The sequence below is a fragment of the Temnothorax americanus genome, unplaced genomic scaffold (assembly GCF_048541705.1).
Source record: "Temnothorax americanus isolate GAGA-0224 unplaced genomic scaffold, ASM4854170v1 Scaffold75, whole genome shotgun sequence".
NCBI lineage: Eukaryota > Metazoa > Arthropoda > Insecta > Hymenoptera > Formicidae > Temnothorax > Temnothorax americanus.
In genome coordinates this window covers 1-72,089 of record NW_027509798.1, presented here as the reverse complement: position 1 = coordinate 72,089, position 72,089 = coordinate 1, and the positions used below count along the sequence as shown (strand labels likewise).

At 42.8% G+C, this 72,089-nt stretch overlaps 3 protein-coding genes, 3 long non-coding RNA genes and 1 pseudogene across 9 annotated transcripts; 4 read left to right on the top strand and 3 right to left on the bottom strand.

Moving 5' to 3' along the window:
* The first annotated feature begins 7,476 nt into the window (after positions 1-7,476).
* LOC143906714 (uncharacterized) lies at positions 7,477-12,747 on the top strand. The gene is made up of 6 exons (XM_077422958.1): positions 7,477-7,711; positions 7,785-7,964; positions 9,872-10,100; positions 10,925-11,082; positions 11,808-11,974; positions 12,678-12,747. The coding sequence occupies exons 1-5, from the start codon at positions 7,513-7,515 to the stop codon at positions 11,939-11,941; spliced, it is 900 nt and encodes a 299-aa protein (XP_077279084.1). The 5' UTR covers positions 7,477-7,512; the 3' UTR covers positions 11,942-11,974; positions 12,678-12,747.
* Positions 12,748-25,844: 13,097 nt separating this feature from the next.
* LOC143906713 (uncharacterized) lies at positions 25,845-27,038 on the bottom strand. Its single transcript, XM_077422956.1, has one exon. The coding sequence runs from the start codon at positions 27,036-27,038 to the stop codon at positions 25,845-25,847; it is 1,194 nt and encodes a 397-aa protein (XP_077279082.1).
* A 12,938-nt stretch (positions 27,039-39,976) lies between these two features.
* LOC143906701 (uncharacterized) lies at positions 39,977-41,982 on the bottom strand. Its single transcript, XR_013259620.1, has 4 exons — positions 41,302-41,982; positions 40,517-40,704; positions 40,230-40,398; positions 39,977-40,131 (listed from the first exon to the last, which is right to left on the bottom strand). It is a non-coding gene; the product is annotated as an uncharacterized LOC143906701 (long non-coding RNA).
* Positions 41,983-42,307: 325 nt separating this feature from the next.
* LOC143906712 (uncharacterized) lies at positions 42,308-46,405 on the top strand (annotated as a pseudogene).
* A 1,437-nt stretch (positions 46,406-47,842) lies between these two features.
* LOC143906699 (uncharacterized) lies at positions 47,843-50,219 on the bottom strand. 2 transcript variants are annotated; one of them, XR_013259616.1, is made up of 3 exons: positions 48,743-50,219; positions 48,431-48,657; positions 47,843-48,334 (listed from the first exon to the last, which is right to left on the bottom strand). It is a non-coding gene; the product is annotated as an uncharacterized LOC143906699 (long non-coding RNA). The 2 variants fall into 2 exon arrangements; XR_013259617.1 differs by having other exon boundaries at positions 47,843-48,331.
* Positions 50,220-54,911: 4,692 nt separating this feature from the next.
* LOC143906700 (uncharacterized) lies at positions 54,912-56,737 on the top strand. 2 transcript variants are annotated; one of them, XR_013259619.1, is made up of 3 exons: positions 54,964-55,377; positions 55,470-55,745; positions 55,913-56,737. It is a non-coding gene; the product is annotated as an uncharacterized LOC143906700 (long non-coding RNA). The 2 variants fall into 2 exon arrangements; XR_013259618.1 differs by having other exon boundaries at positions 54,912-55,745.
* A 2,892-nt stretch (positions 56,738-59,629) lies between these two features.
* On the top strand, positions 59,630-71,436 carry LOC143906698 (G2/mitotic-specific cyclin-B3-like). Of its 2 annotated transcripts, none has more exons than XM_077422948.1 (6): positions 59,630-60,181; positions 60,337-60,672; positions 60,815-61,172; positions 61,286-61,438; positions 61,630-61,910; positions 70,628-71,436. In XM_077422948.1, the coding sequence occupies exons 3-6, from the start codon at positions 60,891-60,893 to the stop codon at positions 70,677-70,679; spliced, it is 768 nt and encodes a 255-aa protein (XP_077279074.1). In that variant the 5' UTR covers positions 59,630-60,181; positions 60,337-60,672; positions 60,815-60,890; the 3' UTR covers positions 70,680-71,436. The 2 variants fall into 2 exon arrangements, with proteins under 2 accessions (XP_077279074.1, XP_077279073.1); XM_077422947.1 differs by having other exon boundaries at positions 59,631-60,181; positions 60,334-60,672.
* The last annotated feature ends 653 nt before the right edge of the window (positions 71,437-72,089 follow it).

The window sequence follows — 72,089 nt, the reverse complement described above, 5'->3', positions numbered from 1 at the left end:
TGCGGCTCTCAGTTCTCTTATACCTAAATAGGCGTTTGAAAATGTTAATAAATAGTATTATATATTATAAATTCGTATACAGAAAAACTCTTTAGTAGAAATGTCAAATCTCATGAGTATACGTATTGCAGTATATACGTACGAATAGTTTATTAATTAGCAACTTACCTGAAGGACACGGAAACAGCAATTTGCATTGTAAGTAAACTTCTTCCATCTCAGCACTGATGAAGATGCTGCACAAAACACCGTGATATGCTATCTATAACATAAATATAGAATATAGTTCATCATTGAAAATAAGGAATCTAATACCTCGTCGAATATTGCTAGGAATGTTATTGAACTGCATTCTTGTATTTTTACGAAATATAAAAATGCACAATACTTACTGACATTGCATTCGACATAAAGCTCAAAGACGCATGTTTCTGAAATAAAAATAAATTATTACGCTGACACATTACAAGAGGTTAGTAAATCTGTCAAAACCGTGGTATGCAAAGCAAACTTATACGGAACGATATAATATAATTATTAATAATTACATTATATAATTCTCCAGTTTTGCCTTACACTTCATTCCCAGTGAACACATTTTATAACGGCAATATGACATAAAAGTTACATGTAATGTCACAATGTTATTCTTGTGATATATAAGGGCTACATAATATGAAAGTAACTTGCAATTTAACATTTTTTATATGCAGGTAACATAACTGTTATACATCTTTTTTGCGTTACAGTTATGTAACAAAAATTGTGTAATTGTTACGTAACACGCTTGTATCAATGTTAGTATAACTACTAATATTCTGGTAATATTAATGGAGTGTAACGGAATAACATACAATATAAGATACTGTTTATTTGCTTACTGCTCACGTTTTTCTATGTGCCCGGGCTCTTAAAACCCTGCATTCTTTTATTTTGCTAGAGCTAATAATGGTCTGCGCTTTTCATCATAAATTTTCAATTGTTTCTAATTATATATTTTTTGTTTGAAATAGGTTTAATATTGTGCAGAGGCCTGCTTTTTAGTTCGCCTTAAGGCAAAAATTATAATTTACAAAATACATAATTTGTAATTTAATATATAATTTATATTATAAATTATATTATAATTTAATTTATAATTTATATTTTAATAATTTACTTAGTTATGTTCAATTCCAACTATAGAGTAATTGAGAAACTAAGTGTGTAAGCATTATTACGCAGTTTCGTAGTTAATTAAAATATTATTGACGTCGTAGCGCTAAATACGCAAAATTGTTAATCTTAATAAAATTAAACATTTTCTAATTAATCATTCGGAATTTAGTCTAGAAACATGATAAAATTAATAGTAAGTCGATAACAGCAATAATAAACAATTTGCGCATTTTCAGAATAAAACATAGAAACTGCATAATAATAAAGTGATTTGAATGACCCGCGCTCGTAGCGCATCACAAAACTTCTTAGCGCGTGGTGATATTACTATCCGCGCGCCGCGCAATCGGCGCAATCGCGAAAGTTAAGGTTGGCGAGATTTTGGAGGGAAACGAGGTCTTTCCTTTCTCAACCTTTGCCGGGTTAACATCGTGTCACCCGTGTACGAATCGTTCAACAGTGTTCAACATCCGACGAGAAGGAAAAGTATCTCACCCCACCCGGGAGTGTGTGCGCCTGGCCGCAAAAGGATCGCAGGTTACGTGCGTTAAGTGCGTGTGCCGTTCGCGGAACCGTTGCTCGCATCGCCGCGACTCTTCGCTTGCCGTCGTCGTCCGTCGTCGTCGTCGTCGCCTGCGGACGTTTTCCGCGTGGTTCGACAGCGAAGGGCCGCTACTCGCTGACGTGATCGTGGCTCGACACATGGTACGTTGACTACCCGGCGACGAGGAGCCGAGCCGAGCCGAGAGTGGAGAGCGGGAAGAAAGACGAGAGCCGAAAAAAGAGTACCGCGCGCGCGGCCCAGCCTCCTCGCGAGTGCGTGCGTGCGTGAGTCGCGCGCGTGTGTCTCTACTATTTCTACGGGGCGCGTACGTTATCCGTGGGCTTGTAAGCTCGTAAAAATTTGTCGTCGACAACAACGTGTATTGCAGCGGAAGTACAATAAAGCTGAGGAAGAAGAAGGAAATTACACTGTGACCGGAACTACGAATAATGTTAATAATATTGAATTATAGCCACTTACTACTTGGCTGTATTATACGGTCGCCACTGTATTTTAAGGCTCAAATACAGAAACCTTGCGTTGTTGCTATGTCCCTTTTGTCCTTCCAGCTCGATAGCCGCCGTCTTCTGCGCCGCGGACGTGTTCAAGGCCGTCAGCCACGCCCTGTTTATGCGTTGCGCAATATACGGATTTTCGGGTAGGAACACTCGTTGGTATCGAGATATAATCACTCTCGTATTATTATAAACAAATAATAATTTATTATTCCTTCACTTCTACAAACTTCTCCCTGAACCGGGCTTGATTGTCCGTTCGCGAGTGTATTCTTATAAACGTCGACTTACACGAATGGATCGTTATCCCGTATCGCGTATCGAGTCGTTACTAATCACGCTATTCTCACAAACACACTAATTACGCTAGCGGTCAACGGGATAAGCTACGCCGGCTTCGAATTGTTGCGCAATCACCGTAACGTGTTACCGCTTCGAAGTTCCACGACGAACTGTCCAGGAGGAACGGGTTGAGTCTCCCCACTTTGAGGCAATGCATGCGCCGGAATGCCTATTAAGGCGCGAAGTCCTCCTATTGGTTAGTCGTACCTACGGGTGTAACGCGGTACGACTCCTTCGACACTTTGAGTGTAACCGGCGCGTAGAGTCGGTTTTCCTGTCCTCGACATCTACACCCTCGGGAGGAACTCTCCTCTTAAAGTGCAACGTCGCGAATGGCTATCGCCGTAACGTGGACCGATTCGCGTCGCTGCACCGCGACGATTCGCACGAGCGAATCAAAAGTCACTCAAACGGTATCGAGTGACTCGGAAAAAGTCACATGAACGAATCCTATGGAATCCAGGTAAGTACTAACGGTCGTTAGATCCGTCATTAATTATATATTTTTTTTTACAGGTACCCAGGTTCATCGAAGGAATCGTTCTAACGAAATGCATCGACGATGCTCAAGGTTGCACCTTTCGGTGTAAATACGGTAAGTATATAAAGTAAATATCGCGTCGACTTAATTCTATCGTGCGCATACATAAGAATAATGGTAATCAAACTTAAAATCGACAGGGAATATCAAATTAATAATGAAATTATGCAAATAAAGTTAATTCGGCTCTAAGCCTGACAAAAGTGTAGAGAGAACACTAAAGTGTAGAAAAGTGTAAGTTAATACATACGAAAATAACATCAAGTGTAATGAGTGATAAATCTTAGCCTGGAATAACTCCATTTTGGCCGTTCTCTCTTTGGTTTACTGAAATTAATAAAGTTATGCTAAAATATAAAGGTTTTACCCTAAAATGTATAAAAGTGTATTAAAAGTGTACTAAAAGTGTAGAGCTCACGCTGGCTCGTTCCGCAGACCTATAATTAAGTCGTTTGTACGGAAAGTGTAGTAAAGTGTAAAAAGTGTAATAAAAGTGTAGGTGCTTCAATTCCCTTCGGGATCCTCCGGATTGTTTAAGATTACAATGTAAAGTGTAAAAAAGATAAATAGTATACATACTAAGTTCGGATCGGGGAAATTGAATATCGTAGGTAAAAATATTATTATGGAAACTATCGCGTATGTTGTAAACTTCATTGTGTACGTTTTATCTATTCTATGGCATGTAATATGGTTCCGTAATTGATTTTTGTGAATAAATCAGTAACAATATGCAAATCAAGGATATTGCAAAAACTACAAATATAAATGCTAAAACTATTGTGCGAAACTTGTCCGAGTCCATCTTGGATCGATAAACTTGGTAATCGGGTAATTGTGGAATGTTTTTAATTAAAAATTCTCTATTGTTTAATGTTATGTGTTTTTGTGTGTATTTAGTGTAAAATTTTAACGTGTACTTATATTGTACGGGGTGTAACGCATAGGCACTTTGCCTTGCCGCTATCCATCTATAACCTTTGACAGGGTGTCGCACTTTGTGTGCTTAAGCGCTCATAATTGCTTCGAAATAAAGAATATGTAATGTAATTGACTCGCAATCTATGCTCAAGAGTCCTTAAAGTAACATCAACTTAAAATCATTGAGAATACAAAAATAAAATATCATATATAGTTTTCTATCAAACGCGCATGCTACTGTAATTCAGTGTATGTTTGCGAACACTGCACGTCATTGGTGTCCGCCATCAGGTTCTCGTCCACGGGCTCGGTCTCCTGCTGCACCTGCTGCTCCTCGGTGGAGAAGATCTGCGACCCGGGCGATGTCGTCTCTCGTATGGGCGTTACGCCCCTGGTGAGTAATCTAGGTCCCTCCTCGTCTGCCAACTAATCGTACGTCGGCGGTACCGATTGGTCTACCAATATGTCGGTAGAACTATGCTGATTCGTGTCCGGCTGTTGTCCGGCTCGTTCGGGTTGCCCCTTCTGCACCGTCTGCTCCCTGTTAGCTCGTACGGGTTCCTGGGACATCTCGCTGGTCTCCACGGAAGATTCCCGACTCGCCTGGGAAACGGGCACTTTAGTGTACGGTCCCAACACAAGGCATCCGAAAGTCTATCGAGCCTGAAAGCGTAATCGCAATAAAACGAAGTGGCGACCGTAACAACATCAAAGTAAGTAATTTCATTGTAATTATCAGAAGCACAGACTTTTACATATTGACCAATCAATTTTCTTATGCTTACGCATTATGCGTTATGTAAAAGTCTGTGCTCTTCGCTTAACTGTTATAAAAAGGAAGATAACACAATTTATCTGTTTACTTTAACATATAAAATATATCACCAAGAATTAACGCACTTACACATAAATTGTGTTTTTTACTGTGTAATAATATCAGTAAATGCTTTCTATTATTGTCATAATAGTAGTATAACTAAAGGCAAATTACAGAGAAAAGTGTAAATATTTGAAACTATTATCATTTTTTATTTCTCTTAATCTTACAGATTTTCCAACTGTAATTGAACTTAATATCCTTAATATTATATACACTACCTGCACTACCTTTCTATCCATTATAAGTTTAAATTTATGATATCAAGTATTTTTTACTGTAAAAGTAATAATAAAAGTAGTAGTAAACGTAATAGTTTTACTAAGTATTTTTTACTGTTTTCAAAAATGTCAAAAGATATTTCCTCGTTATCTAAACGTAGAAAAAACCAATTGCTCAATGCACAAATCGCACGATACATGACAGATCACAATCAGCTATCTACTTCTCGGGTTACATCAGATACAACACCTTTATCTCATAATTGCCACATCGATCGTGTCAGTCCACTTAATTATTCAATTGCCAATGAGATACACAATAACGATCAGTTATCAGTTTCTTCCACGGATTTTGATACTCCTATAACTCAAAGCAGTGTCTGTATTCACACGGACGATGCTGATGATATTGAGACAAATCGTATAGCGGAAGCGGAAAGTCCCATACATTTCGAAGTTCACCAATATTCGTCAAGTGAGTCTAGTAGTGACTCTAGTAATGAGTCCTTCGTTGAAACTAATTATGACATTCCAAATAGTGTCAATATGAGTTTAGCGGACCAATTACGCTACTGGACTGTACTACAAAATAATGTGCCACACAGAAACGTAAATGCATTGTTGAAAATTCTTTCTTTGTATGGTCATTCTGATTTACCAATAGATGTTTGAACTCTTATGAAAACACCTCGAAATGTGTCGTACAAGATTCAGCCAATGAATGATGGCTATTACGTGCATTTCGGACTAACAGGTGGACTGAAACGTTCGATTGTAAAGTACTTTCAAGTTATTCCCTATAAAATAGAAATAAATATAAACTGTGACGGTTTACCTCTATTTGAAAGTTCGCGAGCTCAATTTTGGCCAATTTTAGTATCAATCGAAACTGATTTCTACACGGAGCCTATCGTTGCTGGCATATACTATGGTGACAAGAAACCTGCTGACGCTAATATTTATCTGAAAGAATTTATCACTGACATGATTGAAATTCTTGAAAACGGCCTTGATATTGATGGTCATAAGTGTTGTGTAATTATCAAGGCAATTGTTTGCGATGCACCTGCAAAGTCGTTTCTCACATATACGAAAGGTCACAATGGAAACTTTGGATGCTCTAAATATATTCAAGAAGGAGATGTAGTGGACCATCGCACTATTTTTCCTGAAATAGATAGCGAATTAAGAACCGATCATTCCTTTAAATATCAACAACAGCCTAAGCATCATGTGGGTTATTCAGATTTATTAAATTTAAATATAGGTATGGTTTCTCAAGTTGTTTTAGATTATATGCATCTTGTATGTTTGGGGGTTATCAAACGTCTTATTCAGTTCTGGGTTAAAGGCACTAAAAATGTTTGACTTACTAACGAACAGCTGCAGGCTGCATCAAGAATTATACAGTCAATGAAATGCTTCATAACTAAAGAATTTTGCAGAAAACCGAGAAGTCTTAACGATATCGATAGATGGAAGGCTACTGAGCTGCGTCAATTTCTTCTTTACACCGGCCCTGTGGTTTTAAAATCAATTTTGCGGAAAGATTTATATAATCATTTTCTTTCATTGAGCGTAGCAATCTGTATTTTATCTGATCCTAAACTGTGTTTGGTTATGAATGATTATACTCGATCTCTGTTGAGCTGGTTTGTTTCGCATTACGGAAAATTGTATGGTCCGAAATACATTACGTATAATGTACATAATCTCGTGCACCTTGCTTCTGATGTAACCCGATTTGGCTGCTTAGATAAATTCAGCGCATTTAAATTCGAAAACTGTTTGCAGGCAATAAAGAAACAGGTTAAGAATTCGCAAAGACCATTACATCAAATCGTGAATCGTATAACAGAAAAAAATGCTCTACCTATTCAAACTCAGTATCGCAAATCGTATCCAATCGTACATTATTCAAGGTCTGCAATGAAGATCAAACGTCTCGAGTTTGATGGATTTTCCATCTCAACAGAAGATTATGAGAATTGTTGCCAATTGAATAATGATTCGATTTTTATTGTAACAAAAATTTTCAGCGATAGTAACGTTCTTTACGTAAGAGGTAATAAGTATAGCAACACAAGATCATTTTTTTAGCGCCGTGCGGTTCTCAGAAATTTGGCATCTCTCTGATTAATGAAGGATTTATATCTGAACGGATTACATTGTTAGCATCGCAAATACAGAGAAAGTGCTTGAAATTACAAAATCCTGAAGATACCACCTCGAGTGTAGTGTTCCCTTTACTGCAATATAATTATTGACATTTAGAATTCAATCCAATAAAAATAAAGATCATTCCTCGTATTTTTCAATTCTCTTCCTGCAATCTCATTCCCTCTTATTCCATTTTGAAATTACCTCGTTTTCACTTACGGTTGGTGGTAGACATGGCGTATGCAGTCGTAATATTCAAAGGAGACAACGAAGTTTCCGAGGTACCATCTAATTGGCTTGAAACAAATGTCGAAGAATCGTTATGTTGGTGGCCGGTACATTGCAAAAACGCCCGTGCGCTAATAGCAAAAAGATCTGAACCAAATAAAAAGTCGTGGGATAAGTTGCTTGTAACCATCGAAAAATATTGCAGTAGGTATACTTTTGTATCATAAAATAAAGGAACATCTGCGATATTTTTATTTATAATAAATACTTTTTGCAGCGTCTTATGAAAAGGCTCGAAAGGTCGCGGAAAATGCAAATTATGCAACTACTGATGATGACCAACTCGGGAAAAGACGCAGACAATTGATGCCCATACAAAATTCGAGCTCCTCATCCGAAGATCCCGAAAATAAAAATCAATCTAAAACTTTCAAGCGGATAAAGCCACGAAACCCGCGTAAGTTCTAGCCATCGTATATTCTGATTCAACAAATTTTTTGAAGATTGTTATATGTCTCGTCGTCTATTCTTTAAAAGTCACAAGGGAAGTCTATATAGCGTATTTTCTCCTGTTTGAATCCATTTCGCAATTTGAACTTTTTACAATTTGATTGAACTTGAAATCTCTATGAATTTCAAATCCTTACGTATTATCTCTTGCGCATTCCATCGTGAGCTATTTAAAACGAGGCTGTTTGTAAATTACGCACGCACGCACGCACGCACGCACGCACGCACGCACGCACGCACGCACGCACGCACGCACGCACGCACGCACGGACGCACGCACGCACGCACGCACGCACGCACGCACGCACGCACGCACGCACGCACGCACGCACGCACGCACGCACGCACGCACGCACGCACGCACGCACGCACGCACGCACGCACGCACGCACGCACGCACGCACGCACGCACGCACGCACGCACGCACGCACGCACGCACGCACGCACGCACGCACGCACGCACGCACGCACGCACGCACGCACGCACGCACGCACGCACGCACGCACGCACGCACGCACGCACGCACGCACGCACGCACGCACGCACGCACGCACGCACGCACGCACGCACGCACGCACGCACGCACGCACGCACGCACGCACGCACGCACGCACGCACGCACGCACGCACGCACGCACGCACGCACGCACGCACGCACGCACGCACGCACGCACGCACGCACGCACGCACGCACGCACGCACGCACGCACGCACGCACGCACGCACGCACGCACGCACGCACGCACGCACGCACGCACGCACGCACGCACGCACGCACGCACGCACGCACGCACGCACGCACGCACGCACGCACGCACGCACGCACGCACGCACGCACGCACGCACGCACGCACGCACGCACGCACGCACGCACGCACGCACGCACGCACGCACGCACGCACGCACGCACGCACGCACGCACGCACGCACGCACGCACGCACGCACGCACGCACGCACGCACGCACGCACGCACGCACGCACGCACGCACGCACGCACGCACGCACGCACGCACGCACGCACGCACGCACGCACGCACGCACGCACGCACGCACGCACGCACGCACGCACGCACGCACGCACGCACGCACGCACGCACGCACGCACGCACGCACGCACGCACGCACGCACGCACGCACGCACGCACGCACGCACGCACGCACGCACGCACGCACGCACGCACGCACGCACGCACGCACGCACGCACGCACGCACGCACGCACGCACGCACGCACGCACGCACGCACGCACGCACGCACGCACGCACGCACGCACGCACGCACGCACGCACGCACGCACGCACGCACGCACGCACGCACGCACGCACGCACGCACGCACGCACGCACGCACGCACGCACGCACGCACGCACGCACGCACGCACGCACGCACGCACGCACGCACGCACGCACGCACGCACGCACGCACGCACGCACGCACGCACGCACGCACGCACGCACGCACGCACGCACGCACGCACGCACGCACGCACGCACGCACGCACGCACGCACGCACGCACGCACGCACGCACGCACGCACGCACGCACGCACGCACGCACGGACGCACGCACGCACGCACGCACGCACGCACGCACGCACGCACGCACGCACGCACGCGCGCACGCACGGACGCACGCACGCACGCACGCACGCACGCACGCACGCGCGCGCACACGCACGCACGCACGCACGCACGCGCGCACGCACGCGCGCACGCACGCACGCACGCACGCACGCACGCACGCACGCACGCGCGCACGCACGCACGCACGCACGCACGCACGCACGCACGCACGCACGCACGCACGCACGTGACAATGAAACACCATCAAAAATTAAATCTGGATTTGCAGGTCGAAACATATTATCAGATCTGCCACCGACTCCAAACAGCTCTGTTGAGACATCAGAATCTGTAAGAGTTGAATACTCGCACGATGTCGTAAAGGCAACAAAATCAAAACAGGTCACAAAGTCGCACGACATCACAAGGGTAGTGCGACCCAAAGAGACAGAAGCATGTGAAATGGATAACACTGTTTTAAACTGTGAGAACAACGGTACTTCAGTTTCTAGTCGTAAGTAGTTGCAATGTTAATTATAAATATTGTCCATTTAAATTCAAATTTTTATTAACTTTTTCCAAAAAATAAAAATAATTAATAGAATCGAGTCAGATGAAAAGCATAAAAATCATATAAAATGTATGCATTGTACAAAAAATATTATTTTTACGAATCACAAAATAATTTTTATTTAAAAAATATAATGTTATACACTAATAAAATTGTATTGAATTATATATATTGTTGATATTAAGTTATCAAAAATTGAGTGATGATGTCTTGTGCTGTGCTATACAAGACCATTGTGACATAGACAAGGAAGCGGAAAACGTGAATGACCCAAACTTGAGGATTCTGACTCAGGTTGCGACGCCAATAACCGGCAAGAAAAAACATTTTTCTGAAGTTGGCAACACTTGCCAAAAAGGCCCTTGATGGTATAGAAGCGACGGACCTCAGTTCAGAAGGTGAAACTTATTGGACTTATTGGACATTTACAAAAGGAACATTTAAATATTTGCGAGATATTCTCTATCATTTATTCTGATGTAGAATATTCAAAAATAATTATTTTGATGCTTGCGTCGATTCAAATACAACTACAAGAGCTTCATCAGAAAGTCGACCGTGGAAGACCTATGCTTTCAGGAAATATTAACCTCGTAACGCCTCTTCTGCCATTAAAGTCAATCGCGGAGATTGAAGCCTTCAAGAAAAAAATCCATGAAAATCCAGATGTGAAAGAACAATTCGTAAGTAAATTTTTTAAATACTTTCCACGAAGAAAAATCAATTTTTGTTGAAACTGTTGCAAGTATAGTAATAATCTTTCTATTGCAGAATACGTTTGTACGGAAAATCGGAGGTCACACAGCGCGTGAGGACATCCAAAGAAGTTGCACAAAGGTCTTCAAATTCCTGCGCAGAGTTGTGTTCATGGAAAGGACGGAAGGAAAACTTTTGCATTGAAGGTCTATGTATTATTAAAATAATGCAAAGTGAGTGATAATCTTGAGGTTTTAGCACTAGAAAATGTCATTTTAACATTGTTTGATAAATAGGGTTTCTCTTTTTCTATTGTTCAGTTTTTGGCAGAAATGTTGACAATAATGCTCTTGCTGCAAACAAACAGTTCAATAATTTACATAATAATTATAAGAATAGGTACATTTTCTTAGTCAGCGTTGCCAATATCGATTCGAAAAAGTAACTCTTTTATACAATTATTTTGATAATTTTTTGCATTGCTATTTGAAAAGGTTTAAAGATTTTTCATTCCGTAATAATATTGTGGAAAATTTTAATTTTTGCAATATGAAAAAAATGTCACATTATTGTCAAAATTCTTGAAGTTTTTGTTACAGAAATTTTATAAATATATTTTTACAAAAGTTATATATTTTTTTAGTTTAATTTTTAACATTTTTTACTAACATAAGAACTGTGTGTAGTATTGAGGTTGTTGCAAACATGGCTGGTTTTTGTAAAAAAAAAAAAAAAAAAAAAAAAAAAAAATTGCTATAATCGTTTTATTATCTCAATGTAAACAGAATCGAATGCAAAATAATTGATTATTTTACCTCTAGATGTTTATCATAATAATCCCAATATTAGAAGTTAGTCCCGTCAACTCTAATGGATCTAAATTTATTGTGATGTATTATCGAGTTTTTAGATGTTTCATACATTTTTACATCATTTATTATAGTAATTTTGTTCACAGATGCTATTTTGAATACATATCCGTCAACAAAGGAAATTGAATTTGAAGAGGTTGTCGCAGAATGGTTCCGGTTTGCTAAACAACGACGAACTCAAACAGCAGAAAAAGAAAAAAAATTAGAAAGAAGAAAGTAAAGACAACAAAGCGTCTGAACGTACTCTTTTAAGGTTGCTCGGGGGGGTATTAATCGTTCCCCGGATTTGCGATTGGCCTGTATTAGGGTGGTTCGAAGGACCAAAGGGGCAATCCCCTCGCGAATGCAAGCGAAATATAATGCGAGAAAGACGGGATAAATTAAGCGAAGCGACTCACCGTATCGCAGCCCGGCGCCCTCCTGGGTAGTCTCTCGGCCGTTCTCGTCTGTCCTCTCTGGTGGCGAATCCTCCCTTTTGATAGCGAGCGGGAGGCGTGCAGGCAAACAAGGTAGCGGGCAAGCAAGCAAGCGAGCAGCAAGCAACACCAAAACGGGCAAGCAGGCACACGCCGTTATAACGAATTCTTCGAGCACTCGACTGTGGCTCATGCTCCGTCTCAACGTGTCGGCGATTCTTACGGGAGTGCCGCTCCGGAACTCTCTCGGCTCGCGCTCCTGGAAGTACGGCGCGAACGAATACTATTGTCCCAATAATTAGGCTTGCCGCCCGTGGGCGGGCAGCACGAGTCGGGTGAATCGCGCGAGTATTGACACCTGTCGCGGCCGCCAACGTTTCGCGCGAGTCTCAAACCTACGATAACTTTACGATAATGAGCTTACAGACTAATATACAACGAGTATCAACGCAATTCAAACATATCAAACATTACACAGATGCGACTAAAACTACTATCTTAGAATTATATACACTATCTACATGTGAGCGCCAACCAAAGGTTACAGAGTCTTATTTTTAGATACTTTTATTTCTATAATTGTCATATAACGTACCGTGGAAAAATGTCTGTTTTTTTGTCAAGAAATTTTTTTATATTTTTTTTATAAACATTATTGGTATCTAAACAATTGAAGAAACTTACGAATTTGGTCGTATAATGTACCGTGGAAAAATGCTTTTGTGTTCTTTGTCAAAAAATTCTTTTTATTTCTTTGTTATTCATAAACATAATTATTACTATCTAAACGATTAAAGAAACTTACAACGAAATTTAAAAACAGTTTGTACCAGAATTGCTGTGCTGTTATATAGTTTCTGTCTGCCTTCTGGCACGCGCAATATAACTGATTGAATCGAAGGTCCTCTTGTGCCTTATAGGCGACCTTCGCACCAAAACACTTACTAACCTTAACGAGTGATGCAATTGCGTAACATTTAAGTATAAATAATTAATAATAAATGCGTTTAGTAAGGGAGAGTGGGCTCCCTTGAGCCACGGGATCCAATGTGACACTGCGAGTTTTCTGTATTAACGTTCTGCAAAATAGTGACGGTGGGTATAAAAACTTTCGTTTTCAAAACATATAACTTCCATCAAAAAATTATGCCGAAATAAGCATATATACCTTAGTTAAAGGCAGATATGTAATTGGACCCTTGCAAAGTAAATTTTTACTTGTCATAACTTTTTGATATGTATGGATTTTTAAGGATTCTATACAGTTAAAAAAAAATTCATAAGACGTTTGTCGGGATCTAGCCACGCATTCCTTTCATTGGGCTTCGGGCGGGGTTTCGTTAAAGTCGAGGTTGTGCAATATGTGCCGGTACAGTTTCCCGTCCCTCACCTCGTAATCGGGGTGTTCCCGGGGGGTGTTTTGCACCGCTCGTAGCGTCCGGCGGTACCACGAGCAGCAGGACGGGGTCGTGACGGCGGCGGCGGTATTTTGACGCGACAGGGCGTCCGCGACCCGGTTGAGGGCTCCCTTGCGGTACTTGATGTCCATATCGTATTGTTGGAGCTCGAATGCCCAGCGTCCCAACCTGCCGGTGGGTGCATCTAATTTTTGCAGCCAGCGGAGAGATTGGTGGTCGGTAATTACTGTGAATGAGTATCCTTCTAGATACTCGCGCATTCGCCGGATTCCCCAGATTACGGCAAGGCATTCGAGCTCGGTCGCGCTGTAATTCCGTTCGGCCTGATTCAGTGTGCGGCTGGCGTAGGCGATAACTCTCTCCCCCTCTGGAAAGTTTTGCGTGAGCACGGCCCCGAGGCCGGTCGTGCTTGCGTCGGTTTGTAGGATAAAGCGGCGCGTGAAATCTGGGCACGTGAGGACCGGCGCGGAGGTCAAGGTATTTTTTAATTTCTCGAACGCGGTATCCTCTGCCTCCCCCCAGCTCCAGCGGGCGTGCTTTTGCGTCAGGGCGGTGAGCGGCGCGGCGATGGTCGCGAAGTCTTGGATGAATCGTCGGTACCACGATGCTACTCCCAGGAATTGCCGGATTTGTTTTACGGTTTTCGGCCGCGGCCACTGGGCGACTGCCCGCACTTTCTCCGAGTCGGTACGGATCCTTTCGCGATCGACTATATGGCCGAGGTATTGTAGGCGGTCGACGCAAAATCTGCATTTGTCCGGGTTGAGTCGTAAGCTTGCTGTGCGGAGGCGCCGGAATACTTCGCGTAAAATCCGGAGGTGTTCGTCGAATGTTTCCGTGATAATGATAATATTGTCGAGGTATACGAAGACGTGCGGTTTGAGTTCCGGCCCGAGCACGGTATCTAGCAGCCGCTGGAATGTCGCAGGAGCGGAGTGTAGGTCGAACGGCATTACTTTAAAGTGGTAGAGCCCCTTCCCCGGTACGGTGAACGCAGTGATCGGTCGGCTTGATGGGGTGAGCGGCACCTGCCAGTACCCGCTCTTGAGGTCGAGCGTAGTCAGGTATTTTGCCCCGCGTAATTTGTCGAGCGTCGCGGTGATTTGAGGGAGGGGGTAGGCGTCGATCTCGGTCGCGTCGTTAACCCGTCTAAAATCGATGCAGAATCGGTGGCTCCCGTCTTTTTTTCGTACACGACCACCGGGGAGCTCCACGCGCTATTTGATCGCTCTATTACCCCTTCCCGTTCCATTTTTTGACCTCGGTGTTAATGATGGCCTGCATGGCTGGATTGCGCGGTCGGTACCGTTGTTTAATCGGCTCGACGTTTTCTTTGACTCGGATGTGGTGGGCAGTTTTGTCAGTCGGCCCGCTTACTTGGTCGAAGAGCGGGAGTTCTTCCGCGAGGAACTCCCGGATTTCCTTAATTTCGGCTGGGGTGTGTGGCGCGATGCCCTCGGTCATTGCGATGGCGGGGGTCTGATCGCGGTCCCGAAGATAGCGCGTCCTAACTTCGCCCAGAAATCGACCCCGAGTAGTACCGCGTTTCTCAGGTTTGGCATAATTGTAAACGAATGCCAGATCGTTGTGCCGGTGGTCTGAATCGGTAGCCGGACGCGGCCCGGTAACGTGATATGCTGCCCGTTGGCGAGCTGGACTTGCCCTTCCTCCGGGGTCACGGGAAAGCCGAGGCTCTGCGCGAGTTGGGCGGTGTGCTCGTTGACGAAGGAGATGTCTGATCCGGTGTCGAGCAGGGCGTCCAGCGGACGGTCTCGGATGCGCGTCTTCAGGTGCGGCTGTAACCGGACGGTACTATTGGAGGCACGAATCAACGCTACGTGTTCCTTGAAATCAACGGTCGCCACTCGGTTTGACCTTTGAACCACCGAGAAGGTAAGTAACGAACGATATCTCGAACAATCAATCAGACGAATTCTCTTCTTTTTTCAGGTTCCTGCCACCGCCGGATCATCGCCGTCATCGATCAGGATCGTCGCTGCCACCGGAATCCAGGATCAACGAGGGACTTCGAGTGATCGACGACAATGGATCAGGCCGTCAGAGTGTAAGTCCAATTTAATAAATTCTCGATATGTTTTATGAAAATATTGTTTAATGTATTCAATATTATTGATTTTCAGTGTTGGTTGTTCACAGAAGTTGAAGTCACAAAAAATGTCGGACGCTCGTATACGTAGGCACACACGCCCCGTTTATCTACGACGCACGAAGTTATTTCGGTCTAAAAAGGCCGTTCGTCAGTGTAAAGACGACAATTAACGCGTTCCGCGGGCGTTCCCGGTTGTTACGAATGTTGGCGAGCCGTAATTCTCGAACTCGTATGACGATCGCGGTGACTTAGCGCGACGACACGGAGCGAATCTTATTACGTGTTATACGCGCGAACATCCCCGAGAGACTGCTTCGAGTTGCTCGTCTCGCTCGAGCTCTCCACTATCGGTACCGTATACCCCCACTCGGGCGTATCTCCCGCTTTCTCTCGCCGTTGTCTATGCGTCGGCCGCCGGTAATTTTCCACGCGGGTGTTTACGCCGATCGTGCCGATCCCCGTGGAAATTTCCATGCTTATTGCATTCGCGCGGTCGCTCCATCCTGGCAACAGGGTAGTCGTTTTCCAAAATTTTTCCTCTCGCTCGGCCGTCGACGCCGACCCGTGCGCCATGTCTATTACTCCCTCTAGTATCCCCATCCAGGACGACTTCCCTGAAGAAGACGCCCGGGTGCAGAGCACCATGCTCGCCGACGACGCCGACCCCCCCGGGGCTTATTCCGGACCTGGTATCACGCCTCCCGCGGTTTCTCCCCGCAGCCGATGTCCAGGTCGCGAGATGGCGGACGGTTTTCTAACTTTGTCCCCGATCGTCGGATTTCGCCGGCGATCGGATTCGGACGCTCGTGCGGACGTCCTCGACAATCGTGGACGTCCTTTTCTCGCAGATGACGCACCTGGTGCGAGTTCCCGGACGGTCCGCCATTTTGCTACCCGGCTGACAGATCTTGACGGGACCCGGTTTCGCGGGCTCGGCGAAGTGCCCCTAAACGTCGGGAGTGTCTACCTCCCGTACACGCCGCACCTCGTGCGCGTTCCCGGACGGTCCGCCATTTTGCTAACCGGTTGACGGATTTCGACGGGACTTGGTTCCGTGGCCTCTGCGACGCGCCCCTAGACATCGGGAGTGTCCGACTCCCGTGGATGACGCACCTAGTGCAAGTTCCCGGACGGTCCGCCATTTTGTTACCCGGCCGACCGATCTCGACGGGAGTTGGTTTCGTGGGCTCGGCGACGTGCCCTTAGACGTCGGGAGTGACCAATTCCCGCGGATGACGCACCTAGTGCGAGTTCCCGGACGGTCCGCCATTTTGTTACCCGGCCGACCGATTTCAACGGGACTTGGTTCCGTGGACTCTACGGCGTGCCCCTAGGCGTCGGGAGCACGTAACTCCCGTAGACGACGCACCTAGCGCGAGTTCCCAGACGGTCCGCCATTTTACCTCCGCGCGCCATTTCCGTCCTCTCGGCCCTCGGACCGCCGCCGCGCCTCCGCCCTCGCTGCTCCGCGGCCACGGTCTCTCGGCTCGCCGCGCATGGCTTCGAACCCTGAAACGCCATATCGGGCGACCGCCCATTTCCGAATTCTGCGTTTGAAACGCCCTATTGCTCCCGTCCAGTCCGGCCCCTTCGCCTCCTTCTTCGTGGTCCCTGTCGTTGATGTGTGCGGCTGCACGGCCGGGGCGTGAACTTTACGGGGAAGACCGGGGGGTGGCCGGAGTTTCCGCGGTCCCGGTGTTGTTTCCCGGAGGCGGGTGGCACTCCTTTGTCAGGACGCCGTCTTTGCCGCATTGCGAGCAGAATTTATGGGCGGGGAGCTGGCAGTCGAAGCGCGTGTGCCCGCGCTGTTTGCAGCGCCAGCAGCACTCGCTTCGGTTGTATACGGCGGCGGTAGTCGGTGGGTCGGCAACGGTGCTTTTCGCGGCACTGTTTCCTGCGATTTTGCTGCAATCGCTCGACTTCCCCTGCCCGCTGCTGCAGCTCCCGGGGACTGCGCACATCGATCCGCCAGATGCGGCATTGATAGTCGGGGTGCATGTTTTCGTAGAGCTGCTCGACTTGTTCTTCAGTCGAGTAGCCTCCCGCCCTACGCATAGGGGTCAGTATTTGCGTCGCGTATTTTACATACGGTTCCCCCTCCTTCTGTACGCGGTCACGGATTTCGTTTGCTAGCTGCAGTCGGTATCGTCGCGGCAGGAATGTATCTTTAAAATCGGTTATGAACTCCGCCCAGCGGGTCCAGTTGTCGCGGTTATTCCGGTACCACAGTAAGGCATCCCCCCGGAGTAATTCGGGCAGCCCGCGTAGCCAGTGCGCGTCGGAAAAGTCGTAGGCGGCCCGCAGTTCGTCGATTCGCTCCATAAATGCCCACGGGTCCTTCCCTTCAAAGTGCAACCCCCACTTTCGCATTTGGTTCATGATTTCGGTGGACGGGTTACTCGGGGGGTCGGTGTGTATCACTGTTAGCGGGGAGAGCGGAGGGTCTTGATTTAGGGTTATAGCCGGGGGCGGGAGGTGGAGGGTGTCCCGTGCTTCGAACATCTCGGGCTTTTCATCGATGAATTTACTCAATCGTTTCCGGAGGTCGTCGAGGCTGCCGTCGGTGTCGAGTCCGAGCATTTCCATTTCGTGCGCGAGATCGCTCTTACTAAGCCGGTAGTAAAACTCTTTCATCTTGCCGTTTTCCCGGGTCTGCTTCTTACGGTCGGGTCCCTGTTCGGGCGCCATAAAACAACCTGTCTTCGAAGCGCGGATCTAGCTCGCGGCGGGTCGGGGTTCGAAGGAGGTGCGGAGAAGCAGACGGGTGGCGAGGTTAGCGAAATGAAGTCGTGTCTCGATTAACTGACAATAGTAACGTTTATTATTTTACAATATACCCTCGCTACGTTTCGCGGTATGTGCGGGGCGGAGCCGGCGCTTTTCGTTCGTCGCGTGGGCCGGATCGCGTGGTGGTAGGTATCGGTCCGCGTGGTGCCGATTTCCCGGTCGGCGTGGCCCGGAGCGCGGAAATATGGCGCGAGGCGCAGCGGCGATATGAATCGCGAAGCGCGGGTAACGCGGTTGAAGCGGGTCGTCGGCCGAGACACACTCGGCGAAGACAGAGAATGCCGGAGGCGCTCTATCCTCTTGTCCGGACAGGCTTCGGGTGATTCGGATGACTGCGCAAAGCTGGTCATTTAGCCGAGACACACTCGGCGAAGACGGAGAATGCCAGAGGCGCTCCACCTTACGTTCGGACTGGCTTAATGCAGGAATCCAGGAAGCTTTGGCTAATCGAAAGGAGCTGGTCCTTTGCCGAGACACACTCGGCGAAGACAGAAAATGCCAGAGGCGCTCTACCTTTTGTTCGGACGGGCTTGGTGCAGGAATTCAGGATCGGTGTTGTCGGAAAGACGGGTGATCGGGAATCGCGCTCTGTGCCAGCGACGCCGGGCTTATATACGCGTCGCGGCGTGGTGGGGGTAGCGACGGCGATCGCGAGCGCCGGGACGGTGCGGCGGAACGATCGGTGGCTACGGCGTCCCGACGCGGCGATCGCGTTCGGCGGTGTTCGGCCACCTTCGGCACCGCTCGGCGCGGTGAGGCGGTTGCCGCGTTCAGCCCGTTCGCGGACTTCCTAATATTACTTATTAAAAATATGGGCACACTGTGCCCGGACTTCACCGGGTGGTCAACGGGGTGGCTTCGGCAAGGTGTTTGCGCCGGAACAATGCATGTTTGGGGGTGCATCGTTACACACATTATATAAATTATTTTGTTTAGTGTAATACATTTTATTAATAAACAGTAATTGTAAATCAATATACTTTTATTTAACTTTCGTAATGCGCTCATTGTCCCAATATAACTATAACATTACAGTCAATCTAATGTTATATTGCTGTAAATATAGAAGCAATGTCACAATTAAGTTAACTGTTATATTCAATTGCAATATCGCAGTTATACAGCAATTACCATAGTTGTTACATTACAGTCACAGTAACTGTTATGCAACAGTTAGATAACAGGTTACATAACATGTTATATTGCTGAGTCGGAAATTGTAACTTACACGTAAGTTACATGTAACGTTTTGGTTTATATAACCTGTTATAATTGGTTGCATTGCAGTTACATTTCTGCTATATTACTGTGTTCACGGGTTACCGTTTCTCAGATGTATCCAGTCATAACGTATGAATATTTAAGATACAATTGATCTAACTGTGCGCGATTAAACGGTGCGCGATTGTACGGCGCGCGATTATACGGTGCGCGATTGTACGGTGCGCAAAAACCGTGCCCAATCCAACACACACACACACATACGTTTATTTATTTAAATAAGTTAATAATATATGTTGTGTCCAAAAACAACGGTGTCCAATTGTACTGTGCGCCAATGAAATGTGTCCAAACAAACTGTGCGCGATTGTACGATGCGCGACTTTATGTGTCCAATAGTACTGTGTGCAATTGCAACGTGCGCAATTGTATTGTGCGCCAGTGAAGGCTTCTCCTCAAAAGTCGCCAAACCCAGCTCGTAATCGCCGTCGCTCAGATCCAAAGCGGGAAAGTGACTCGCCGTGAGAACGCTGCTGGTCCCGGTCAACGTGAGAGTCAGCGACATTGCGGGAGAACGTCGATTTTCTGCCGCTCCCCCAATCGATCTCGCGGAGAAATCGCAGGCACAGCTGACCGCAGATTCTCTGATCGAACGTTTGGAACGCGCGACAATTGTACGTCACGATCGCGCTCTCGCCGCCACCGTCGTCCAGATACCGCGCGAGATCCCTCGGCGGACGGAGATTTCCAAAGGCGTCGAAGTAGATCGCTGAGTTCCCTTTTTTCGCGTAAGCGATCCAATGCGTCCCCGGGCCCACCGCGTCGTCGAGGTTCACGATACCGCACTCCGCGCGTCGCACCCTTGTCGGCAGAGCGTCGCGCATAAACACCCCGCGGAAGAACGGCACGCGCAAGCGACGCGCCGCTCGATCGAGCTGCTCGTCAGTCGTGACGCCGTACGGAGGTAGACGCGCTAACCTCGCTTTCATACGCGAAATTTTTTTTTCGCCGACTCTCCTCGCGCCACCTCCGCGCTTCTTATACGGCGCGAGGTACAACCCGCAACTCTCCATCGCGCGATTGTGTCGCTGCAATTCGTCGAGTTGCTTCTGCGCCGCTTTGCTGGCGCTCACCGCTTTGGCCACGCCGGCCGCGCCACCGATCAAGGAACCGAGAGAGGAACCAACATCGGTAGATAGGGCAAGAAGCCGCCGCGTTTCGCCGTCGGAAGTATCCTCCGCTTCTTCTTCTCGCTCTTCCTTCCGGTCTTCGCTTTTCTCCTCAATCCCGTTCTTTTCCTCGTTTTTTTTTGCGTTCCATACCCATGCCCAGCTTCGTCTTCGCAATCATAGCCGCCCATACGGTCGCCGCGGCGAGTCTCTCGCCGGCCGTGGAATCCTTCGCGGTGACGCGCTCGCGCGCCCTCTCGGCGAGCCGTCGATCGGCGACGTGTCGCTCGGCGAGTTCGCCGCTTCGCGAATACGCGATGTCGTGCTCCCGACACGTCGCGTCCAACGGATTGCTCCCTTCTTCGCCGCGCGCTAGTCTTTTGCTAGACGCGTACCGGGCCCGCAAAACTGATAACCGGGTATGTGCAGCTCAAAGGGAAGAGCGTTTATCGTGCGATTGAACAGACCGGTGCCGCGCATTCGGTCGCGGTTGCGCGAGGAGGATTCGCTTCTTCTTAGTTTGATCGGGAAGTCGATGATGCACCGTTCACAGGGCGAAAGCGATTGCACTCGTGGCAGTCCTTCATGAGCGTCGGCGGACCGTCTATGTGCGTTCGCTGCCACGGACGATTGTAGTGTCGCATGCACGGGCGATATCTCTGCACCTCGGTATCCGCTTGTCTATGTTCCGGCAAACGGTCCCACAACAAGTGCACGTATCTTCCAAATTGACGCAACAGAAGAGCCTTCGGAACGTATTGCAACTCTTCCACCGTTAGATTGAGAATTTCGTAACCGTCCACCAGTATGGGAAACACACTACTGTAAGACATCTCGCCGATGCGCGCGAACAATTCGTTGATTTTAGAAAATAAATTTTTTTCTACGGATACGGCGACACGATCGCGCTACTTATACCCGCGCGCGAGGCGTTTGCGCACGCGCGACGAAACGAAACGACGTCCGCGGTTCCCTCTTCTTTTTTTTGGCGATCGAGAGACTCATAGCGAACGAACCGAGCGGAAAAACCTGAGAGAGAAAGAGAGAGAGGGCAAACATGCGATTCGTGCGACAGACGGCGACGATAGGAGTCTCGAATCTGGATCGCAAAACGTCCGTTGCATCATCTGCGGTCCCTCCAATTGCGGCAAGACGAACGTTCTGCTGAGTCTGCTGGAACAACCGCACGGTCTACGTTTCGAGAACGTATACGTGTACTCGAAATCTCTGCAACAACCGAAGTATCGATACCTCGAACGATTGTTCGAGCCTATGGACGAGATCAGCTATCGAGCGTTTTCCGACAATCGCGACGTCGTTCCGCCCGACGAGGCGCTTCCCGACTCGGTCTTCGTCTTCGACGACGTGGCCTGCGACAAGCAGAACAGAATGAGGGAGTATTTTTCCATGGGTCGACATTCGAACATCGATTGCTTCTATCTCTGTCAGACGTACGCCAAAATACCGAAGAATCTCGTGCGCGACAACGCAAATCTGTTGATCTTGTTCAGGCAGGACGGCACCAATCTGCGACACGTGTACAACAATCACGTGAACATCGATATGTCGTACGACGAGTTTTGCGCCTTCTGTCGCGAGTGTTGGCGACGCACCTACGGTTTCGCCGTGATAGACAAAGACAGCGCGTTGCGAGGCAGACGGTACAGACGGGGCTTCCACGACTTCGCCGTGCTGTAGAGCCAATCAGTGCGCTTCGTCGAACGACGCGGGTATGAGCGCGAACGCGGAGGAGAGGACCGCGCGAGAGATAGCCAAAACGCGCGCCTCGATTCACAGAAAGTACGCCGCTCTCAGGGCCGGAAAAATGGAGAACGAGATCGCTCTGGAAAAGAGGTACGAGCCTATCGTCGGACCTCTTGAAACGACTCGCCGACGACGTGGAACGCACGAGTAAAGGACCGGGCAAGATCGACGACGACGACGGCGGTGGCTTTGCGTTCGCGAGAAAAATGAAAGCGACGAAGAGAGCGAAGAAAGACAGCGAGAACGACGACGACGCTGTCGCCGATCTGAAGCGCGATTACGGGGAGGACGACGACGACGTTTTCGCCACGCCGATCAAGACAACGTCTACCGCAAAAAAAGAGAGCCGCGTGCGGCGCGGCTGATTTCGGCTTCCGCGACGACCATGACAAGCTCCACGCCGATCCGCGGCGATTCGGTCCAGTTTTTACCCAGAGAACGCGAGATCGTCTCGGAGACGACAACTCCGCCTCCCACGTTGGAGACGTCCGCCGGGAAATTTTTTAGTACGGCGGAAAATCGCGACGCTCTGGTTAGCCAACTAGGACCGTTAGGGTGTGAGTACCTAGGCGCTCTTCTGAGCGGCGACAAAAATAGGGAGATCGACCACGTCTACGGGGTGTATCTCGGCGAGAACGGCACGATGCTGGGTAACAAGCGATTCGAGGTGAACGCGGACGACTCCGTGGTCGTCGACGGTGTACGGTACAAGAGTACGCGCGGCCTGTACGAATTGATTTTCATGCAAATCTCTGACGATAGAACCTACATGAACATGGACAAATTAACGTACAGGACTATACTTTTTGCCACCAGCGCTCACAAACGCGGCAGCAGCGCCGACAAACCCGTCAAGAGCAACAGAGGAAAGAAGTACCTAAATATAATAGCGCCGCTCGTAAACCCGTTTCACAGAGTTGGGACTACGAAGGGTGCCGGGCTACCGTCGGCCATGCGACTGACCGACAACACTGTCGATTACATTCACTGGGACGATCCCAACGAGCTGGTTGATAAACTTCGACTGCTGGACGCCTCTCGTCGGGCCGGCAACGACGCTCACGACAACGAAATCCTGTCGATAATCGAGGAACTTCGCGAGGCCGGCTTCGTCATAAATTGATTGATCGCGTCGATGTCCGTGAACAAATTCGGCATGTCTTTGACGAATCGGGGCAGCGGCGACGGAGTCGACGGTGCGTCCGCGGTGAGATTGCGCTCCTCGATCGAGTCCCTGCGCAATTACGCGCGCAACAACGCGCTCTTCGTGAGCGAGGATTTTTACGACGCAAGGGAGCGCAAGATACGAAGAGTGGCCGCGCCGGAGATCGACACCGACACGACAAACAGGAGTTACGTCGAGGAGGCGATCGAACGGCTCAAGAAAGTCGTGACCGGTGAGATCGAGAAGAAAAACGCGACGCTGAGGAACGACGCGCTCTGTTTGGACGAGGAATCCTACGACGCGAGGGAGCGCAGGATACGGCGCTTAGCCGCGCCGGAGGTCGGCACCGACGCGACGAACAGGAGCTACGGAGAGGACGCAATTGAGCAGCTGAAAAGCGTTTTGATCGAAGAGATCAAGAATAACAAGGCGATCCGAGAATTGGGAAACGGAATCGCGGCGCTGGAAAGCGTCGCGCTCCGTTTGAACGCTCAGGATTCCTACGACGCCTTGGGACGCAAGATACGACGCGTAGCCGCGCCAGAGGTCGGCGCCGACGCGGCCAACAGGAGCTTCGTCGACGGAGCGATTGCGGAGCTTGGAAAGACTTTGAGTGACGCAATAATAGAATTTAAAAAAGAGTTCGTTACTGTGTGTGACAGATAAGCTCGTAGTTGAAATCATCGCGATCAAAACCGTTTTACAAATTATCAAACAAAAATGAGCGTGGAAAAACGCAGACTCGTGAAAGAACTGCACGCGCCGCCGCGAAAAAAATTTCCTCGCCGCCGCGTTGTGGTGCGCGGTTACGACGACCTGTAGCAGGCCGACGTGGTCGAGATGCGCCCTTATTCGCGTGCGAACGCGGGTCACAATTACATTCTGACGGTCATCGACGTGCTGAGCAAGTACGCCTGGGCGATTCCGCTCAAGAGCAAGGGCGGAAAGGAGGTCGCGACGGTTCTCCGAAAGATCTTTCGCGAGGACGCGCGACACCCCAGGAATCTGCAAACGGACAAAGGAAAGGAATTCTACAACGCCGACCTGCGCAAAATCCTCGACGAGCGCAAGGTGAATCACTACTCCACGTATTCGGTAATGAAAACGTTGGTGGTGGAGAGATACAATCGCACGTTGAAGAACGACATGTGGAAGCTCTTCACGCTCTATGGATCGTACAGATGGATAGACTCGCTGCCGCGCCTCTTGTCGAATTAAAATCGCCGTAGACACAGAACGATCAGAATGCGTCCGGCGGACGTGACGCCCACAGTCGCCAAAAAACTGCTGCGCACGGTGTGCGGTCGCGCAAAGATCGCCGCGCCGGCGAGATTTCGAGTCGACGATCCGGTGCGCGTGAGCAAATTCAAAACGATCTTCGAAAAAGGCTACACTCCCAATTGGAATAAAAGTTTACACATTCGTCGATTTGTTTCTTACGTGTTATTGATTTTTACGATAAAACAATTTTTAAAACGTACAGTATTGTTTCCCCTTTTTTTACAACGGTATTTTGTAATGTTTCCACGGAAGCGTCTCCTCGCCGTTCGACGTCACGTATCGCTTGTCGTCGTGCGGACTGAGGGCTAGTTCTTGCTCCGACGCGGTGTTAACCTCGTGCAGCGTCGAGCGTATGCACGATTGGCGCGTCTTCAGCTCGCGCGCGTTCCGCAGGCACGCCACGTAATCCTCAAACGTGATCCTCTTCGCGACTACGTTTCTCTTGACGCCCTTTATTTTCTTGGTGTCGTCGCGCCCGAGTACCCTGTAAGTGTACATCTTCGCTCTGAGGCCCACGAACTCCGTCATGATCGCGCTGTTGTTCTCGTCCTTCATCAAACCGGGCACCTTTTTGTTGACGCGCGGCATACCGTGCGGCAGCATGTAGTCGTAGTGAAACTCGTAAAGACGCGTCTTGGATATCTCGAGAATAGACATACCCACGTAGATAGGCTTGTTGAATTTTACCTCGAGCCTTCGCAGCTCGATCGCCACCAGATTCTCCGAGAAGACGCTTCTGCTGTGAAAGTTCGGCTTAGCGATCAACGCCTCCGCGCCGTATCTCCCGTCCCATCACGTCACGAGACCCACGTCCACGTGATCGCGCACATTTTCCATCGTCTTGCCGAAGACGGCGTTGTTTATCAGTTTGTACAAATTCCGTTCGAACTTGTTGCTCGCGCGCGTCCTAAGCGCGGTGTTCAGCTCGATGTAGACGCGAAGCCACGGCGACTGGGCAAATCGCAGCACGCGACGAACGCGCGTCAGACGCATACCTAGTCGCAGACATTGCTGCAGGTTTCGATAGTGCGTCACGTAGCGCGATTTGTCGTAGAGAGTGGCGAGCAGTTTCTCCTGTCGCTTGCCGGGTGGTTTGTCGCGCCTCGGGCACAACGGTAGATCCGCGTGGGCGTCGTGCAGGTCCCGCGGGTACTCGAGATCCACCTCCAAAATGTATCCGACGTTGCTGTCCGCCGGCACGGTCGTCGCGTCGAAATTCTCAGGGTCGTCGAGCCACTGGAAATTTGCGTAGGGCAACGATTCGCTCATAGCCCAACCGTACAGATTGTTCACGTCGTAATACATGAGATACGTAGTGGGCTGGGACGAGTCGTTCGTCGGTACGTGCCTGTTGTTGGCTCGCGCGTACCTGAGCGAACATTGACTGAGACCGCCGCGTATTCCGCTTTCCACGAACAGCAACATGTCGATGTCGGTGAGCAGCTCAAAACGCACGCCGGTGTACCTCAGCATGACGTCCCACGTGTACCCCGGCAACGTGTAGTAATGCGCGGGATCGAGCCCGTAACTCTCCGAACACTTGTCCCGAAAATGTTCAAATATATCCGCCAGAAGAAGCACGTCGGTCTTGAGATACAGATCGCTGTACTCGCCAAGATCTCGCACGCGAAAACGTCGCCAGACCCTCGTCTCATCCGTCAGGGATCTGTAAAAGACCTCGCGCGGTGGAAACTCGGTCTCCCGCAGTTTGTCCACGCTGTCGACGTACTCGTACGGAAATACTCCCTTGCGAGTGAGCAGATCGAGATCCTCCGTGCTCAAATCCGCGTACTCCGAACGCGTTATTATCAGCTTGTCCTTGTTCAGATAGGACGCTAGGGTTTCGATACTCGCTGCTAAAAATTTATACGAGTCCACGAATCGGAGCTTCACGTACCGATCCCATCCTCCGTCCGTCTGCGTCTCCTTAACGGTCTTCGAGAAAACTTTACTGGTCGACAGAAATGAGGAGAACAAGGGTTTCATTGTTCCAAACGACGAATTTATTAACTTTAAGTTGAAGTGGAACAAAGGAGATCATAAATACAGCTGCATCATTATCACCCACATCCACATCCTCTGTATCATCTGCATGAGTGTTTAAGTTATCCGGTAAGACGTTCTCCATGGAGCTGGAGAAGCTTGGTCTTGAGTTCCATTTCTGTCTCGTTGTTTGCTGACCAGAAGCACCATCCATGCCCCACTTTCCAATAAGTAATAATTTTTTATTACTTAGTTCTTTAAAATCTCGATTCAGTTGCGCAAGTATCCTCTTCGTTGTATGTTCTAATAGAGATATAAGGTGCACACTTGCTCCTGAATCTGATACTTTTATATGCTCTGGATAACAGCTTCTTTTAGCATCCATAATTGTAGCATAAGTGGGGTAGTCGTTACCAGGGTTAATGCTTACGCTATGTATCTTTAGCTTGTTATATTTTTTTTGGTTAATTGTAAATCTACGTACATTGCCAAGACATTGTTGATATTATAATTTTCTGCGTTGTCTGCTGTTTCGGTCACAGTTTCGTTAGCAGATCGATGTTTTTTCAGTGTGAGTGCTCTTGTTAATTCTTCTTCGCTACAACTAGAAACGAATTCCTCAATGCGCCTTTTTTTAGTCTTGGCTGACTCCTCATCATATGATAGTCGTGGACGACCTTTGTTCAACTTTGTAGAATCATTGCGTGATTGATCAATTAGAACATCGTTACAGAAATCATCATTATTGGAATCGAATTGAACTTCGAAATCGCTCAAAAAAGATTCATACTTGATCATGAAAAGATCTCTTCTTCGAGACACTTTTTTCTACATTTTATTGTACTGAGGAAGAAAGCTATAGGTCAATCAATTTTTTATAGAGTTCAATTGTCTTGCGGACAAACAATTGGTTGTGCGTATGTTCTCCATCATAACATCGATCTTGTTCTTGTTATTCGTAATAGGATTACTATTCTAAATACTTCTGCATAAAATCAAGTTTTTAACTTTATAAGACATTTTTGCGAAGAGAAGAGTAAGCAGGAAAAGTCAATCAGCGACCTTAGAAAATGATAACGGATGTTGCTCCACGTCCGGAATCTAGGCACAAAGAATGGGCGAATTTATATCACAAATGTTTATTCTTCAATAATCCAGTAAATACAAGACAATGTCAAATGACAAATCTAAGTGCGCTGACAAAATTAAAAAACTTCAAAAATGCGCTAACTTTAAAAACCAGATTACATGACACGAATGATTACGTGATGTGTATATACTTTAATCAGGAATAATAAATTAAATACCACAGGATTAAGTGCACCAGGATGGAATTATTTTATGTTACGGGACAGAGGGAAGAAGTAAAGTCACGAATAAAACGCAATAATAAGTAAACACGGTCGGCAAGAGAGGGCGCGAGTTGAGAAGACCCTGTATGGTAGGAAGAGAGGGGAATCGTGTGGCAGAATTTTACAAGAATGTTACAAGACGTACGTGCTTTCTACACGGGCTCTACCACACGTGATTTAGAGGAAACGACGAGAGCGACCTCGAACGAGTTCGGACACGCGCTAAAAGATAATCGCGAATCGTACGATTTGAGTGGACGAAGAGACGAAGAGTCGTCTCATCCGTCTTTCTCCAGCTCGTCCTCGCGTGCAAACGTTCTCTCTCTCTCTCGATCTCGATGCGCCGGGGTGGGCCGGAAAACCGCGTCCGGCCCGTTGAAAGACAGAAGCGCGCGACCGACGACGCGACGCTCCTATTTCTGGAAGACGCGCAATTTTCCACGCGCGGTCGATAACACGCGATTTCCAGAACAGTCGATAACGGCGGGAGCGCCGTTCCGAGCGCCCCCTTAGAACGCCCGCGTCCCCGCGCCAAGCCCCGTTGGCGACCCTGCGGTGCGATATTTTTAATTACCCGCCTAGGGAATTTACGTCCTACAAGATCCCCACAAATACTAGTAAACAGCCGTCCCCTCGCGTTGCGCTCCCCCCTCGCCCGGCAAATATTAGTAAGTCGCCTAGGGACTTTTCCCCCCGCGACACCCCCCTCCGATGACCCTTAACACCGTCCATCGGCCCCCTCGCCCACCTCTTACGGCGTTCCCCGCGAGGGTGACCCCTCATTTTATCTCAACCCAAAACATCTCAGCAAAAATATCTCGTCTATAATATCTCAGTCCAAAATGTCTCAGTCCAAAAATATCTCAGTCCAAGATGTCTCACTCCAAAAATATCTCAGTCCAAAATGTCTTAGTGCAAAAATATCTCAGTCTAAAATGTCTCAGTCCAAAAATATCTCTGACAATAATTAACTTCGAAAGTACATCATACAATTTACATTACACAATATCATTGTAATGAATTACATCTTACAAATTTTTATTACAAAATATTATTATAATATAATTCGGAACCGCGCACGCTCAAGAACTACGTAACGGTATCGTCTGACAGAAGCGTGATCCTGAGAAACGCCGGCTGGGAACCACATGATAACGCGAATGGATACTTTAATTTCTGCGTACCGCTCAACTTGTTACTAGGATTTTGCGAGGATTACAAACGCGTGGTGATCAACGCTCGTCACGAATTAATCTTGATACGATCGCGCACCGACAACAATTGTCTGGTAGAAAGTCTCGCGTTGGAGCCTACTGTCAAACTACTCAAGATACAGTGGCGAATGCCTCACGTAGTATTGAGCGAGATCAACAAACTATCGATGCTGCGCGCCTTAAAAAACGGACGATATCTAAGTATGGGTTTCCGTTCGTGGGACCTGTACGAGTATCCTCTGTTGCAGAACACGACCAAGTACTCGTGGGCCATTAAGACCGCGACTCAGCTCGAGAAACCGCGATACGTCGTCTTCGCGGAAGATCGTCATGTCCGCGGACACGAGCCGATTCAACGACTGCAAATTGACCAACGTAAAACTCTACCTAAACTCGGAAGTCTATCCGTACGACGACTTGAATTTGGACATTGGTAAATACAGATGGGCTATTCTGTACGATATATACGCGCGTTTCTGCAAGGGCTATCTCTTACGGATATCTCGAACCGAGTTTCACCGTTTCGACTTTTCTACGTAACGGCCCGTTCGTGATCATCGATTGCTCTCGACAAAACGAATCCGTCAAAAATGCCACCGTGGATATCAGACTAGAATTTGGTTGCATGGAGAACGTACTGCCGAATACCTCCGCGTACTGTCTCATCACACACGACCGCGTGATTGAGTACAACCCGTTGACGAACGTGGTGCGAAAAATAGTCTGAGTGTTCGCGGCAACGTCAACGTAAATATTTTCTCTCTCACTCCCGATACAAATTTATGAGAGAGGAAAAAAAAGGGGAGCAGGATATAAAAATCAGAGTTCTTCTCGATTCACGCATTGAAGAGAGAGCGATATCTCTTCATGTCCTCACCAACGTTCGTCGACCTGCAAGGTTTCGTCGTCAGGATGAAATTTGTCGTGAAGGAGGCGGCGGTGCTGAGAAACGGGGCCGTTCTAGCGCATTTCATCTTTACCGGCCCGGTGCCGTGGAGTCGCCTCACGAAGTCCGACACATCGTGCGCTTCCCGGTTGATTCGGAATCACCATGGATTAGTATGGGAAGACGGAAACGTGCCGTACAGCAAGGTGAAGCGTTTAATTACATCAGCCGTGCTCGGTGAGGAAAAGGGCAACGACGATGACGACGACGACGAGATGCCGACTCTCGTGTACGTCAAGGGATGCCAGAAACAAGATTGGCTGGTGGATCTGCTTGAGAATAAAGCGAGAAAAGACCTAAACATCGAGATTCTTGATGCGGATTACGAAGATATCGAATCTTTAAATATTCTAGATGCTACCAATACTATGCGATGTGGAAAACACGTTAAGAATTGCGCGCAAAATGTATTAAAAATATTTAACTGGTGGTCTAAACGCCAGAAAGAATTGTCATCTTTTAAAAAAATAAATTTTATATGTATGTGTAAATTTTACAATGTTTTATTTCTTTTCCCCCATTAGTCGATAATGTACAAAATTACAGAATAAGTAGGTATACGTGACAAATTCTAACTCGATAGCTTCGAGGGGGGTATCAGGTTTCAGCGAACATGTCTGAACATGTTTCGTTGATGTCATGCGGAAAGGAGAAGGGGGGAAATACGTCTTAATAAAAAAAAACATCCTACCTTAGTCCCCTTTCCTAAATTTCAGAGCGCTGATTGCACGCTGATCCAGAAACATTAATTTCCCCCTTCTTCATCATAGTTTTGAAAGTTGCCGCGTATATTCGATTAATTTTATACGACTAGTCTCGTATCGACTGCTTATGCAAACGATGTTCACTTCTCATAACCGAGAGAAAGAATGTATTCCGTTGAAGGAAGCAACGACGGTAACAGTGGCAGTAGATGTATGAATTATTACGTACCGATTCACGATAATGATGATGATGATGAAACTCCATTGTACGAGAACAAGTGTAACAAGTAAGTTTTTCGTTTTTTTTTCTTAAATTATAAAGCTCTAAATTTTTTTAAATTGCAAATTATAAATTGCAAATTATAAATTGTATTATTTTTTATTATTAATTTTGTTATTTTTTACAGCATTTCGTTGAAGCGTCGCGCGAATCATATACTCAGCAGACGATACGCGTTGACGGCTACGGGATATAAATTCTTTGAAGTTGGCGTTAACGTGGGTTCACCGAGTTACGTGGAGATCGCCGTAGGAGATCATCAAATTGATGCTGTCCCTCGAAACGTGGAAGGGATTTTACGAACAACGGCGGAACATTCAGAATTTCCTTCGATGCTGTAAAGATACGTGTGATTTCATAAGCGTTGGTCCGCTAACATTGAGAATTTGTACGATTAACGGTGTCAAACTCGTACGTCTCGAATCTTTAAATGTACGCTTAACGATGGTCGAGTCGACGTTACACCGTATGCTCAATTTTGATCTGTGCATCGACGCAATGTTCCATCGATTGAGTATAATTGTCGAGGCGGTCGATGTCAAGTTCACGCAATTCTCCAAAATCGCGTCCACTGTAACGGATCCTACGCAAGTATTGAATGTAATACGCGATTGCGATGCCTTCGATAAACATCAGCTCGTCGATTGTGAGCTCGCAGCTTTATTTTTTTGTGCGCTACCGCAGTACGTAAAAACAAAAAATATGTAAAAAAAGAAAAATAAAAAATGTATTTTTTTAAATATAAATCATAACTTAATTTCTTCACACGCATTTCCATTCGAGCCGTATATGCGACTCGAACCACTCGGGCCACTTGAAATTTAAGGTATCGTAGATCGTAAACTATGAAGCGATGCTCCGGCGACGCTCTCCTATGTGGTGCCGATGCTCCAACGAACGTCGACGCTTGCCCTTATCGTCGTTGTATAAACTGTTATTGTATCTGTTCTCTCTGGCGACTTTTTACCCACCTCCACTATAACCGCCGTTGAATTTAGTCTCGTCGTGGCCGCGAGCGTGCTTAAACGTGTTTCGCCCCGGAAATATTTTTTGAGGATTAGTGACGCCTTTGTGATTGTTTTATGTGTGATTTTTAAAAATTATTTTGGTTTTGTGATGCCTCCAAACTTTTCCCCGTACGAGGCTAAAGTTAAAACGAGTGAAATTGAGGAAAGTGTCGCAGATTTGAATGATTTTAATTTTAACGACTTTGCCGGTAATCAGGGGAAGAGGCCCGCTGTTCTCCCGCGTCAGCGGGCGCTCGGTATCGGACGCGAGCGCGCTGCTCTTTCGCGTAAGTGGACGCTCGGTATCGGACGCGTGCAGGAGGTGCTGCTGAACGTTAGTATCGTGGAATTTTACGATTCCAATTTTAATTTTGATAACTTTGAGTTTGAAGTTATAGAGGATAGTGGTAGTGATAGTGAGATTCAGGAGGAGAGGTCCGCTGCTCTGCCACTCGTTATCGGTCGCGGGCGGGCACAATATCAGGGAGAGAGGCCCGCTGCTCTGCCACTCGTTATCGGTCGCGGGAGGGCAACGACCCTCGGACGCGGGCGGGCACAATTTTACGCCGACTCCCTCGCGCAGGGTCGCGCGTTGCGTCCAACCACGGAGGACGAAAGATTGGCGGACGAGGCGTTCGACCAATTTTAATTGATGGCTGTGGCTCCCGTCAACCACCCTGGCCGCCAAAATCCGCGGGAGGTGTTATTGGCCGCGTTGAGACGGATGACGGCGGGCCGCGGCCATGGGGCCCCCCCGTTGAGATTAAGGTATTTTCTTTTTTGTTTTTTTTTACCTAAACATTAATAACGTAGGAGCAAGAGAAAGACCGCGTGCGAGGAAAAGACAACGCGAACGAGAAGACGCGAGCGAACGGAGATAACGCGAACGAGGGACGGGGGCAAGAAAAACCGCGCGCGAGGAAAAGAGAACGCCAACGAAAAGACGCACGCGAACGGGAGAGAGACAAAGAAGGTCGGGAGCAAGAGAGAACATCAATGAGGAGGAACGGAAGCGAGAGAGGCCGCTAGCGCGCCGTGTGACGTCACGCGAACCGACGTGGCCGTTGGACGCGGACCCCCATCCTCCCGCGACGCGCCGCCGATAAAATTTCAGCAGCCGAACGGTGCTCGTTAGCCTTTGTAATACCCCCGCGCCGGAAACGCGGACACCTACCCCCCCCCCCGCAGACCCCTTTGACCTAGAACGCGGATACTTACCTCCCCCCTCCACCCCTCGGCGGTACCCCTTGTCAACGATATGTTCATCAATATTTAATAAACAACATGTCCCGACTCGTTCGCCGATCCCCCCCCAACACCCCTTCGCCCTAGAACGCGGATACCTACCTCTCCCCCCCGCGAATCCTCTCGCCCTCAAGTCCCCCCGCCCCGCTCCCCCCTCGGAGCACCCGAGTTAGATCTGTCAAAATACTATCTACTAGTAGCATGTATAATAATGAAAATGTTCCATTTGAATTACACGTTAGAGGCAATACTGTTTTAACAATATCAGGAAAATATAATCCTTTCAATATACTTAATAATATAATCCTCAAGAAATTGCATTTAAAGATATTTTAAATACTTCTGAACGTGTCAGTAAGTTTTATTGATGAATATTTCAAAGATACAATTAAACTATATGTATGTATATATTGTTGCGCTGCGCTCCGCTAATATCAAGCACTCGCGTTCGCGCCGCGCACCCCCGGATTCGCGTAAGAAAGGAAGCACACTTTTATAAGGAGGAACTCAGGTTTATTCAGGAAATATAGAGAAAGTTTGAAGAACAGGTCTACAGGTCCGAACGGTTCGAATCTCCAGAAAAATCTGACAGGCGATAATAAATCGATCCATATGTCCTGTTGTCAAGGGACACGCTTCGGTTTGAAGCGACTCGTGAGCGAAGTTCAGCGCGCAACGGGTGTTTCAGCACGGGCGCAGCAATATATATATATATATATATATATATATATATATATATTATATATGGAGTTAAAACCATAGTGGTGTAAGTCACTTTTTTTAACCTATCGAGCTAAATTTATAGATACAATCTACACATGCAGATATGTTGAAAGAAGAAAAAAAAGTAATAATAAAATTGACTTACACCACTATGGCTTTAACCCTCCATATATGTATCAATTATATATAACTGTATTTATATTTATGTTAAAAATATATTTTGCATAATTTATCTAAAAAAATATTACTTTTCCACGTATTCATTACTGTGTAAATTACATTCCTTCAACAACTTTATGAATTCCTCATCGAAACGTTCCACCAATGTCAACACACAATCATCTATTTTATACAGCGTCGTTTCAAACTTTTGCATTTCTTCCATTATTGTTTCGCTATTACCATAATACGCTCCAATATTATGTAACAAAAATATTTATCTATTTCATACTCGCTTCTTTTAAATCTTTTATTTTGGTAATACAATACAATCCAAAATTGCGACAGAAATACATAATATCTGTGATTGAACGAGTATTTATTGTACTCTTGCAGCAGTCTACTGTAATAAGCTAAATAGTATAAAATTTCATAATAGCTTCTTACAGCAGATTGCTGCAAGAATATAGTAAGGTCTCATTCAATCACAGATATTATGTACTCCTATCGCAATTTGGAGCCGTTTTCTTATGCACTTCTTCGAGACATACTGAGTTATCAGAACACACACACACACACACACACACACACACACACACACACACACACACGCACACACACACACACACACACACACGCGCGCGCACGCATGCAAAGATACACACCAGCATACACACCACACACACACACACACACACACACACACACACACACACACACACACACACACACACACAAACACACGCGCGCGCGCACGCCCACGCACACACATACACACAAATACACGCACTATTTGTCACATAAACTACGTTTACGCGAGCGTTACTTCTGTAATTTATATATGATAAATAACCTCTACGTAAGTGGGGGTTCTGTAGTAACTGATGACAATAATTCATCCCATGTAAACGAGTTAATTATCGTAAATTACTACAGAAATAACCCTCGCGACGCAACCGAAATTCGGAATTAATCGATTGCATTTACTGATGAAAGATCACGTCAATATCCCGCGATATATTAACCTCGCGACACGACGCGACGACGCGAGCGATCAGCCGATCACACGATGTACACGCGCGAAGTTGCGGTCGTCGCGGAACTCGCCGTGATCTCGCGATCGCCGCCTTCGACTGGCCAATCAGACGCGCGGAAAAGCGACAATACTACAGCGCGAGATATTCGACTCGGAACACTCACTTCTCGGTACACATGGCTTTTTTATATAGAAGGAAGAGGAAAGGAATATTTTTTTAAACATATACAAATGAAGAAAGGTTTCTCTTTATTTCTTCTCTTCTTCCTTTCTTCATTTTTTCCTTTTTTTTGTAGCTCTCTCTCTCTCTCTCTCTCTTTCTCTCGCTTGCTCGCACGCTCACTAATGGACATATAAATGTTTAGTAAAGGCCATTGTACGTAACAAAGTTTTAGTCGTAATCGTAAGGCTATAAGAAAATAGACCAATCACACTCGATTATTCTTCGAGCGCGAGGAGAATAATCGACTGTGCGTGGTTTATTTTCTTACGGCCTTACGATTATGGCTAAATTTTTGTTACGTGCAATGCCTTTAATATCTTCTAGATATTAGACATTCATTGGAAATTTATATAATAAATTCCATAATAAATATCCTATTGAACATTTAATTATTTATTTATTTAATGTTGAAATTGTATAATTTTCTTATAACTCTATAACTTCTTAAATAAACTATTGAAAATTTGACACTGAATAATATATTTTTCTTAAACATAAAATACAAAACAGATAGACTTTTAACTTTTTCGGGACGGATGGTATGTACAATTATTATATATGTACAAATTATTTTATTTTGAGAAATAAAGCAAGAAACACAAACTTTTGCATAATTTATAAACATAAGAAAATTGATTAGTATATTTCCTTATGCACATGTATGTGGACCAATCAATTTTCTTATGCTTATGCATTATGCATTATGTAAAAGTATGTGCTCCCAACTTTAATATCCGATTTATTGTAAGTACTGAGCGACATATCTAGATGAAAAACCTATCCAGAGCGATAATTAACATATGAGCTGCGCGTTAAGGCCATTGCACGTAATAAAGTTTTAGTCATAATCGTAAGACCGTAAGAAAATAGACCAATCACAGTCGAATATTCTCCTTGAGCTCGAAGAATAATCGAGTGTCATTGGTGTATTTTCTTATGGCCTTACGATTATGACTAAAACTTTGTTACGTGCAATGGCCTTTATCTAGTCTAATATTGGAACGTTAAACGTTAACGAGTGACCAAGCAAGGTGTATACCATACGATACAGCCAAAGCACTGCCACATAATTAGGAACTTGGTATAAAAATGAGGCACAATTTAACAATCAGGGAATCCTTCTTATCAAATGCTATTCCTCTATATCTCAATGAATGTATCCGTATATCAAGCATGACAATGTAATTACCATCAATAAACTAAACCATGCATGAATATTAATATTGTGCCGTTAAATATGTTTAAGGAGAATGACGATTTCTTAAACAACTACTGTATTCTTATGTCGGTAGCAAACAGTCTTAACAACGAGCGTAGACTAATCATATCGCATTTTATAATCGTGTAGTCCTTGCATCGATATGTATTTATGTTATGTTGTAACCGGACGGTACATGGGAAGACACGAATCAACGCGGGGTGTCCTTGAATTCAACGGTCGCCACTCGGTTTGACCTCTGATATACCGAGAAGGTAAGTATCTATCGAATTTTCAATCAGACTAATTATTCTTCTTTTCAGGTTCCTGCCACATGAAGATCATCGCCGTCGCCGTCCAGGATCGCCGCTGCCACCGTCTTCCAGGATCAACGAGGGATTTCGAGTGATCGACGCCAATGGATCAGGTATGGTACAGAAGGTAAGTCCAATCGAATAATTTTCAAGAATTTTTTGACAAAAGACTGTATAATTTATTCTATTTGACTGCTTTTCATTCACAGTTGTTCACAAATATCGAAGATACACAATCTGTCGGACGATCGCACGTTCGGGCTGACACGCCCCTTTTCGTTACGACGCACAAGATTTTTCGGCACTAATTCGCCGTTCGCTTTTGTAAAAGCGATAATTAACGCGTTTCGCGGGCGTTCCCGGTTGTTGTGGAAGTTACGAGATTACGATTCGCGCACTCGGATTACGATCGCGGGACTTAGCGCGACAACGAGAGTGTATGCGGAATTACGTGTTACTCCGTGAACTATCCCCGAGAGACTGCCTCGAGTGGTCCGTCTCGCTCGGCCTCCCTACCATCGGCTATTCAGCCCCCACTCCGGCGCTCCCTGCGACTTTCTCCTTCGAGAAGTTTCCTAACTGCGCAGTTTGTCTCGGTAATTTTCCGCTCCGGTGTTTACGCGGGTCTATATGGAAATTTCCACGGGCGTTGCGCTCGCGATGCCCTGCCGTCCCGATGCCAGGGTAGTGGTTTTCCACTATTTCGAATATGCGTCCGCGGTTGACGCCGACCTGTGCGCCTATGCTAAATTCGCACGCCTTTTCTGATTCCGGGCGACTTCCCCGGGGAAGACGTCCGGGTGACCAGCACCACGTCTGCCGACGTCGGCGACCTATCCTGACGTGTTCTTGGGACCTGGTATCCCGCTTTCCGAGGTCTTTCCTCGGCGATGACGTCCGCGTCGCAATCTACCGGACGGTACCCTATTTCGCGACCCGATCGTCGGAATTCGACGGCGCGTGGTACCGCGCTTATCTTGCCTCTCTCCGTTCGTCAGAGCAACTCAGTTCCCGGAGATGATGCCCCTGGTGCGAGTTCGCGGACGGTACGCCAACTTGTTTACCAGTCGTCGGATTTCGACGGCGCGCGGTACGGAGCCTAATCAGGCCCCCATCTCTCGTCAGGGCTATGCATTTCCAGGAGATGACGCACCTGGTGCGAGTTCGCGGACGGTACGCCAACTTGTCTTCCGGTCGGCGGATTTCGACGGCGCGCGGTACGGAGCCTAATCAGGCCCCCATCTCTCGTCAGGGCTATGCATTTCCAGGAGATGACGCACCTGGTGCGAGTTCGCGGACGGTACGCCAACTTGTCTTCCGGTCGGCGGATTTCGACGGCGCGCGGTACGGAGCCTAATTAGGCCCTCCCCTCTCGTCAGGGCTATGCAGTTCCAGGAGATGACGCACCTGGTGCGAGTCTGCGGACGGTACGCCAATTTGTCTCCCGGTCGGCGGATTTCGACGGCGCGCGGTACGGAGCCTAATTAGGCCCTCCCCTCTCGTCAGGGCTATGCAGTTCCAGGAGATGACGCACCTGGTGCAAACTTCCGGACGGTACCCTAACTCGCGTATCCGTTATCGAATCGCTTCGATTTTCGGCTACGTGACCTTCTCGTGTCTCGTAGTTCTGTCATGCACCGCGCGATATCACGCCCCGATCGCTTTCTCGTAGATTACGGACGGTCCGCCATTTTCTATTCCCGCGGTCAAAATGCGATCTTTTCCAGCTACAGCTGTTTCCCGGGCTCCCCGATTCGATCCGGGACCGTTTATTGATGCGAGAATCTTTAATTAAACGAAGTTGCGGACGGTCCGCCATCTTGGCTCCCCTTGGTCGGCCCTCGTCGCTGCTGCGCCTTGCCGTCCTTGATGGTCTGGTTTGTCGTCAGTGACGGCTTCCATGCCGTCCGGGCATCTGGTTCGCTATACTTAAATCTATGATCGCGTCGGATTGTATTATGTAGGTAAGTTTTGCGCCTGAGTTCGCGTTCCCCTAGCCATAATTTTAATAACGCTTGGGTCCTAGCCCAGTTGAGTTCCCCCTTCTCGGAACGCTGTGTCGAAATCTTAAATCTAGTTTGGTTTTCGTTCACCGTTGTCTCCTTCGGGTCGCTTGGCAGTCCCAGTGAAGCATACGGCTGCAATGTGCTGGGAATTAATAGCTCTCATCAGATGTAACGTAGCAACGTTAGTAGAAATTGGCGATTGACGACAACGCAACGTAGTTAATTGCTCAGCCACTATACCGTTAACCAAAGTTTCTTTAAAGCTTATTGCTTTGCTGCATACAAGGAGGACGAGACTTGTTCTCTTTGGCCTTTATAAATAATTCAGGAACCTGCTGAAAAAATATTTAATAATTAATAGACAATTTATCAAAATTACATTAATAATATGTACTATAATGGTAATAATTATTAAATACTATAAAACTTTACATAAGTTGAAAATACATATTGACTTTTTTAATATTAAAAATTAGATGCGATAATATAAATACTTACGAATGCAATAATTTAAATATTTAAAAACGTCTGATAAATTTACCAGTTATAATTTTATCGCATTAATAATTAAAAGTACCTAAATTATTAATGATAGTATTAGAGCGAATTATAAGTTCATAAGGAAGAGTCCCTTGATTAAATTCTAGGACTTTCGTCTTCTTTGCTTTTGCTCCGTCAATATAAACAATCTTTACAAAAAAGAAAAATATATATAAATATACATATAATACATATATATTTATACATTTATACATACGAAACAAATATTATATAATAAAATTATTACATTGTTCGGTTTGATATAATGTTTTATGCGTTCTATTTCCTTATCCCATACTACCACTTGTATACGGTGACGACTGTTGTTGTTTAATATAAATTTTAGCAATTGGTATTTTTGAGTTTTACCTACAAGTTTGGGTCCATCGATTTCATCAATAAAACCAACAAACTCTCTAAAAAATTTCAAAATTTAAAAAAATCAGTATTTTCAAATAGTAAACAATTTATATATGTATGTATATACTCGTACGCGCATATGTAGATGTATTAATGTTAAAAAAGAAAAATTACACGGTGAAATCTTCTAATTGGATTGTTTCCAACATCTCATCTGAAGCAAAAGAAATTGACTGCGACATTTCCTTTCTGAATAATTGCTTCTTTATACGACTCACTTCTTCACACAATACACATCCAATAGTTCTCGTTGTTATGTACAAACTATTACTCGTTCTTACGTTGATAAGGAAAAGTAAACACTGTAACATAAGAAAGTCATTTCTTTATAATACAAAGGGTGATAAAAAAATATCAATCCATGTACATGTATTAACTAATAGAAAAATAAATAAATAACGAAATATATGTTTATTGATTTTGTTATCTACATATATTAAGGTAGTCCTTTCATGAAAATAAGTATTAGATAGTAGGTACCTAAATTTGATATATGTTAAATATACAGTAATAAGGGGCATGTGTACGAAAAATCAGGTAAGGTTAGCACAACTTTACAAGAAATAAAGCCTGGTGTCCACGATGCTAGAACTGTGTCCAAGTTTCGGTTTAATGAAACTGCTACTTTTCTGTAAGAGCTGCTAGTTGATTGGCTTAAACCGAAACTTGGACACAGTTCTTGTATCGTGGACACCGGGCTTTAGTCATTCTAAATGTGCGTTTGCGGAGCGTGCTATTGTCATTCTATCCTTGTTTACATCTAATGAACGAGAAAGATAGAATGATGCAAATCGCCACGGCCGAGATTTTCAACGAATAATACATGTACTTAGCGATTAGATGAATACATTATTAATCGTCTTAAAATATTCTCTGAAGTTTCCGGATTTCGTACGTACCTTGAAAATAAGGACTTAGCATAAGTTTTGGATGTGATATATAAGGTTAAATAAGTAATGGATCCAAGTACACACCGAGTACACTCCCTTCTCCTTCTATCTCAGCAAGTTAGAAGGAGAAGGGATGCGCACCCGAGTGACGCTTCCGAACGCAGTCCGTCTGCCATGCCTGACCTTGCAGCCGACGGCTGCAAACGTGTCACCCGCCACAAAGAGGAGGCAGGAGCGGGACGAAGCCACCGAGGAGAGCAGCGACGAGCGCGCCAGTCCTGAAACGGTGAGGGCCCAGTGGCGCAGGATCCAGGCGGCCAAGCGAGACGCGGCGACAGTGGCGGAGCGGCTGAGCGCTCTGCGACGCGGGGCGACAATCTAGTTCGCCTTGTATATAAATATGTATAGTTAGACTTAAGAGTGCAAACATTAGAATTAAGCTAGTAATGTAAGGACACGCGTGTGTAACGCAATTAGGTTAAGCTTCAGTCGACGCACTATGTGGCAGTATTATTAAGATAGGAAGTACAGGAATTAGGTTCCTGATAATATTGAGTATGGTTAGGCAAAACCATTGGATGAGCCGACGTGACAATTGGTCAGACAGATTTTATTTTCGCTTGTTTATCTTCCAGATGTTTTCTTTTGTTGTTTGACTTTATACGAACTCGCGTAAACAAGAAAGATGTTTATTTTAATTATTGAATAAAAATATTATGTTGTTTTGAGTTAAATAAGTGCGAGAGTTAATTTGTCGCGAAAACCAGAAATTTACTTTAAGATAAAAAAAACCCCGACATGTTAAGGGAAAAAGTTTCAGAGTTGAAAAGACTCGAGTAGATAACCCCTGAGGGGACTGAGAACTACTGGCACGCAAGCCAGAGTAAAGGCGCGTACACAACAAGCGAGGCGGTATACGAAACCACCTAGCCACCGAATAGATCGGGATAAAAATAACGGGGATAAGTAGCAATTACCGCAGAAACGTAATCTGACCATCGAAGGGCCAATGGAACGCGCGTAACCGGAAATCGGCATACCAAAAACGTGGTAAGCAAATCGGACGAACGGGCAGCGCGATCGGAGAAATCGCGACGTAATGGGACATACGAGAACCAACTAAACGGGTTACCATGAAAAACCGGTGTCGCGAACAGGTAAATCCGAAAATCGCTTTACCACCCCGCGTGGTAATGCGATGGGAGAAACCGGCGGACCGAGGGGCCGAACAAAGGGGCAGAATCGAATACGATGTCGCGAAAAACGATGAGAAACAATCGATCCGCAAATCGATCGGGTGTAAGCGGAAATCGCGATACCACGGAGGCGCGGTTCACGATTTCAAACAACCTCCGTTACAAAGGGCGAAGTAAGGGTACAAAGGAGTTACCGGCGACTGGAATAGACTATCCAGACTAGCGAATTACGAAATCACGTTGCCACGGAAGCGCGGTTCGCGATAACGGGAAGCCACCTAGTGGAGAGACACCGTATGCGTATAAACGAATAACGGGCATCGAAATAAGAAAGGGTGACCATCGGTAGGCAAGCCAAGCGCGCGAAAGGCGAAGTAGCGATACCAGGGAAACATAGTAAGCGATAACGGGTAACTAGCGATGGGATCGTCGATAAACCGATGCGAGCGAGCGATGAATGAGGCAACGAACGATGACCGACCATCGGCCGGCGTAGCGAACGCGTAACGAACGAAACCACGATCCACGGATAAGTGGTCACCGAAAAGACGGGATCCGATTACCGCACAGTGGGGCAGAATCCGAAAAAGCTGGCCAAAACCCCAAAAATAAAGTTTCTAGTTGGGGAATTTGAACTGTTGGGTTGGTTAGAGAAATATTCTAAGGGTAAAAATCCGTTAGTATTAGGGTCGGATCCCTTATACCTGCTTTTAGAAATTAATACAAAGGCGACCTTCGCTCGAGCAATATCTGGCGCGCACGCAGGAGAAAAAGCAAGCTCGTGTTTGAAAAGTTATAAAATTTCGTAGAGTTTACCGATTTAACTTTAACAAAATGGAATCAACTCGTAAAAGTAAGTAGAATATGATTGTGTTTACTAGAATACTCAATATTTTTATAGAAAATAGTAATAAGGTAATAAACTTACGTTAATTTTACGTTATAAAACTAAAAAGAAATTTAGTTTTGAAGAAAAAAGTTTAATAATTCTGCAGAATTCTGTCATTTGTCTTATTGGACATGAAAGGTGAAACTATTATCTATAAAATAAAACAAAATTCAGCTGCTTTTAAAGGCTAATCTACAATGTGCTCTTTGCTTTCTGTTTTTTGCTCTTAACCTCTTTGCGACTATCCCGTATTTTGCAATTCCGTCGCGTAACGTGATGTTTTTTGTCTCTTCTGAAGTTCGTTAATTTTTATCTTAGGCGACAGAGAACAAAAAACATCGCGTTACGCGACGCAATTGCGAAATACGGGATAGTCGCAAACAGGTTAAGAGCAAAAAACAGAAAGCAAAGAGCACATTGTAGATCAGGCTTAAGTGCCTAACGAGTTTTTATACATGTTTTTGTAAAAAAGAAAACAGAAAATGTTATTTTGGCGTAACTAAAAGAAGTATAAATAGTTTTTTCGTCTACTTGGATAATTGTTTCAACTTTTTTTGAACGTATATGATGTATATGTAAAGTGATTTAGAATTTACATACAAACATTTCTTTTTAAAACTTAAATTTCATGCCTAAATTCCATGCGCGGGATGTAAGCCTGTACTTTATTCGAGTAAATTTATATGTTATGTATTTACATACAGTGCTTCAAATTTATTGTATACAAATTAAATGCAAATTTTATTATATTAATGTAATTCAAACGTATAATGATTAGTACATTAAATAATTATTGTTATTTACTAATTTATTTTATATAATGATTTTTTGAAAACTTGAAATAAAAATAACTATTAATTTAATTAAAGTGTGACTAATTTATGTATTAAACAAAAACTTTTTTTTAGGTTCCAATTCAGAAATGCCTGATAAAAATGGTCTGACAAGAAAAGAAGTTTTTAATTTAATAAGAAACAATTTAAGTCTAAGGGCTACAGATGCATACGCAAAAATTGAAGAATTAATGTCTTGCAAATTACAACATCCGTATAATTTACCTGACCACACTAAACAACCAATACGGAAGTTAATTTTTGATTTAAAAGACAAGTGGCAGAAAAGTAAGAGAACGGAATCTGTCTTTTTTAAAACCTATGGTGAATGGTTAGGAGTATTTATTTCATTTGGACTCAAAGAAGAAAATAAGGAAACCGATATAGGAGGTCGACCATCAACAAGTTTTGAAGATTCTAGTGAGAGAAGTAAACGAAGAAAGACAGAAAATTTGCGTACACAATCAAGTACTGAAGAGCTTTCTTACGCAGCCCAAATGAATCTACGAGCAGAAGGAAAAGTAGATGCAGCAAAAATATTAAAGCATGTGACATCGAGCAGTCCAAGTAAAGCAAAAAGGTATCGAAAAAATTTTCAGTATTTTGAAGAAGATATTTTTACTCCTGATGAGGCTCTTTCTTTATTTGTTGAACTTAAATTTTCAAGAAATAAATATCAACTATTACGAAATGCTTGCTTGCGAAAGAGATCCAAACTTTTTCCGTCATACAAAGAAATATTAAAGTCTAAAAAAAATTGTTATCCTAAAGCAGAAATAATTTTAACTGAAACTAGTGCAGAAATACAAGTACAACTTTTACTAGATCACACGATTAGTCGTATTTTACTTACTCAGTTGGATGTAATTAAATGTTTAACCGATCAACAACGTGAAAATTTATCTTTAATTTGTAAATGGGGTTGCGATGGCAGTTCTGGGCACAGTAAATATAAACAAAAATTCATTGATGATGAAAGAAATACAGATGAAAGTATTTTATTCACTTCTATTGTGCCACTGCAATTTATACATACAGATAAAGTGACTAATGAAACAACTATTATTTGGAAAAATCCAAGACTTTCTTCTCCAAGATTCTGCAGACCAATCAGAATTCAATTTTTACATGAGACTACAGAAATTACAATACAAGAGACAGATTATATAAAAAAACAAATAGATGAACTTGTTCCTTTTGAAACATATCAAGATGGAAAAAAGATATCTGTAACATATCAACTTGCCTTGACAATGATTGATGGCAAAGTATGCAATGCATTGACAAGTAATTCTTCTACGCAACGTTGTTATCTATGTCAAGCAACATCCAAAGATTTTAATAAAATAGATTTAATTTTAAGTAAGCCAATTAATGAAAAAAGTTTTGAATTCGGTTTATCATCACTACATGCTTGGATTCGTTGTTTTGAATGCTGTTTACATCTATCTTATAAATTAGAAATAAAAAAATGGCAGGCTCGCCAAGATCATGAAAAAAAATCGGTTCAGACAAGAAAAGAAAACATTCAAAAAGGTTTTAAGAAAGAATTAGGATTAATAGTTGATAAGCCAAAGCCTGGATAAGGAAGTACAAATGATGGCAACACTGCTCGACGATTTTTCGAAAATTCTCGTATTTCTGCAGCTATAACAGGAGTAGAAGAAAACATTATTCATCGCTTTTACATTATATTACAAGTTATTTCATCGGGTCATATTATTAACCAAGAAAGATTTAAACAATATACATTGGAAACAGCTCGTCAATTTGTACAATTATATCCTTGGTATTATATGCCTACCTCAGTACACAAACTTCTTATTCATGGTACTGAAATAATAACTTCTTCATTGTTACCTATTGGTCAAATGTCTGAAGATGCCCAAGAGTCTTGTCACAAATACTTCAAAATATTTCGTGAAGATTTTTCGCGCAAATACTCAAGGACAAAGACTATGGACGATATTTTTTCAAGATTTCTAGTATCATCAGATCCATATCTATCGAGTTGTCGGCAACTACCTTTGAAACAGCTTAGATCACTGTCGTCAGATGCAATAACATTATTATTACCTCCAACCGTAAAACATGAAAAAATTGAGGATAAAGAAGAAATTATTTCAACTTCAGAAGATTCGACGGATGCTACAAATGAAGATTTTTTATCTGATGATGATAATTTTTTATTTTAATTTATTTGTCATTTTTATATTAATTTATCTGTCATTTTTATATATTTACTACTTTATATATTTAGTGGTATTGTACGCTCGCTTCGCACACGCGCTATTAATAAATTTAATTTTTTTAATCTTTTTCAATAGCTTAACTCGTCTACTGTCTTTTTCTTTCTTTCAAGGGGAGTTTCTTTAAAATAAATATAGGCAAGGATATTAGTACAACAAATTTTATCAAAAGTTAATAATTATTCTTCACATTGAAAGCTTTTTTACTTCTGATATGGCTATATTGCAGCCGCCATTTTGAATTTTGTAACTTTGACCCCGGATTCGTAATCAGCGTCCCCAAAAACCCCCGAGTAACAAATTTCAGATCAATTTATAAAGAATTTAGGTTTTGGCCAGCTTTTTGGGATTCTGCCCCACTGTGTACCGGGACAATTAAACACAACAAAATTCATCTAGGTCGCGATGAATAAGTCGATCCAAATCGAAAGAAAGCGAGTGGAACGGTTGCAAAGGGCGCTTCCCGAAACCACGCGTACATAGGGCAACAAGCCGTGAATGACCCAGGTGAACGGACAACGTCCCGAAACTGCGAGCGAAGCGTTAGACATAGGAAACAAAATGTAAACGCGGGGTCCCAATTCTAAGACAGAATTTAATGACATGATTCAGACTAACGTAAATTTAATCACTGAGCAACAGAAATGGGACACCGAGTAGATACTCGGCGGAATATTCGAGAGGTATGAAAAACCTGTTATTGCGAGAACCATTGTTCAGAACGGTAGGAATGTGAATAACAAGACACAATGGGCCTTTTGTTTGAGGCAACATCTGTCACAAAGGAACGCGGAAGCGACGTGCGGCACCTGCCACTGTAAGACGGACAGGTGTGTAACAGATGTGGAAAGGCGGATCCACGCCGGAGTGGGGAGTCCCCGAAGTCGAGAGTCCAAGCGGAGCCCAAGCATCGAGGATTCCGCGCTAGAGCTTCAACAAGTACAGTTGATTCGGTCTTGAGAGCCTTACGATCAACACTTAGACTTTGCGTAACATATCCCGCGGTAGACGCGTTAAAACTTAAGTCGGTCACGCAAAATTTGTACAACCTGAAATAAAATAAAATAGATTATATTTTATTTGCTAAAAGAAATCAGAGTACTCAAATTTATTTGTGTGCGGGTAACCTACCTAAAAGACATACTTACCTGATCCTGATACTTACCTGTTGGCGATCCCAAGTCTGTTCGGGGAGATCTTAAGTCGGTCCAGCGCATATCCAGAGACACAGTCAGCGGTGCACAGCTGCAGTCCAGAAGAGGTCCGAGGTGCTTGGTCCATCGACAATCCAAGATCCAGCGGCAACGAGGCGACTTGAAACAGAAACAAGGAAAGAGGAATCAGCGAGGCGTCGAAAGGTTGGGAAAATCCTAATATCTAGCGTTATCCTTTCTCGTTTTGGGGGTTAAAATCGAGTGGCGACCGTGTCGGTGACACCTAAATATAAATCGGGGGGAATATCAATATATCAAACACGACAATGTAATTACCATCATTAAACTAAATCATGCATAAATATTAATATTGTGCCTTTAAATATGTTCAAAGAGAATAACGATTTCTTAAACAGCCTACTGTATTCTTATGTCGGTAGCAAACAGTCTTAACAATAAGCGTAAACTAATCATATCGCGTTCCATAATCGCGTAGTCCTTGCGTCGGTATGTATTATGTTACGTGCTGGAAATTAATAGTTCTCATCAGATGTAACGTAGCAACGTTAGTAGCGATTGGCGATTGACGACAACGCAACGTAGTTGCTCAACCACTGTATCGTTAACCAAAGTTTCTTTAGGCTTATTGCTTTGCTGCATACAAGGAGGACGAGACCGATGTTCCCTTTGGCCTTTATAAATAATATAATTCAGGAACCTGCTGAAAAAATATTTACTAATTAATAAACAATTTATCAAAATTACATTAATATTACATACTATTACGGTAATAATTATTAAATACTATAAAACTTACATAAGTTGAAAATACATAATGACTTTTTTAATATTAAAAATTAGATGCGAGCAACTTGTATACGTATTATTCACAAACAATCTTGTTCAATGGACCTGACATGTCGTCAGACATAGATCTCTTCATAATTGGTTTTGTACCTTGCAACAGCTGAGCAAACGATAATGTTTCATTTCCAATTAATTTGATATCAGACATTCTTTGCACATCTAGATAGAAAATATCATCTGAAAACAAATTCATAATATTAATTACAGTATAATACAATAATATTATAAAAAATCAAGTTAAAAAATTTTCTACATAACTTACTTGACATTTTGACGAATCCTTTTATTTCGACTTCTTGTCTTTTTTCAAAATTGACGTTGTCCTCAGGCTTGTAATCGGTAATTTGAATTTCCAGTTTATATGTTCCGTCTGTAACAGAACCACTACCAATAGTTTTGAAACTATTTGAACATATATTTGGGGGGCTCCGTTTGCCTACAATCCCGATTGCCAAAAGCTTCGTTTGCCCACAACATTTTGCCTACAGCTTCGTTTGCCGACATTCCCGATTGCCTACAGAGCGATTGCCTACAAGCATTATTGCACACATGTTACAGTTAAAAATATGAACGTACGTTTGCACACATGGCCAAACACATTGCACACATGACTTTATTGCACACAAGCAGATTGCACACATGACATTATTGCGCACACATAATTGCACACATGACTTAATTGCGCGCGTACACATTGCACACATAACATATTGCACACGTACACTTTGCACACATAACATTATTGCGCACATACATTTTGCACACATGACATTATTGCGCACATACACATTGCACACATAACATATTGCACACGTACACTTTGCACACATAACATTATTGCGCACATACATTTTGCACACATGACATTATTGCGCACATACACATTGCACACATGGCTATATTGCACACATAAAATAAAAAATCATATTAACACATTGCACACATGACGTATTGCACAACAACACTTTGCACACATAATATTATTGCACACATACACTTTGCACACATGATATTATTGCGCACATACACATTGCACACATGGCTATATTGGACACATAAAATAAAAAATCATATTAACACATTGCACACATGACGTATTGCACACGTACACTTTGCACACATGACATTATTGCGCACATACACTTTGCACACATGACATTATTGCGCACATACACATTGCACACATGACGTATTGCGCACATACACATTGCACACATGGCTATATTGCACACATAAAATAAAAAATCATATTAACACATTGCACACATGACGTATTGCACAACAACACTTTGCACACATAATATTATTGCACACATACACTTTGCACACATGACATTATTGCGCACATACACATTGCACACATGGCTATATTGGACACATAGAATAAAAAATCATATTAACACATTGCACACTTGACGTATTGCACCCGTACACTTTGCACACATGACATTATTGCGCACATACACTTTGCACACATGACATTATTGCGCACATACACATTGCACACATGGCTATATTGCACACATAAAATAAAAAATCATATTAACACATTGCACACATGACGTATTGCGCACATAGACATTGCACACATAAATTAAAAAATCATATTAACACATTGCACACATGACGTATTGTACACATACACTTTGCACACATGACATTATTGCGCACATACACATTGCACACATAATATTATTGCGCATATAAAATAAGAAAATCATATTAGCACATTGCACACATAACGTTATTGCACACATACACATTGCACACATGTTCATCCCAAGTCTTCAGGAGAACGGAAAAGTTAAAATAATGTCACTGTGATGTCATATTGACCAAACTAATGATTTTTCATCACGATTGAAATCTTGATTTTAGATGACTTAAAACAAATTTTATATGCTGACTTCTTTTTTTATATTATAATATTATAATATAATATTATAACTTTTGATTTTTAGATAATGTGGTATTCTAGACAACATGCATGTCTCAAATCTGGACAAATGACGTCATAAAGACATCATAAAGACATGTTGAAAACGTCTTATGATATAACGTCTTTAAGACGTTTTAGGCCGGTTTTCATAGGTTGGTATTCATAGTTGAATCTTATATTTAATCCCATCTTAAGTACGATCTTAAGATGTTATGAACCAATCACAGAGCCGTATTAGCATCTTAAGACATTACTTAAGACGGTCTTAAAATAAGAATTAGTCGGTTTTTATATTTAAAACCAGCGTCTTAAGTACAATCTTAAGATGTTATTAACCAATCACAGAACCGCATTCGCGTCTTAAGACATTACTTAAGACGGTCTGGAAATAAGATCCGACTATGAATACCGGCTTTAATAATGTCTGTTATTGGGAGTTTGGACCATAGATTTATATAGATATAAACCGACTTCTGCCGTAAAAGGCAGCGTGGGAACATGACGGCAGACATAGCCTCAATTGTAGTTATTTTTCTTTCTTCTGATTGCTTGGTAGGGATAGAAGTCTACATTAATAAAACTCTATAAGAGTCAGTATATACACGTCGTCCGCCATTTTGGTGCCAACCGCATGTGTGCGTATGTGCGAAAGGTTATATGTTTTTGTATACGTCAATACGCCTTTTAGAGCCAAAGCACATAACATGGCGTAGCGATATACGACGGTCGTAGTCCTCGACCTGACAAATCACGATACGCCAAAGCTTGTGCGTTACTTACGTCCACGACTACGACTGTCATATGTGCTTTGGCCCTTAGTCTCGCTATAATGAAATAGAGTAAACACAATGTGACTCCGACACTTAAAAAACGAATTCTGCTGCAGTTTGGTTTCCTTCTCTCTATTCTTCATGGGCCGGTCTATCTATATAATTCGATGGTTTAAACATTCTATTGATGATGCAAAGCATGCGCGAGCGCTCCTGGTGGCAAAATTTGAACTAGCTTAAAGTTGATACACTGGAGCTGATTGGAGAGACTTAACTTCTATAAATCCCAGTCTACAATAGGTGTTTTAAGCCTCAAGCCCGAAGAAATTGACCAATCAAAGTCAATTATTCTCCTTAAATTCAACTGTAATTGAACAATTTCTTAAGGCTTAGAGATTAAAACACCTATTGTAGACCGATACTGAGTCTTAAGTACAATGAGGACCAAAAATGAGTTCTTTTTTCAATGTAGATGAGCTACCTTTCAGCCAATTACGTGTCTAAAAATGATGCGCTTATTTACACTTATCTATATTGAAAAAGAACCCATTTTTGCTCCTCAATGTACATACGTCTCTCCAATCGGCTCCAATAGGCGTGTTCAGCAGACCAAGCAGCTCATTAGAAGTCGAACGTGATTGGCTCTTACTTTTAGAACTAACCAATCAACGCAGTGTTGATAAAACGAATTCAACAGTTATATCTGCTGAACGCGACCAATGGCTGCGTTTTGCCGAACCTTTGCTAATTAAGCAAAGCGTAGCAATTAAGTGTGATTGGTTGGATCCAAAGGTAAGAACCAATCATATTCAATTGCTACTTTGCACTAACGTTAGCAGAGGTTCGGCAAAACGCAGCCAATAGGCGCGTTCAGCAGATCAAGCCGCTCAGTAGCAGTCGAACGTGATTGGCTCTTACTTTTAGAACCAACCAATCAGCGCAGTGTGTTGATAAGACAAATTCAACAGTTGTGTCTGCTGAACGCGGCCATTGTGTCGACTTTACACTAGTTTAGATTTTGTCACCAGGAGCGCGCTCGCGCAGCGCTTTGTGTAAAGTCACTAGATTTATAAAGTTTCATAATCATCCGCCATTTTGGCTCCATCACACAAATAGCGTATATATATACGGGTACAATTTCATGATGACGTTGGATTCGAGCTTCAAATCTGGTCACGTGACTACGTTTGACGCTCTATCTGTGGAGGGGGCAATAGCATCAAACAGCCAGCATCCATGCTCGTTTGAACGTCTACGGAGTTATGGCTTATGCACACAGGACGCGGAAACGCTTGCCGCGCGGCAAGGAGCAATGCGGTAGCCAATCAACGTGTTGTTTTTCCGTAAGAACCAAAAGATAATACGTAAGACGTAAGCAATAAGACGTAAGCAATAAGTTATTTTTTAAACATGTTAACTGACTGTAATTAGAGAAGTTCTTGAGTTTCTAGAAATTCTCTATCTTGCAGCCAATTAACATGCTTAAAAAATTTGTCGTACACACATAAAATATCGGTCTTAGCATTAGCTTTATATGGGTAATGATGTAAACAATTATTATTTTGCTAATTTTACATGAGAAATGTTGACACTTCATTTGGACAATTTGTGTAAACATATTTATGCATCACTATATCGTCAAAAAACATGATCATGTTTTTTGATAGTGATGCATAGATATATTCAAGAATAATCGACTGTGGTTGGTCAATAACTTATTGCTTACGTCTTACTGCATACTCCTGCTGCCATTGTAGACGACACTTTACTGCTTAAGTTTTACTGCTTCTGTTTTTTTTATGTGCTAAGGCCCTTATAGCTCGTCTACAACAGCCGCAACAGTATGCAGTAAGAAGTAAGCAGTAAGCTGTTGACTAAAGGTGGAAGCACACACTTTTACATAACGCGTAATAGGTAAGCATAAGAAAATTGATTGATCCATACACATGTGCATAAGGAAATAGACCAATCAGTTTTCTTATGCTTACGTATTATGCGTATTATCCATAAAATTGCAACTTTAAGGTGCAATTTCAAGGACGCTAGGAACCAGCGGCGACGTCAAGAAAATGTAGTGGGGAGAAAAAGTTCAGACCGTCTCAGCTTTTTCAGCGTGCCGCGAAATTCAATAATCAACGATGAATGCCAATCGCAAGCGACGATTTCACGACGCGCACGTTTTGCCGCTTACTTCTCCCTTCATTAGACGAGCGGCAATTTGTCACGTGACTATATTTGCCGCTGGTTTCTAGCGTCCATGAAATTGCAACTTTATTTACTAAAATGAGCGTCGAACGTCAAAGCTAAACACAGTTTATTTTTTTTCATTCGACGCGGGAATTCAAAAATCTATCACGTGACCAGATTTTCATAAAATTGCACCTTGACCAATGAAATACGGACACATATTATAATGGCTTTTGCACACAGGACGCGGAAACGTTTGCCGCGCGGCAAAAAGTGACGCGATAGCCAATAAACTTTTGGTTCTTACGGAAAAACAACACGTTGATTGGCTACCGCGTTGCTCCTTGCCGCGCGGCAAGCGTTTCCGCGTGCTGTGTGCATAAGCCATAACTCCGTAAACGTTCAAACAAGCATGGATGCTGGCTGTTTGATGCTATTGCCCCCTCCACAGATAGAGCGTCAAACGTAGTCACGTGACCAGATTTGACGCTCGAATCCAACGTCATCATGAAATTGTACCCGTATATATATATATACGCTATTTGTGTGATGGAGCCAAAATGGCGGATGATTATGAAACTTTATAAATCTAGTGACTTTACACAAAGCGCTGCGCGAGCGCGCTCCTGGTGGCAAAATCTAAACTAGTGTAAAGTAGACACAATGGCCGCGTTCAGCAGACACAACTGTTGAATTCGTCTTATCAACACTCTGCGCTGATTGGTTGGTTCTAAAAGTAAGAGCCAATCACGTTCGACTGCTACTGAGCGGCTTGATCTGCTAAACGCGCCCATTGGCTGCGTTTTGCCGAACCTCTGCTAACGTTAGTGCAAAGTAGCAATTGAATATGATTGGTTTTTACCTTTGGATCCAACCAATCACACTTAATTGCTACGCTTTGCTTAATTAGCAAAGGTTCGGCAAAACGCAGCCATTGGTCGCGTTCAGCAGATATAACTGTTGAATTCGTTTTATCAACACTGCGTTGATTGGTTAGTTCTAAAAGTAAAAGTCAATCACGTTCGACTTCTAATGAGCTGCTTGGTCTGCTGAACACGCCTATTGGAGCCGATTGGAGAGACGTATGTACATTGAGGAGCAAAACTGGGTTCTTTTTCAATATAGATAAGTGTAAATAAGCGCATCATTTTTAGACACGTAATTGGCTGAAAGGTAGCTCATCTACATTGAAAAAGGAACTCATTTTTGGTCCTCATTGTACTTAAGACTCAGTATGGGTCTACAATAGGTGTTTTAATCTTTAAGCCTTAAGAAATTGTTCAATTACAGTTGAATTTGAGGAGAATAATTGACTTTGATTGGTCAATTTCTTCGGGCTTGAGGCTTAAAACACCTATTGTAGACTGGGATTTATAGAAGTTAAGTCTCTCCAATCAGCTCCAGTGTATCAACTTTAAGCTAGTTCAAATTTTGCCACCAGGAGCGCTCGCGCATGCTTTGCATCATCAATAGAATGTTTAAACTATCGAATTATTAAGAGACACGGTAGTGTCTCGCGCCAAGTACACGCGGAGCGAGACCGACCCGTGACTCTTTTACGCGACGCGACGGGTTGCGAGTACCCGAGATGTTGAGATCTCGATAACGAGTGAACGAATCAAGTTCTAAGTAGGCTTGATCGATAGCTTGGGGTCCAATTAGGGGGGGGGGGGTTTCTCTCATAATATTCCGCTACGTGCCCTACAAGCGGAGATATTGCGACGCAAAGTCCAAATGCGAAAATTTTTATTAAGATACTTGTACTTCTAACGCCGACGTCTGATATGATGACGTCATAATCAGAAACGTTACTTTCACTTTTTCGACACTGGCGGCTAGCGGCGTTAGTATCGCAGTGCAGTGCAGTGCAGACAGTGCGTTCGTTTAGCGCGCTGTCAGTCAGTTCATCAGTTAACCTATTTCGATCGATCGAGAGACACGGTAGAACGCGCGGAGCGAGACCGACCGTGACTTTTTACGCGACGCGACGATTAATTCAAGGTATTTAGTGAATCGGAGCTTTAGCTCTCTTCGACGAGCTGTAAACATATCAACGAATTCTATTTCTTTCCGCACGTATGTTCGACAAAAAGAAGAATGGCACTATAATAAACGGAATTCCAAGCTCTTTACAATTACATAAATTCTTGGCTCGGTGTATTTCGTGGCTTTGACCACGATAATTCGGGCAGTATACAAGAGAATGAGTTAAACGCAGCTCTAACACAAATGGGCTATAGGTAGGCCGAGAGGTAGGCTTAGTCCGGACTTCATTCAATTCCTTATAAAAAAGAGCGATCTTCGTGGTCATCAGTCCATTACTGTGGATCAGTTCATAGTATTGTGTGTTCGAATACAGAGGTTTACAGGTAATTAGAAATGTTTACATAAAAAGAAGAAAATTTTATGATAATTTTGATATCGTTTATTAATCTAATTAGAGGCCTAATTATAAACATCCGTACGTGCAATGGTTTGATAATATTTAGCATGATTTAAGCATGTTTCTTTAACAAAGATATGTTGTATGTTACAGAGGCATTTAGGACAAGAGACACAGATCAAACTGGATCGATTACTATTGGATTTGAAGAGTTTCTGGGAGTAGCTCGTAGCTGTAGCATATATTGTTTTCATATTTTTTTAATAACAATACAGTTAAAATATTTTTTACACTTGTGTATGCTGAAAAGCAATTATTATTATTTAACTTATGCTACAAGTGCTCTATTTTTCTATCTTAGAAGATAATAATGTAAAACGTGGGTTTAGACATGTAGGATCTTAGGCTTATGAGAGATTTGTTTGTTCTTGGAAATTTCTATTTTCTTCGCCACTAAGCTTTTAGTGAAGTTTATTTATGTTTAGTTATAATGATAAAATTAAGATTTTTAATATATGAGAAGTACTAAAATTATGCTTCCTGCCGATTCCGCTGATCAATACCTCAAATGACAATGAAACGCGTTTATTTTACATTCATGCACGTTAATTAGATTAACATTTAATGTGTTATATACGATAAAAGTTAAATGATTGGTGTATAATATTTTTACCATTTAAGTAACACTTGTACTATCCAAATTTTTTTACATTTATCATACGTGTTTATAATTACTATCTTTATAAAGATTTATTTACTAGTACAAAGTTTATAAATTTACTGTCTTTATGTGGAGATACAGATAGCTTTACCTGAAATACACATGAAAGTAAATAGGACTTGACATAAAGGGTTTTTTTTACACAGATTCTTTGAGAATAATGCAAATGTTTGTTTTTCAAATTTACGAGACTATAAAATTGTATTACTTCATATGAAACTGGCTCGGGAAAGAATACAAGAAAAATTGAACGATAATATTATATTATGTATAAACATGCTACAATGGCTGCGTTCAACAGAAAGAAATTATTTTAAAACTATTGTATATCGAAGGTACGCTGCATTAATGTTGAGATTAATGCAATAATTGGTTATCCTTGGTATTTGTAAAGAATCGAAACTAATAGTATAATTGTTTCGATTATGGTAGGCGTTATACCGAAATAAGAAATAGTAAACTATGCAGGAGCGTTGATCGATTATTTTGTCAGTGTAAATAATATCTTGATACTCGGATGCGCTCGCACGTGCAAATCGTCCTATTTCTCGATCTCTTCGTTTTTATGATCGCGTTTTACGTGCTCGAGTGTATTAAAAAAAATGAGAAAAAAATGACATAAAACATAAAAAAATGGCACAGTAGTTTCACGGGACCGCATCACACGGTAATCGAACAGCTTTTTATAATCGATATTCCTCACGTGCTCAGAGCGACGTGACCGAAAGGACGAAGTATAATCTCTAAGTACTATTATATCATCAACACGCTCATACAATGAGTCACAAAATTATTTATTTCTTAATTGCAAACTTCAAAAGATTGATACTCTTTTAGGATATAGGATATTTTATGGATATAATTTTATACTTGACAAGAATGCGTGGGATCAAATTCTTTCGCCATTGTTACATTAAAAATAACTTACAAAAATTACAGATTTATCGAGGTATTTATTTCACAAAAAACTAGTCCAGAAAAAATAATAAAGTACATGTATATAGTTTTCTAATTATAATCTTAAAATTATAAGTCAAGAGACACACGGTAGAGTGTCTCGCGCCATTAAACATGAGAAAATCTTATGATAAATAAATAATACTCGGTAAATAATACTCGGATGTGCTCGCACGTGCAAATCGTCGGCCTATTTCTCGATCTCTTGGTTTTTATGATCGCGTTTTACGTGCTCGATTGTATTAAATAAAATGAGAAAAAATGACATAAAACATAAAAAAATGGCACAGCAGTTTCACGGGACCGTATCGCACGGTAATCGAACAGTTTTTTATAATAATTAATCGATATTCCTCATGTGCTCGGAGCGACGTGACCGATCTCTCGAAAGAACGAAGTATAATCTCTAAGTACTATTATATCATTAGCACGCTTATACAATGAGTCACAAAATAATTTATTTCTCAATTGCAAAATAAAATAAAAAAATGTTTTCGTCATGAAACAAAAATGCATATTTTTATGATTAAAACTTTACTTAAAACTTAAAAGGCACTTTCCTGGAAGGATATAGTCGGATGGCGAAAGAGTTAATCGATATTTCGCGAGCGATTCACCAAGATACCAGACTTTACTAATTCGACATTTGTACTGCATTCTAAGGTACTTTGAGACCGCGAAATGAAAACGAGCGACATACGAGATAAACATCTCGTGGGTCGCAGAGACGCGAAACTTTGGCAAAAATAGCCGACTGACACCGGCACGCCCAGACAGCCACCATCCTGATGCTTCGTGAGCAACGACATCCTGCTGAATGTCTTGCTACACCTGTCGCAGGAATATATTTATTTCTTGACGTCGCTGTGGGTCTGTAGGTGAGCCCTGAGGTTGCTCCTATCGGCGAACGCGTGATTGCAGTGCTGACATCGGAACGGCTTCTCACCGGTGTGCGTCCGGATGTAACCCTGGAGCAGCCACGGCCTGGAGAACAATCAAAGTTTATATAGATCAGAGATGTGTGTGTGTATGTGTGTGTGTGTGTGTGTGTGTGTGTGTGTGTGTGTGTGTGTGTGTGCGCGCGCGTGTGTGTGCATGCGCACGCGTTTCAAACGATTAATGAGGCAAATTTCAAACGATTTACCTATAAATCTACCTATAAACTTGGTTTATAGGTTAAACGTTTGTATAACTGTTTTGCCGGTACCGCCGCGGCCGGCGTCGTATGATCCGTAGCCATGGCCACGGCTATATCCGTATGATCCGTAGCTATGTCCACTGCTATATTCGTAGCCACGGCCATGGCCATGGCCACGGCCACGGCCACGGCTACGTCCACTGCTATATCCACGATCGTATCCACGACCGCGGTATGACCCGCGAGATTTTCTGCTCTTCATTCATCTTCTAGCTGTAACAAAAAAAGAAATTATTTAACGATTATGATTGTTTGTTATTTACCGAGCAGACACAAGTTGTAAATATATATATATATATATATATATATATATATATATAATATTTTCTCCCCCCCCTCAACATTCTTGAAGCAATCTGTAAAAGAATAATATATATTTATGCAATATACAATATGTTTATACATAATATAACCAAGTGATTCGCGTTACGTTAAACAGCTCCTAGACGATCAATATTATTGTACAATTATATTGTACAATATTTCTAGATTGTGCAATAATATTCATTATCTAGGAGCTGCTTTAGTCGGATGTTTTAAAATATTTGGGCTATTTTTAAATAAAATATTCTCTTATTAACTAACTGTAATATATACATACAGATAATACAACACTCGTCTCCGTTCTGCTTGACTATGTGTTGCACATGAAACATTAAATAACTAAACTCGAATCACTTGAGATAAAACATAAAAGAAAGTAATACATTACTCACAGATTTTGCCTAAGAAAACAGTATAAACGGATGGTTGAAAAACACCGATAAATGATCGATTAAAATCCACTTTAACCAATCCGTTTGTTCAAAAAGCAAGCTGCAATTGAAAGACATGCTTCTAACACGCTTATTTAAATAATTAGAATATTTTGAAGAACGTAATGAGCAAGGGCCCGCAATCAAAGATTGAATATTGAAATAATTTTACTAGCAATTGTTAAAACGTCTTAATGACGTCTTTAAAACGTTATGTATCGCGATTTGAAATATTATGTTTACTGGATTAAGAAATATACCTATCAAGAGACACGGTAGTGTCTCGCGCCAAGTACACGCGAAGCGAGACCGCACCGTGACTCTTTTACGCGACGCGACGGGTTGCGAGTATACGAGATGTTGAGATCTCGATAACGAGTGAACGGATCAAGTTCTAATTAGGCTTGATCGATAGCTTGGGGTCCAATTAGGGGGGGGGTTTCTCTTATAATATTCCGCTACGTGCCCTACGAGCGGAGATATTGCGACGCAAAGTCCAAATGTCAAAAATTTTTTTTAAGATACTTTCTTCTACGTCAACCGCTCGCATTCATTATAACATACATGTAACAAACAGAGAACGTCACTTTCACTTTTTCGACACTGGCGGCTAGCAGCGTTAGTATCGCAGTGCAGTGCAGTGCAGTGCAGTGCAGACAAGTGTGTTCGTTTAGCGCGCTGTCAGAGTGTCAGTCAGTTCATCAGTTATAACCTATCTCGAGAGAGATACGGTAGTACGCGCGGAGCGAGACCGACCGTGACTCTTTACGCGACGCGACGATTAATTCAAGGTAATTGTTTTATGTAATTATCCTATAATTATCTTATTCTATATATTACTGTTATACTTGTACTATTTTATTTACTGTTTATACTACGTTTACGTGAGTGTTTATACATACATACAGGTTATAACCTATTATATTATTTTTTATATTGACAGCAGGGAGCTGATACTGAGATCAAGGAGCCTGTTCACACGAGGCGTTTCTGCCGCGCGATTGCGGCCGCGCGTTAACGTTTGCACGAGCCGCACGCTGTCGCGAGGTATAAGGTGCGACAACGCGCGCATACGCGCGTACGCGAAACGGCAGTAACACCGTAATCGTGCCGGCGATATACTGAATTGAAAATTGAATTGCTTCGTGCTTATCCCGAGATTTCGTATCCCTACATCGTGTTACCACCGCTGCCGGAAAAGAAGGTTCTCTACGCTTGGCAGAAAGTGACGACTGACACGTTCGATCCCGACTTCGTTGATCGCAGAAGAGCTGGACTCGAGGTACGTTTCCGATTTGCAATTATAACAGGTATATATTGACGGCAGGGAGCTGATGCCGAGGAGATCAATCCCGTTTACGCGCGAAGGAATTATCGTAAGTTATTTTATTATCGGTTCAACTTATTTTTTATTCTTTTTTAAGACAATTACCCGAAGGTGTCCAATGGGACTTTGATGTCGAGAATTGGCTAGATCCGTACTAGGTGTCACACTATGCGATGGACATCTTTGAGTATTTGAAAGAACGAGAACGCCTATTCCCCATCGGCAATTACATGGATCGGCAAGTATGCCTCTCGCCATGGCGAGGGGCGAGGGAATGGATGAGAGCGCTACTGGTCGATTGGATGGTCGAGGTGCAGGAGTCGTTTGAGTTGAATCACGAGACCTTATATCTGGCTGTAAAACTGGTCGATCTATACCTAACAAAGATGACAGTCGGGAAAGAGACTCTACAACTGCTGGGCGCTGCGAGTCTTTTCATAGCGAGCAAGTTTGACGTAAGTTTTATATAATAATATCTCTGCTACACAAATTTTTGCCTGATATTGTGCTCATGTCGAGCAGTAAACCCAATAACAAAAACTTATTTTATTCTTAACTTTAACTTTAGGAAAGAATACCACTAATGGTGGAAGATTTGTATATATGTAACGGCGCTTACACAAAAAGGGAGCTGATCAAAATGGAAATAAGTATTTTAAAAATAGTCAATTTTGACCTGGGAATACCTCTCTCTTACAGATTTCTTTGGCATTATGCCAGGGTAAGATATTCACAAAGTTAACAATTTATATCGGGTATCCAAGTAATTATTCTGTCCCAGGATTTAAATGAATTTTACATTATTTCTTCTATGAAATAATAATTTTTCAAAATTCTCCAATAAAATATCCGTCTTATTCAAATGGAATTTATATAAACGTATACTAATTCATCACTACTATCTGAAAATAGTGTGCCAAGGTGTCTATGCCCACGTCAACTCTGGCTCGGTACATACTGGAACATTCTCTGATGGATTATACAATGATCAGGTTTAGCGATAGTAAAATGGCAGCGGCGGCGTTGTTACTCGCGTTGCTAATGAAGGACTTGGGAGGATGGAATCCAACATTAGAATACTATAGCGGTTATAAACTTAACGACATAAGAGATATTTGCAATCTTTTAAACCAGAGCTTGCATAGGAAACACGAAGAAGCATTAAAGACTGTCCACAGCAAGTACAGCCACAAGTAAGTATTTTATATATTGAACATGTTACACTTTATATTTTTATATATATATATATATATACTAGCTGGTTACCCGGGCTTCGCCCCGGAGGACACGCCCTGAAAGACATATTTAATGAGACACGCAAATAGATGATAGCGTATATTTACATTTAACGCCAATAGATTTCCGCATCACCCTTGAGGTACTATTATAAATGCGTTTTTTTTTTAGTGGTTTCCCCAGTAGGCCTATTCCACTGTAAAGAAATCCGTGCTTTCTTCCCGTATTTAATTACTTTAAATACATGTCTCTCACAGACATGGTATCTCTTACAGACATGGTGTCTCTTACAGATATGGTGTTTCTTACAGACATGGTGTCTTTTACTCTCTCACCTTTTTTAAAATTAGGTCATTTTTTCCATAAAAATTAGCAAAATTATATAAACCTCTTTCACACATGTTTTTCTCCTTATTTGTTTTCTCAAACAGGCATGATGTCTTTCACATACATGTTTTTCTCTCTCATGCGAACATTATATTTTTTATCATAATTTTTTTTTAAAAATGCTCCAAAAATATCTACAACCTTTTTTTTCTATTTTAGAACTTCTTTGTATACCACATTAGTGGTTCTCCCCTCAGGCGCTAGTATCACAAGACTGTTTGGTGAGCTCACTCTCGAACATGCCACATAGAACTGCCCATGTGAGAAACAGTCTTCACTTAAATCAATTCCTGCTACTTTTAACGACTGCCCCTGGGACTTGTTGATAGTCATCGCAAAACAAACTTTGATAGGAAACTGCAACCTCTTAAACTCAAAAAGATACTCTGACGATATTAGTGGTATGCGTGGTATAAATACCGTCTCTCCCCGTGCACATCCGGTGAATATTGTGGCCTCGATAACATTTCTATGTAGAGCCTTCACTTGAAGCCTTGTGCCATTGCAAAGTTTTGGCGGATTCAAATTTCTCAACAACATCACTGGTGCCCCCACTTTAAGAAAAAGCTTATGGGCTGGTAAGCCAGGAGGGTTCATTGTGTTAAGAAACTCTACTGGGTAGTTGACCGCGTCATCCGTATCTACCACCGAGTCCACAGATCTGTAATTCATTTCTCCTTCCTCGAATGATTTAAGAAGAATGTTATTAATGACACCAGCTTTATCATTCCTAGGGGTCAGAATGGCACGCTCGCACAGCCAATCCATAGATTTTTCTTTGATATCCGCAATATCAGGGTATATCTTATTAATAAGACTCTCTAGGCTTTTTACTACTAAACCTAGATTTGCAGGAATAATCACTTTTCCTTCCATCTCAGGATACTCTCCATCTCCAATTTTTAATAGTAGTTTTGAAAATTGCCCTGCAAAAACATCACCTTTCAAGTGTACCCTCATGTTTTTCCTGATAGAGATTTTCCTGATAAGGGACCACAAATGTGATTTCTTTACACACGCCTTAACTTCGTCTGCTCGAGTTCCCCTTGGCACTACTGGCAAAGTCTGTCTGAAATCTCCAGCAAGCAGCACGGTCACTCCCCCCATTACTCCATCGTTACCCCTAATATCTTTGAGGGTTGTGCTCAATGCCTCAAAACCCCCCTTATGTGCCATGGTACTTTCATCCCAAACAATGAGCTTACAATCCCGTAGTACTTTAGCCATGTTACTTTGTTTTGAAATATTGCACAGAGGTATTTCTGTTTGAATTAAATTCAGAGGAAGCTTAAAAGCAGCGTGAGCGGTCCTCCCTCCCTCCAACAAAGTAGCAGCGATACCTGACGATGCAACAGCCAAGGCAATTCCACGTTCTCTCCTTACCCTCGCCAGAAGTAAGTTGATGAGGAAGGTTTTCCCAGTACCACCTGGAGCATCTAAGAAAAATACCTGACCATCTCCTGACTCTACGCTACTAAGAACCTGCCGATAGACAGCGAGTTGCTCATCTGTTAATAAACCCTCGTTATTCAATACCACTTCTTCCAAGGCATTTACATCGTAGTTTGTCTCCCTCAAATAGTCTCTGTTCCCCAATACCTCTCCAAACCTTTTTGGCTGAGGCAGGCCATACTGTTCCAACTCCTGTCCTCCCAAAGACATCACTGCGTCCTCAATCATTACCAGGCATCTGTTGTACACCTCATCTATCATGTTCTGCGCACTACCTTTCAACTCTCTCTCTACCTGTCGCATAATATCCTCTGAGAAGCTGTCTTTGTACTTTTCCCAAAGACTCAGAGGTTCACAAAGTTGGCAAAATGCCAACATCACTGTGAAAAGCTCCCTCAGCTTTAAAGGTGAATCACATAATGCAGCTTCCTCCAAGGTATTGTCCCATTGCTTGTCATCTTCCAATAAACCTAATGCCTTGCATGTAGACTGGAATGTGGAACAGAGGACACCATTCACAGTCCTCAGATCTAAAAAAGACGTTGGACCTCGAATCTCATGTAGCAACAAACGCAGATAATAACACTCAGTGTTGTTTGGATGGATGGTATACACTCTTCCCAGTACGTGGTCCTTCTTTATTCCTGACCAACCATCCACATCTTTCCCCCTCTTTCTTCTCTCGAACTTATTATTTTTCCACACATAGTATGAAGGAACCTCATAGTACAGGAGAGTTTTTGCAAATTCGTCAGTTTTGCAAAGTTCAAAAAAAGCCAATAGTGTTGTCTGAGGTGGGTTATTCATCCTCTCAATTAAGTTTGTAGAGTTGAAGTACACACGCTGACCATTTTCAAGGTGAACATTGAGATGGAAGACAGAGGGGTACCTCTCATGTATTGGGAACGCCAAGATTCTCCAAACCGCCTCTGAGCTACTGATGTACCGCCCACTCTCGTACATCTTCACCTCATCCTTCTCACTCTCCAGGGCAAAAACCGCCTGGTCACTTCCCTTGTTCACGTACTTGCAAATGTATTTAATAGACTTTACAGAATTGCATAATTCCACATTAATATGAGCATTAAAAATACGTAACAATACAGGGTTGTACGGCACCACCCAACGATTGTCCAGTTCTATTCCATTGATTTCTACGGTGTATCCACCATTAGCTGAAGACCTCCTCCGATACTGTGGGTATCCATCGCCTCCTGTCTGAGTGTCATTTTGAAATATTCGCGGATACCTCTTACTGCAGCTACCATCTTTCATGCAAGGCGAATTGTGGTTTAAGCCCCCGCATGGACCATGAATCATGTTGGCTTTAACGATATTGTGTAGAAGAGAGTCTTTTAAAGGATTAGGTATTTCCGCACAGATGACTTTGTCGATCATATCAGAGAAGATGCGCTGCTCTAGCCACAGCAATATGTGTATGTGAGGCAGACCTCGCTTTTGCCACTCCACAGAGTACATATAGCAACACACTTTTCCAAACAGACTACCTTTATTCAATAGAGCCATCATTTTCTTCACCTTAAGATGAAATACCCTTGCTATAATGTCGTGTCGATCGTGAGTTTTTTGCCCAGGCAATAATGCATCTGTTATATCCTTCCACTTTGGATTACAGGTAAAAGTGATAAACAAATCAGGACGGCCGTGGTAGCGAACGTATGTCATTGCGTCTTGTGTCCGCTCATGCATGTAGCGAGGTCCTCCAGTGAAAGATGACGGAAGCACCACCATTTTACCCAGCTGAGAAACGTCAGCATCCTGCCTTCCCACGGCATCCCTCAGGTGAATGTAGCTTTCTGCCCTAAGCTGCGCCTGGTTGTTCCTAATATAGTTCAACCTTTCTGTCTCTATTTTGGCGTACATGTCAACCAGAAACTGACTAAAAAGAGAACGGAAGTACACTAAGTGGTTAACTTCCCCTTCTCTAATCATAATTCGATATGAGTAAAAGCTCGCTGCGGAAACTAAATTCTTATGTTGCAACTTGGTCTGATGGTCTCGCTGAGGAATGGCAATCGAGTATCCATCCTCGCCACGGCAAAACATGAGCGGGTACTGCAAGGCGTCGTACGACCGGTGAACCTCGCTGATGCGCCGCAGTTTGTTATCGTGGCTCTGCAGCACGATGTCTCGCTTGTTGAATTCCTGACCCACAATCACCAGAGCTACCTCATTTGCTATTGGTGCGTTAAAGCAACCTCTATGAGCGTCATCTGGTTTTCTGTCTGCATGGATAACAACTTCAAACTTTTTGCAATTTGGAGATACCTTATCCAAAGTGGTTTTCAGGTCCTTTATATAGGTGTTGACGTCATGTAGCATTCTCTGTAGTTCTTTGACTAATCCCTGTTTGACATCTGAAAAATTGCTACATCTTAAACGCACTTCCCTGTCATCCTCTCCCACAAAATAAATTTGAAGAAATTGAGCTTCCTGTTCAGGTAATGGCAGCAGACTTCCTACCAAGTGATATACCTGCCCCTGAACTTTAAAGGTCGGTATAAAGCCATCTTGTAGAACCTGCTTACCGCCGAATGATGTCATACTAAAGCAACCATTGTACTTTCTAATATTGTTCATAAAGTGAACGTGCTCTGGATGTCTGCCCATTACCAAACTATATAGAGGCTCGGGCAGAGGTTCTAAGGGTGCAAGTTGCACCTTTCCAGCGCTGCAACACATGCCAGGGGATTCTTCCTGCCATTTAAGAGCATTGCAATATTTGCACTTGTGACTCATGGTTCCCAAAGCTATAGTGCTCTCTGTCTCATAAGCCACGTCTGGATCATATGCCATACCTGAATGAGCTTTAACCGTCCACGGAAGTATTCGCCTTTCTACTCTTCTTCCAGGATTACTTTGTTCATATCGAGACTCTGCCTCTCTGTGCACCTCAGGATTATTTTTTTGGTACCTAGTCACTGCTGTTCTGTGCATTTCTGGATTTTTTTGTTGGTACCTAGTCACTGCTATTCTGTGCATTTCTGGATTTTTTTGTTGGTACCTAGTCACTGCTGTTCTGTGCATTTCTGGATTTTTTTGTTGATACCTAGTCACTGCTGTTCTGTGCATTTCTGGATTTTTTTGTTGGTACCTAGTCACTGCTGTTCTGTGCATTTCTGGATTTTTTTGTTGATACCTAGTCACTGCTGTTCTGTGCATTTCTGGATTTTTTTGTTGGTACCTAGTCACTGCTGTTCTGTGCATTTCTGGATTTTTTTGTTGGTACCTAGTCACTGCTGTTCTGTGCATTTCTGGATTTTTTTGTTGATACCTAGTCACTGCTGTTCTGTGCATTTCTGGATTTTTTTGTTGGTACCTAGTCACTGCTGTTCTGTGCATTTCTGGATTTTTTTGTTGGTACCTAGTCACTGCTGTTCTGTGCATTTCTGGATTTTTTTGTTGATACCTAGTCACTGCTGTTCTGTGCATTTCTGGATTTTTTTGTTGATACCTAGTCACCGCTGTTCTGTGCATTTCTGGATTTTTTTGTTGGTACCTAGTCACTGCTGTTCTGTGCACCTCAGGGTTATTCTGTGCATATTTTTTGGACGCATTTATAAGTTGCTTCCTCCTTTTGACATTAGTGTATCTCTTTCGTCGTTTTACATGAGCCTCATTAGGAATAGGAATAAGTATATGCTTTGAGAGGTGTGAGTTTGAGTCAGGCTGAGAGAAGGACGGTTTGTTGTTCTCTTCATCAGGTTTACGTTGTTCGTACGCATCAAAATGTCCCTTAGAAATATCTTGTGTGAAACGTATTCTCCTAACAGGGTTACCTTCCTCACCGAAACTCTCATAGAGCTTACCATTACGGTAAACCTCAAAAACAAACCCGAAAAGTTGCCCAGCCGCCACCAACTCGCATAAACCACCATAAGTAAAGGGTTTCGACATTTCATCGAGATACTCGCTAGAACTATTGTAATTGTTCCCCAAGCTGTCGTGGGACATAATTGAAAATTCCTCCCAATTATCCACCACATGACTCACGATTATCTCACGCACATCCCTCGCCATTAACTGTGTGTTATACATGAGATAGGAGAGGGCCCGGAAAAGGCAAGCTCCATCCCCTATAATGGGGACAATAGTGTAAGGTACCATCTCCCCATTAACATTTAAAAAATCGATTGCCATCCCGATTTAATTAAAAGTGACAAAGCGCTCTCAAAAATTAAATAATTAAAAGTGACAAAAGCGCTCTCAAAAATTAAATTATTTTTCCTTAAATCTATATCTATAAAGAAAAGATATTTAACGGCAGGAAAAGGGTCAATAAATCTAAATCGATACTATTGCCTTTCCTTCTTTATTAGAAACTAACTAATTACCTGATTAACTGCAAACACGAAATTAACGTAAAAGATACTTTACAGTTTTCTCCTTCTCTCTCTTTCTCTTTCTCTTTCTCCCTCTCTCTCTCTCTCTCTCTCTCTCTCTCTCTCTCTCTCTCTCTGTCTTTCTCTCTTTCTTTTTCTGTCTGTCTAAATTAAACAGATAACGATTATTAAAACATAATAATTTCAGGAATGTAAATATTATGTTAAGCTATGACAACAATTCTAATAATTAAATATAGTATGTTGAATCATAATATTTACATAAATAAAAATTCACAAACGAAATACCCTCTAGGTGCACCAACCAACAATGGCTAGGTATCAACAAAATAACCTTCTTATTAAAACGTAATAATTTCATGATTTTTAATATTATGTTGTTATGATAGTAAGTTACTGAATTAAATATAGTATGTTGAAACATAATAATTAAAGGAATAGAAATTCACAAATTAATCTATCTATATCTATATCCAGTTTCATTGCTTAAAATAATACAGATAATAATTTATGATTTCTTTAAAGTAAATTTTAAAATATATGTTATATTTATTTTATCGGTTTAGATTTATTGGCCCTTTTCCTGCCGTTAAATATCTTTGCTTTATAGATATAGATTTTTAAAAAAGTAATTTAAAAAAAAAAGTAATAACTCTCTCTCTCTCTCTCTCTCTCTGTTTATTTTTCTCTCTCTTTCTTTCTTTCATTAATTTTATTAATTATGCAAATCTATCTCAAATAAATATATTTTACTCTTTATTAAATGTATGCTTTTTTAATGGTTAACATTAATAAAAATGTCCCAAATTATTTAAGTTTTCATCTTTTAAATTTACCACGTATATAACTTTACCTGTTTAAAAAATTTTTCTCTTCGTCTTTCTCTTCTTCAAAAAATACAGTTCCTCTAATAGTTTTACTTTAAAAAATTATCTTTCAATCTCACTTTCGAATAATTTATTTCTTCTTCCTTCCTTCCAATTCGACTCTCAATATCTTTAAAGAATAAAGAAAACTATATAAAGGCTATAATAAACGTTCATACATACACACAAACACACACACACACTCTCTCTCTCTCTCTTTTTCTCTCTCTAACATTAATTACGTTTTTTTTATAAATTTCCTGTCTTTCAAAACATATTACCACTTACTCTGTTCTCTCCCTTCCTTTCGTCTTCTTCTTCTCCTTACAAAGACACTATCTCCCTCTCTTTCTCTCTCTCTCTCTCTCTCTCTCTCTCTCTCTCTCTCTCTCTCTCGAACTTTCTTCAGCAATGATTACGTTAAGTTTTTTAAATTTGTAGTGTTCGAGGCAAACCTCGCAAGATGATAAATATATTTGAAGCATGCCACATATAAAACAGAAGAATGAGTTATCAATTATTTCCATTTATATAAGTGAATACATTGCTTAATTAAATTCGAGATATTCAATTAAAAAGATTTTAAAGAAATGATATATTTTTATAAAATAAAATTTAATTTATTTAACTTTTGATATTAAATTTTTTTTCCTCAGAACTCTGGTGTAAATATTAAATTTTTTGAAATATTTTCTCCTGGAATTAATGTTGGACATATTGATCATTTTCTAAAATCAAAAAATATTTTCATAAAAAATAAAGTTTTTTCTGGACGTTGATGAGTCAGTCAGTCAGGACAGTCGTGAAAACACATTTTACCCCTTTTCACCCCCTTATTTCTTCAGTCAGTCAGGACAGTCATACTTTTGGTAAAAATTATTTGAAAAAATTTCGATACCGGCTTCCAAAAAATCGGTAACGAAAAATTATACATTTCACAGTACTCCTCGGAAAATAATTGAAAAAATTTTGATACCGGCTTCCAAAAGATCGGTAACGAAAAATTATACATTTCATAGTAGAAAAATTATACATTTCATAGTACTCCTCGGAAAATTCTATCCCTGTTTGATCTATAATTTGTTGAGATTTGATCAATTATTTTTCGAAAAATAGGAAAAATTAAAAAAATCGGTTTCCAGAAAATCGATAACAAAAAACTATACACATAGTGGCACTCCCCGGAAAATTCTACCCCTATTTCATATACTTTTGGTAAAAATTCGGTTCAGGGGTTTGGGCTGGGCGTTGATGAGTCAGTCAGTCAGTCAGTCAAAACAATCGTGAAAAAAACACATTTTACCTCTTTTCACCCCCTTAGGGGTGGAATTTCTAAAAATCCTTTCTTAGTGGATGCTTACGTCATGAGAGGAATACACCCTCCAAATTTCAAGTCTCTAGGTTCAGGGGTTTGGCCTGGGCGTTGATGAGTCAGTCAGTCAGTCAGTCAATCAGTCAGTCAGTCAGTCAGTCAGTCAGTCAGTCAGTCAGGACATCTTCCTTTATAGATATAGATATATAATACACGTTATAATTTATATATACATATATTGAAACATATTTTCGTGAATAACCAATGTTTATTCAATTTTATTTGTATTCTAGGATTTTCTTTGAAGTAGCAAAGCTGCCCCTAAAAGAGACTTTAGACATATAAATAGAAAGAGTACTGAAGTAACTTGTAAGTCAAAAAAAGTGCTCCAAATTCAATATATAAATACAGGCAGATGAATCATCTTGATAACAAGGCATTAGAAATTAAGACTAGTCGCGTATCGAATTGTTGGACAACCTAGACATTAGTTAAGTGATCGTTAGCATGCGAATAGCGGCGCTACTCTCTAAATTGTATAATGCGTGAAACAAAGGCGTAAAAAACGTAAAAAATCTCGAATGCATGTTAAAAAGTTTTGTCGCGAAATGTTCCTGAGGTAAGGAAATTCATCTACATATACGGTAAAAAACGGTACGTTTCTGTGAATACAGTATTTCCTTTTATTCTACTATTGTTCGTACATAACTACATCTCCAATGATCTCTGTCGTTATCACGGAACAATTGTTGCAAATCGCGTATAATGTTTCTACCTACTTTTAGAGAAGGAAGAAATAGACTTTATAAAGAAAAGAAGGGAGAGTTATTTAATGAAGAAAAAGATATGAAAAGTTTATTCCTTTTAATTGCATTATAACTTACATGCATTCCATGAGCGTCGGGGAAGAAGTAGAGGTACAGATATATATTTGAGCGTAAAATACGTAGAATTAGTATATTATTGTTAGAAACATCCTAAAGTGAGATAGAAAGACAATTTATGTCTATTATTGTATAATTATTGTCGATGACAGCTTACACTTGAGTGTTGTTATTTTTACCTCGATATGCATCGAACACCAATCGATTTCGCTTATAATAAAGAATCTTCCCTTGCCACTGACATTTTTATTTATCCTATCGCTAACTTATATATTTAAAAAGAACTTAAAATTAATTTCTTGTACGCGTAGATATATATATATTAAATTTTTAAACACGTTCGCTTTCGTACACCAATCAACGTCATCGTAGAAAAAAAAGTAGTAGGTATCGACGGTCATGAAAAAAACTATGATCTTGTGATCGACGGTCGCGAGACCAGTGATCTCGCGATCGACGGTCCTGAGAACTATGATCTCGAGACCGACGGTCGCGAGACCAGTGATCTCGCGATCGACGGTCCTGAGAATTATGATCTCGTGATCGACGGTCGCGAGACCAGTGATCTCGCGATTGCCGGTCCTGAGAACTATGATCTCGTGAGCGACGGTCGCGAGACCAGTGATCTCGCAATCGCCGGTCCTGAGAACTATGATCTCGTGATCGACGGTCGCGAGGCAAGTGATCTCGCGATCGACGGTCCTGATCCTGAATTGGCGATCGACGGTCCTGATCCTGAATTGGCGATCGACGGTCCTGATCCTGAATTGGCGATCGACGGTTCTGATCCTGAATTGGCAATCGACGGTCCTGATCCTGATCCTGAATTGGCGATCGACGGTCCTGATTCTGAATTGGCGAATTCATTCCG

Excerpts from the sequence above, each read along its gene's own strand:
- LOC143906714 (XM_077422958.1), top strand. The coding sequence starts at position 7,513 with ATGGCGTATGCAGTCGTAATATTCAAAGGAGACAACGAAGTTTCCGAG. Across the intron at positions 7,712-7,784 it reads AACCATCGAAAAATATTGCA|CGTCTTATGAAAAGGCTCGA; the intron begins GTAGGTATACTT and ends TACTTTTTGCAG. Across the intron at positions 7,965-9,871 it reads GATAAAGCCACGAAACCCGC|GTCGAAACATATTATCAGAT; the intron begins GTAAGTTCTAGC and ends CTGGATTTGCAG.
- LOC143906713 (XM_077422956.1), bottom strand. The coding sequence starts at position 27,038 with ATGAAACCCTTGTTCTCCTCATTTCTGTCGACCAGTAAAGTTTTCTCG.
- LOC143906698 (XM_077422948.1), top strand. The coding sequence starts at position 60,891 with ATGGACATCTTTGAGTATTTGAAAGAACGAGAACGCCTATTCCCCATC. Across the intron at positions 61,173-61,285 it reads TCATAGCGAGCAAGTTTGAC|GAAAGAATACCACTAATGGT; the intron begins GTAAGTTTTATA and ends CTTTAACTTTAG. Across the intron at positions 61,439-61,629 it reads TTCTTTGGCATTATGCCAGG|TGTGCCAAGGTGTCTATGCC; the intron begins GTAAGATATTCA and ends ATCTGAAAATAG.